The sequence below is a fragment of the Pituophis catenifer genome, unplaced genomic scaffold, assembly GCF_029215685.1.
Source record: "Pituophis catenifer annectens isolate HBS135680 unplaced genomic scaffold, rPitCat1.0.hap2 SCAF_13, whole genome shotgun sequence".
In the NCBI taxonomy this organism is placed as follows: Eukaryota; Metazoa; Chordata; class Lepidosauria; order Squamata; family Colubridae; genus Pituophis; species Pituophis catenifer.
Genome location: NW_027256893.1, coordinates 292,863 through 364,951, shown reverse-complemented (window position 1 = coordinate 364,951; position 72,089 = coordinate 292,863). Strand labels below are relative to the sequence as shown.

At 41.3% G+C, this 72,089-nt stretch overlaps 2 protein-coding genes across 4 annotated transcripts in view; one reads left to right on the top strand and one right to left on the bottom strand.

The window, feature by feature from the left end:
• The window catches only part of HYDIN (HYDIN axonemal central pair apparatus protein), a 422,362-nt gene extending 407,900 nt beyond the window's left edge, over positions 1–14,462 (bottom strand). Inside the window, exons 1-4 of the mRNA XM_070952742.1 lie at positions 14,406–14,462; positions 11,245–11,376; positions 9,491–9,616; positions 1,556–1,675 (exon numbers count right to left, since the gene is read on the bottom strand). Of these exons, the coding sequence (XP_070808843.1) occupies positions 1,556–1,675; positions 9,491–9,616; positions 11,245–11,364 (366 nt within the window). The 5' untranslated portion in view covers positions 11,365–11,376; positions 14,406–14,462. The remainder of the gene's footprint in view (positions 1–1,555; positions 1,676–9,490; positions 9,617–11,244; positions 11,377–14,405) is intronic.
• Positions 14,463–29,293: 14,831 nt separating this feature from the next.
• On the top strand, positions 29,294–55,301 carry GINS3 (GINS complex subunit 3). Of its 3 annotated transcripts, XM_070953043.1 has the most exons (4): positions 29,294–29,545; positions 35,263–35,493; positions 50,915–51,160; positions 52,751–55,301. In XM_070953043.1, exons 1-3 carry the CDS (start codon positions 29,294–29,296, stop codon positions 51,143–51,145), a joined length of 714 nt encoding a protein of 237 aa, XP_070809144.1. In that variant the 3' UTR covers positions 51,146–51,160; positions 52,751–55,301. The 3 variants fall into 3 exon arrangements, with proteins under 3 accessions (XP_070809144.1, XP_070809143.1, XP_070809145.1); XM_070953042.1 differs by lacking the exon at positions 52,751–55,301 and having other exon boundaries at positions 50,915–52,270; XM_070953044.1 differs by lacking the exons at positions 35,263–35,493; positions 52,751–55,301 and having other exon boundaries at positions 29,344–29,545; positions 50,915–52,270.
• The last annotated feature ends 16,788 nt before the right edge of the window (positions 55,302–72,089 follow it).

Here is a 72,089-nt window from a genome sequence, read left to right as displayed (position 1 = left end):
TAATTAACTGACAGGCAGGGCTATTCAAAGTATTTGATGTCAGGTTCATGGGCCTGTCATTTCTTAGGTCCTGCCTCTTCCCCATTAGCCCTTCTCCAGTGTTCTGGGACCATACTTGTTTTCCCAGAGGGGTTCTGCAGTTACCCTGCTAGTTCTTTCAATATCCAGAGATGTAGTTCACGTGATCCTAGAAGCCATAATCATTTAGATTAGCTAGGCACAATTTCTAAGCCTCTCATCTTTCTCACTGCACTTCTCTGAACCTATTTGAATATGGTTGAATTCTTCTTAGGTGGTCCACTAAACGGACTTAATATTCAAGAGGAGAGGGTCTGATCAAAACAAAATAAGTGGAATCACTACTTCTCATTATTTGGAGATAATATTTCTGGGGATACTAAACACAGATTTGTCTTTTCTGCAGCAAAATTTAAATGCTATTCGAACATAGAAGCTCTTGAAGTTGTATTTCAGTGCTGGCATGGTTCAGGAATGTTGCATTAAGGTTTTCTTTATCTTATTTCCACTGCACAGATTTTATAATGAAGTTCCAAAGGTAGCAACTTGATTAAAATTGGAAATAGAAAGACTTCTAAGTATAAGGTTTAAACTTTATTCCCTTTTAGCATAATCTTTTTAAAGATAAAAGGTAAAAGAGTTAGTTTCAGATGAGATGGATGTATTTTTCCAGAAATATAACAGAAGACAAAATAATTACAAATTAAATAACCTTAACATGTTGTGCAATTCTTTGCTTAACTGAGAAAAAAATGATGAGAAAAATAACAAGAATTAGAATAATTCTGCACTGCATTTTATTAATGTAAAGTAACTTATTATAAAACTGGAAGGAAACTAAATACCCATTTGAAGGGTAGGAAAATTATTCTGGACTATTTGTGACTACAAATATAAAGGATGCAGAAGCCATATAATCTCATTACGATTGTTCAATTAAGTAAAAAAATGTACTACATAACTGTATTAACTCAGCTATTCTGATAAAAACTCAACCCCAACAGAATGTCTGAATATCTTAGGATCCCGAGAATAAATTCTGACAGTTGAAGTAAAACCAGGAGGCTGAAGTTTAAAAATAAACAATAGCACGAAATTCTACTTCACTCTCTCCATCCTTAAATAGTTCATTGCGATTCAAGTGTTCTTCCAGAGGACAAAACTGGCAGTACAGAAGTTGAACCTTCTGCCCCTGCAGTCTCAAAATGGGAACCAGAAAGAATAATTAAAATAATCTTGCTAGGATTTTTAAGAGTGACGTGTTCAAAGTATGAGTGAAGCCTTAAATTTTCATTAAAACTGGAAATCTTTCAATTCAGAGTAGTAAGAAAAATACAATAAAGATATATTGTTATAGCTCATCTTTCAATAGGTTGCATTAAAGCAAATCTTTCTCTTGAAAGAGCTTATCAGGAGGATTATCAATCCATAGGAAAAGCTCCCATTGTAAAGTTCTTATCTTTGAAACCTAAGAGGTTTTCCTCCCATGACCCCCACCTCCCACAAACTATATCCCAATTCTGTTGATGAAGACTACCTTGTCGTTGTTCCTCAGGATCAGTGGTACTTCGTACAGCTCACAAGAGGCATAGTTTTGAAAAACCACTTCTGATGGGAACGGTTGAAACAGAGTCCGATCCAGATCAACAGAGGAGAACTGAAGATGCAGAGCAACAGATAGAAATACTGGGGCTGCTTAGTGCATACACTGTATCTATAACCATTAAGGGATCAGGTAAAGAGTAGCTAACATTGGCAATAATATCCATTAAATAGACCAAAACAGTATACTTGACCAAAATGTGAGGTGGGTTTAAAACCTTGCCACAGTCAACAACTCAGGTTACTCACAGCTGCCTTTGTAAGTAAATAATAATATAATAATAGTCTTTACTGTCATTGTACATCATGTATACAACGAAATTGGTTTAGCCTCTACTGGTTCAATCCATAACAAAAATACAAGACTCTCTCTCAGCCAAGCCAACCTCATAAGGTTATTGTTGTGGGAAAATTAGGAGGAAGAATGAATTTTAGATATATTTACCCCCTTGAGCTCCTTATCAAAGAAATAAAGGTGGGATATAAATTAAATAACTAAATAAAATTCAAATTAAAAGTGTGTAAAATTCATTCTTAGTTAACTGATATTCTGTTTGGAACCTGTTTCTCCTAATTTATTAAATGAATTTGGGATGGTAAAACCAATGGCCATTTGTTCTCCTTTATTGGAGTGTCAGGCCCTTTGCTCCTGAGCCTGTCACTTCACCATATCTAACTGGAAGGAGGGCAGTCCAGGTTGCTCCCACCCTGTGGCCTAGGGAACAATAGTCTCCCCCTTGGCTACTGCAGCCAAATCTCAGCAGCTGGGAATCAGCCCTAATTCTTTCTGCCACAGAATGAAGCCACTCCAGGCCACTGATTCATCCAGCCATCGGTTCTTCCTTAGCCATGCAGAGCACAAGCTTGCCAAGGAAGCCACAAAGCATGAGGTGGGCCTGATTTTTTTCCCTACAAGATACTCAAATAGCAAATACATGCAGTCCTCAACCTACAACCACTATTCAGCTCAAAATTTCCATTGCCAAGCAACGTGGTTGTTAAGTGAATTTTGTTCCATTTTCGACTTTTCTTGCCACAGTGAATCCCTGCAGTTGTTAAGTTAGGAACCCGGTTGTTGAGTGAATCTGACTTTGCTTGTCAGAGAGTCACAAAAAGGAATCACATGATTCCGAGACACTGAAACCATCATCAATGCATGTCAGTTGTCAAGTGCCTGAATATTAATCACATAACCATGGGGATGCTGCAACAGTGGTAAGTGTGAAAAACTACATATAGCAATCACATAAGTCAATGTCTGAGGACTACAGCTTGGAATCTATCAAATCTTCTGGGCTATCTAGTAGTCAGAGATTTCCTGGAGAGAAAAGCTTTTGGCTGCCTCTGCCTCTGACAGGGCCCTTCAAAGCACCAGAGATTTGCCAGACCCCCATATGGCCAGAGTTGAGAGAGCCCCGAGGCTTAGTTCTCTATATTCTAGGGACTAGATCCTAAAGCAGTATTAGAACTCACAGTATCCCGGTTTCTAACCTTAATCACTAGACCAAACTGTTCCTCTATTACAGTAATGTCAGGCATTTCATATGTGCATAAGGTGGCAGACAGGAATACATCCGAGCATGTAACACATGGCATACCTTATTCAGATGCATCTAAATTCTGCTAAACAGAAATCAATTAAATTGAAGGTTCACTTTAATAAATTGGTATTGCATGGGGTAAAATGAAAAACAGCCCCATTTGAATGTTCTTGTTTCGATGTCTGCCATCAATAGGCACAACTCCAAGGATGCCATTTTGAGACATGGTCCCGATCATACAAAAGTGCACATTTTCCACTCCCACTTCCTGGATGCCACATCAAATTTTGCCTTAGGATTTTTCAAACAATTCATATTATCTTTGGCATCTCTTCTCTTTTTTAATATAAATATACTGTATTTTTCAGAGTATAAGACGCACCGGAGTATAAGACGCACCTATGTTTTTGGGGGTTTTTTAAAAAAATTTTTTTTTATTTTTTTTTAGACAAACACACATACAAACATACAATGAATTTTCTTTGAACAGAGTATTTGGCTGGTTCACAAATTTAAACAGTGTTTAGTCATTTCAATTAAATTTACAATTTCTATATTTATTTATTTATTTATTTATTTATTTATTTATTTATTTATTTATTTATTTTTGTTTATATTTATAAACCAATATTACCCTTCATCCTCATCTCTAATCTTAATCAAATTCAATGTTTTCCCTTCTATTCTATATTATACCCTTCCCATTGTCATCTATTTTTATATCCATCCTCACATTGATTATGTAATTATCATAATCAATGTGGGTTAATTATGTAATATTACAATTGTTTAATACAAATTCAACATTTCAATATAAATCAATTATATTTATTTATTTATTTATTAATCAAATTTCTATACCGCCCTACTCCCGGAGGACTCAGGGCAGTGAACAGCCAAGATAAAATACAGATAATATAAATATTAAAAGTCCCTTAAAATTATTAAATATTTTGGCCGAAACACAGATTAAAACACCCAATTTATAAAATCAAACAAATTCAAAATTTAAAAAAGGAGAATTAGGCCAGGCCAGCCTGCTGAAACAAAAAAGTTTTGAGAGCACGAGGAAACGTGCGCAGGTCCGGGATCCTCCGTATCTCCGGGGGGAGCTCGTTCCAGATGGTAGGTGGTAGGTGCCCCCACAGAGAAGGCTCTCCCTCTGGGGGCCGCCAGTCGACACTGTTTGGCTGACGGCACCCTGAGAAGCCCCTCTCTATGGGAGCGTACTGGTCGGTGAGAGGCTATTGGTAGCAGAAGGTGGTCTCGTAAATACCCCGGTCCGATGCCATGGAGCGCTCTAAAGGTGGTAACCAAAACCTTGAAGCGCACCCGGAAGACCACCGGGAGCCAGTGCAGCTCGCACAGGAGGGGGGTCACATGGGAGCGCCACGTCGCTCCCATAACCACCCGCACGGCCGCGTTCTGGACCAGCTGGAGCCTCCGGGTGCTCCTCAAGGGGAGCCCCATGTAGAGAGCATTGCAGTAGTCCAAGCGGGAAGTAACGAGAGCATGAGTGACCGTATTTAACGAGTCCCGATCCAGAAAGGGACGCAATCAGGCGGACCCCTGGCCACGGCCGTCATGTGCTCTTCCAAAGACAGCCGTGAGTCCAGGAGGACACCCAAGTTGCGAACCCTCTCTGTGGGGGCCAATGACTCGCCCCCAATAGTTAGCGATGGCACCAACTGACTATATCGGGATGTCGGAAACCACAGCCACCTGGTCTTGGATGGGTTGAGCATGAGTCTGTTTCTCCCCATCCAGATCCGCACGGCCTCCAGGCACTGGGACATCACTTCAAGGGCATCGTTGGGGTGATCCGGGGTGGAGATGTACAGCTGAGTGTCGTCAGCGTATTGATGGTGCTTCACCCCGAAACCACGGATGATCTCATCCAGCGGCTTCACATAAATGTTGAATAGAAGGGGCGAGAGGACCGACCCTTGTGGCACCCCACATACAAGGGGCATCGGGGTCGACCTCTGCCCCCCTGTCAACACGGACTGCGACCGGTCAGAGAGAAAGGAGGAGAACCACCGTAGGACGGTGCCCCCCACCCCTAACTCCTGTAGCCGGTGCAGCATGATACCATGGTCGATGGTATCAAAAGCCGCTGAGAGGTCTAATAGGACTAGGACAGAGGAACAACTCCTGTCCCGAGCCCTCCAGAGATCATCAACCAACGCGACCAATGCCGTTTCCATGTTGTATCGTGACCTGAAGCCCGACTGGAACGGATCCAGATAGACAACTTCATCCAGGTATTGGGGTAGTTGTCGCGCCACCACACTCTCAACAACCTTCACAACGAAGAGAAGGTTGGAGACTGGATGATAATTTGCCAACACTGCCAGGTCCAGGGAAGGCTTCTTGAGGAGAGGCCTCACCACCGCCTCTTTCAAGGCGGCGGGGAAGACACCCTCACTCAGAGAAGCATTTAAAATCCCCTAGAGCCAGCCTTGTGTAACCTCCCGAGAGGCCAGCACCAACCAGGAGGGACACGGGTCCAGTAAACATGTGGCTGCGCTCAGTCTGCCCAGTATCCTGTCCACGTCTTCGGGCGTCACAGAATCAAACTCTTCCCAGATAATACTCACAAGACCTGCCTCTGTCCTCCCCCCTGAATCTACCCAGTCAGAGTCCAGGTGTTCCCGAATCTGAGCGATTTTGTCATACAGATACTGTACAAAATCCTCGGCTCTACCCTCCAAGGGGTCCTCCCGCGCTTCCTGGTGGAGCAGGGAGCGGGTCACCCTAAACAGGGCGGCTGGGCGATTATCTGATGACGCAATAAGAGTGGCAAATTAGTTATACTTTGCCACTTTTATCGCCACCAGGTAGGTCTTAATATGAGACCTTACCAGTGTTCAGTCAGATTCAGAATGGCTGGCCCTCTAACCGCTCTCCAGGCGTCTTTTCCGGCGCTTCATCTCCCTCAGTTCCTCGGTGAACCAAGGAGCCAGGCAAGATCGGTGCCGGGTCAGAGACCGCAAAGGCACGACCCGATCCAAAGCTCCAGCGGCCGCCCTATCCCAGGCGGCCAGCAGCTCCTCAATCGAGCCGTGTGCCAGAGCCAAGTAGTTATAGTTATATAACTATCTTTTTTATATATTAATCAATATGAACATGAATATTCCAATTATTTCCATGCAATCCAATTTCTTACAAATCAATTAATTATATTTCAAGTCACTTCCACCCACCGCAGGGAGACGGAAGCAACCAAATGGTTCCGTCCCAGGCGCCTGATGGACCCTGAAAGGTTCCTGATGGAGCTTGGGCCATTTCCTGAGACTCTGGCTCACGACTCGACTGAGGACCTGGTGGTCGCCTGGGACAGGGAGGCTACTGGAGCCTTGGACCGCGTCGTGCCTTTGCGGCCTCTGACCTGATGCCGATCTCGTCTAGCTCCTTGGTTTTCCGAGGAGCTGAGAGAGATGAAGCGTCGGAAAAGACGCCTGGAAAGCGATTGGAGGACAAGCCAATCTGAATCTGACCAAACACAGGTGAGATCTTATATTAAGACCTACCTAGTGGCGATAAGAGCGGCGAAGTCTAGCTACTTCTCCGCTCTTATTGCATCTGCAGAGAACCGCCCAGCTGCGCTGTTTAGGGTGACCCGCTCCCTACTTCAGGTGGGGGTACGGGTCGAGCTGAGGATTTTGTACAATTCCTGCATGATAAAGTCGCTCAGATTCGGGAAGGCCTGGACTCCGATTGGGTAGATCCAGGGGAGGAGATGGGGACAGGTCTTGAGAGCGTTATCTGGGAAGAGTTTGACTCTGTGACTCCTGAGGACGTGGACAGGATTCTGGACAAGCTTAATGCTGCCACGTTTACTGGACCCGTGTCCCTCCTGGTTGGTGCTGGCCTCTCGGGAGGTTACACGAGGCTGGCTCCAGGGGATTATAAATGCTTCTCTGAGTGAGGGTGTCTTTCCCGCCTCCTTGAAAGAGGCGGTTGTGAAGCCCCTCCTCAAGAAGCCTTCCCTGGACCCGGCTATATTATCAAATTATCGTCCAGTCTCCAATCTTCGCTTTGTTGCGAAGGTTGTTGAGAGTGTGGTGGCGCGACAACTACCCCGATACCTGGATGAAGTTGTCTATCTGGATCCGTTCCAGTCGGGCTTCAGGTCACGATACAGCACGGAAACAGCATTGGTCGCGTTGGTAGATGATCTCTGGAGGGCTCGGGACAGAGGTTGCTCCTCTATCCTGGTCCTATTAGTTCTCTCAGCGGCTTTTGATACCATCGACCATGGTATCTTACTGCACCGGCTGGAGGGGTTAGGAATAGGGGTCACCGTGCTTCGGTGGTTCTCCTCCCTCTCTGACCGTTCGCAGTTTGTGTTGGCAGGGGGGCAGAGGTCGACCTCGAGGCACCTTAGGGTGCAACTTGGGTGTCCTCCTGGATTCACGGTTATCTTTAGAAGCTCATTTGACGGCTGTGGCCAGGGGTGCCTTTTATCAGGTTCGCCTGATCCGCCAGTTGCGTCCCTTTCTGTATCGGGACGCCTTGCGCACGGTCACTCATGCCCTAGTTACCTCCCGTATGGACTACTGTAATGCTCTCTACATGGGGCTCCCCTTGAAAAGCACCCGGAGGCTCCAACTGGTCCACAACATAGCCGCGCGGGTGATTATGGGCGCAGCTCATTACGCCCATGTAACACCTCTCCTACGTGAGCTGCACTGGCTCCCGGTGGTCTTCCGGGTGCGATTCAAGGTGTTAGTTATCACCTTTAAAGCGCTCCATGGCTTAGGACCTGGGTACCTACGAGACCGTCTTTTGCCACCAATAGCCTCCCACCAACCAGTTCGTTCTCACAGGGAGGGACTACTCAGGGTACCGTCAGTCAAATTATGTCGACTGGCGACTCCCAGGGGGAGGGCCTTCTCTGTGAGGGCTCCAACCCTTTGGAATGTACTGCCCCCAGAGATACGGAATATCCCTGATCTCCGTGCTTTCCGCCATGCCCTCAAGACTCTGATGTTCCAACAGGCGGGGCTAAACATATGAACATGTGAATGATTTTTTAAATATTATCTAATTCTGGGTTTTATTTAATTGACCAAACTAAGTAATAATTTTAATTAGCAATTTTATGATGTTTGTGTGTCTATATTTTTCTTGACTGTACACCGCCTTGAGTCCTACGGGAGAAAGGCGGTATAGAAATATAATAAATAAATAAATAAATAAATAAATAAATAAATAAATAAATAAATAAATATTTACCAATAATAATAAATCAAATAATTTTCCCGTCTTATGTTACTCATTTTCACATCTTAAACTCTCCCAATAACCCACAGTTTTGCCCATATAATCCTCCAAATAACAACTTAATCATTTTTACTTTCATCACAATATATAATTAAAAATATTTCAATCATTACAATTTCCCTAATTAAATTTAAAAATGTTCTAGCTGTTATCCAAGCTATAATTTAATCCTTTTTACTTTCACCACCATATACCATTAAAGGTATTTCAATTGTTACAGTTATACTTATTCATATTTCTAAAAAAAATAAAAAAATAAAAACCTATCATTGTCTAGATTTCAAAAATACAAAGACAAATATTCCAATTATTATTCATTTCATTTTTACAATCATGATTTCCCATTTATTTCTTATTACTATTCATATTTTAATTCTAAATATATATAACATTTTTCTCTTTCATTTCTTTTTCTCCCCATTTTTATTTTTGCCTTTTTCTTTCTCCTTTTTTTCTTTTGTGTTTTAAAATCTTGAACTCTCCTCTTTTGCCCTAAGTTTCCTATTGTTTGCACCTACCTTTTTTGATGAGGAAAAAGAAGAAAAAGAAATCTCCCTCTGCCTAATTTTGCCTCTTGCAGCAAACAGCCTGCTTTACTTTCAGTTTCACTTTCAGCATAGCTTGATTAGCACAAGGGGGAAAAAAATCTGCTCCAGCACTCTTTGCAGCAAGCAGCAGAGCCGTGCGCAAAACAGCTGAGAGTTGGGAGGCCAATCTAATCAACTTGTGCTAATTAGCCTATGCTGAAGCTGAAAGGAGCTGCTTTTTCTTGCTGTTTGCTTGCAAAGAGGTAACTGCTGCGAGGCACAGGCCAAAGGGTGGGGGCCAGCGGGAGGGTGGGGCTACATCCGGTGTATAAGACGCGCCCAAATTTTGGGGGTAAAAAGGTGTGTCTTATACTCCAAAAAATACGGTATATCTTTTTATATTAAAATTTTATATTTTTATATTAAAAATATTTAATATAAAAATCCTATGCCATATCTTTTCATGCCTGCGTATTGCAAGAAGTCCTGCACTAAAGTAGAAAAAATGCTTACTTTCTGGTGTGAGGTTTCACTCATGTCCAAAAGCTGAATAATGCGAGGCAAGTGTACTTCATGGGTGCTTGCAAGCCTTTGTTCCGTTGTGAGAGATATCTCTTTCAGAAAAGCCGAGGGTGTCAGCTGCAAAAAGAAGCAAAAGTGCATCAAGACCTTCATCAAGATTGGCTCTTCCTGCTGTTCCTGTTTCATGAGAGGTGCTTACAACCTGTTGTGGTGGAATCCAAGAAAAATAATTATTTACCACCGAAATTCTTTAAAAAGTCATAAATGCAGATCGTCCATTTCAATTATTGGAATTTTCATTTCTAATAACATTAATTTGGAGCTTTCTTCTATGCTTCCCTATTTTCCTTAGGTTGAACAAAGCCATTTCTGAATGGATAATTGTGGAGAGGTTGCATTCTTTGTGTTGCATTACACTGATTTTCATTAACTTTGATTTCTATGCAATGGGAGCCTGTGATACACTAAGTACAGTATATCTAACCATCCTGCAGCCCTTGGTGGTCAGTAGTCCTCAACCTACCACTATTTGCTCAGCAAAGCTGATATTACAACTGTGCTGAACAAACAGTGGTTACAACCAAGTCTTGAAGTTCCATGCACCCTCCTCAGATCTCATAGCACTTCTCCCACCACCCGCTGGGGCCACTTCACTGACCTGCGCCTCCCATGTCTTCATTCATACACTGCCCTCCCTCCCTGTTATTTCCTGAAGCCTCCTCATACCCCCTTGCTCCTTCCCGCACCCAGCACCTGCAGCCTGCTGACTAGCATCTTCCTGCTTGTTTACCCACTGACACTTTGGTGTGAGAAGCTGGCAGGAAATTGCCTTGCCTAAGGACTATGGGATTCATGAAGTTCGGGTAATGGCAGGAGCTGGAAGTGCAGGGATTGTCATCACTAAGTGATGCCTTGTATAGCGATGGATATTCCAGTCCCAACTGACATCTTAAGTCAAGGACTACCAGTACTTCATTTCTTGGGCCCATTTATCCTGACATTCCTCAATGAATTGGATGCTGGATCTGAAAAATGCAAGTTCAGTCTCAGACTTCATCTGTTTTGGAATTGTATTTTTGGTTAAGCTATTTTTTTAGATGTAATTTTTTAATCTATCTTTATTATTTTTATAAATTACTCAAGGTGACAGACATATCTGACACACAACTCCTTTTCCCCCCACAATAACAACTTTGTGAGGGGAGTTGGGCTCAGACAGAGGCACTGGCCCAAAATCACCCAGGAGCTTTTATGCCTAAAATGAGACTAGAACTTCCTGGTTTCTGGCATGATGCTTTATTAGACCAAACTGGCTCTCAGTTGTTCTAGTTTGCTTTCTGGGAAATGAGTGTTTTCAGACCATCAAGAAAGCTCAAGGTTGGTGAGTAGGCCAACCTTCACCCAGGCCTTCAGCAAGGTAGTGTGTCTTCCTTTAGTCATCATACTTGCTATCAAATTTTTATAATTTACTGATTTTATTGTAATTTCTTTGCTGGTTGCTGTGAGTCACCCAAAGTTGTTGAGAGTCCGGTGACATGCAAATTTAATAAAGTGTTGTTGTTCTACTGGGAAGTCAAAAATCAGTCAAGCAGAAGGCAGTGGTAAAGCATTAATGTTGTCAAGAAAACAACACAATTGAGGCCATATAGTCAACAGGTGTGAAGGTCAACCCAAGGAAGTTTTCCTTTACCCATGACCCATTTTTAAATATCCGCATGAGTCCATCCATCCCCAAAGGAACATACTGGAGTGTCCTTCTTTTCTTCTGTAACCAACTTTGCATTGCGTGGTGCAACCACTTTGCTCTGAAATCCTTCAGGTAACTTCAAAGGAAGTAGAGATTTCCGGGTTCGCTCGGTTAGCATCTTTGTCAGCCTCTGAAAGAAGAATAAGCTTCTTTAAAATCTGGGAAAGGGAATTATCTGAAATGCACAGTATTATTTGGACTGTCAATGAGAAATAGATCCTCAAGGGGAAAAGGAGTAAAAAAAAACCCCGTAAGATCTGATTTCTATCTTGCAGGTATTATTTTTTCCCTTGTAAACGCTGGCTCTTGTTTCAGCAACAACGAAGCAGTCGGGATCTCTTTCAGTTTCTTCCTTTGGGCAGGGCCGGATTTTCCTATAGGCTAACTAGGCTTCAGCCTAGGGCCTCAAGATCAAGAGGGGCCTACACAGTGGTGGGATTCTGGTGGTTCTAGGGGGTTCGGCCGAACCCTTTGTTAAATTGCTGGCTCGCCCGCCCCTCGCCTCCCACCCGCGCGGCGCCAGTCTACCTTAGCCAGGGGTAGGCAATTGTGGCTCTTTTACAACCTGTGGCCTTCAACTCCCAGAATTCCTGAGACAGCCAAGGCCACAGGTTGTAAAAGAGCCACAATTGCCCACCCCTTCCCTAACCTGAGTTCCGCTGCCTGGGATCCACGTGGGCTGCCACGTGGTTCCCCACCGGCTCCAGACGCAAGAGAGCAGGATGGAGAAAGCAGCTTCCACGCCTTCGCTCACCCTCACTCTCTGCTCTGTTGGATCGCCGGCCGTTCGCTTACCCTGCCCACTCCCCATCTATTGCTGCCTCCGATGGCTAGAGGAAAAAAAAACTTCAAATTCTTGCCGCGGGGCTTCAAAGGGCCGCCCTAGAGCCAGTGGTGCAGCCGAACCCTTTGTTAAATTGCTGGCTTGCCCCGCCCCCCCCGCACCACTATTTATTGCCAATAAATAGTGGTGGGCAAGGTTTCGGTGTTTTTTTTATAATTTTATTGGCCCACGGAGCTTCAGCATAGGCTAATTGGCCTCCCGGCTCTCAGCTGATTTGTCTCAGCTGTTTTGCTCAGGGCTCTTCTGCTTCCTTGCAAAGAGTGCTGATTTTTTTTCCCCTAACTATGATGAGAAACGAAACTGAAACTGCTTTGCTGTTGCTGCAAGGTTGGAAAATTAGGCAGGCAGAATTCTTTTCTTTTTCCTCACCAAAAAAGGTAGGTACAAACAATGGGAAATTTAGGGAAAGATTTTAAAACACAAAAGAAAAAAAAGCTCTATTTAACTAGGGAATTGATAATAATTGAATTGTAATAATTGATAATAATTAATACTATTAATTGTATATTGTGTTGAAAGCAGAAATGGTTAAGTTGTGGTTTGGAAGAATATATGGGGGAAATTATTTGGTTTATTATTATTGGTAAATATAATTAATTGATTTGTAAGAAATTGGATTGCATGGAAATAATTGGAATATTCATGTTCATATTGATTAATATACAAAAAAGGTTATATAACTAATTGATTTATATTAAAATGTTGAATTTATATTAAACAACTAATATTACATAATTAACCAATGTGAGGATGGATATAAAAATAGACAATGGGAAGGGGTATAATATAGAATAGAAGGGAAAAATTGAATTTGATTAAGATTAGAGATGAGGATGAAGGGTAATATTGGTTTTTTTACAAAAATAGATGAGGAATAAATATGGCAAAAAGGAAATATAGAAATTGTAAATTTAATTGAAATGACTAAACACTGTTTAAATTTGTGAACCGTCTAAATACTCTGTTCAAAGAAAATACATTGTATGTTTGTATGTGTGTTTCTAATTATTGTTATTTATTCATATTTGTTCTCTTTTATTCTTTAAAGTTTAACAATTCATTCTTTATCTTAATATCTTTATATTTGTTTGGGGTTGGCTTTCTTCCCTTTCATCTTTTTTATTGTACAGCAATCTTTCTCCTCAAACCTACCACCTCTCTCTTTTCTTTCCTTCTTACTTTCTCTTCCTCCCCCTCTTCTTCTCCTCCCTACTTCCTCTTCCTTTCTCCTTCTCCTCCTCTCTTCCTCCCTCTCTTACCCTCCCTCCTACTCTAATTTCTCTTCCCTTCCTTCATCCCTCTCTATTGCTGTATCCTTTTATGCATATGGACTACTCAGAGGGCTGAAAAAGTTATTTCTGACTGGTCCTCGCACTTTTGACCAGTCCTCGAACTTACGACTGTCCTCACATTTTACGTTTTTGCCCTATCTTGTCACCATGGTGAAGAGAAGCAGTTGTGAAATGAGTGACATGGTTGTTAAGAAAGCTGCACGGGCATAAATGTGAGGATGGTCATAAGTGTGAGGACCGGTCAAAAGTGCGAGGCCCAGTCAGAAACGACTTTTTTCAGCCCTCTGAAAAAAGTCTATGCACATAGCCACACCCACCCGGTCACATGATGAGCTACCCACGCCTACACAGTCACGTGACCAGCTAGCCACGCCCATCCAGTCACATGATTGCCAAGCCACACCCCCAACTAAGCCACGCCCACAGAACCTGTTAAAAAAATTGAATCCCACCACTGGTGAAAGGGCCTCATAAGTGGAATAGCCTAGGGCCTCTTTCAATCTAAATCCGGCCCTGCCTTTGGGTCTGGCAGCTGCCCGGTTCTGCGAGAGAAGCTCCCGTCTCCAGACTAAGCCCGCAAGGCAGACGCCGCCGCCGCCTTTGAATTGGGGCCGTTGCAGGGAACGGGCTGCCTTCCCTTGACGGCTGCTGGCCAGCCGGGTGTCCCCAAAGGGCCTTTGCAGGCGGGGCACCCAGATCTCAGGGAGGCTGAGGATGGAATCTGCTGCCCCGCTTTCCTCCTCCTCCTCCTCCTCCTCCTCCAGACGGGAAGGGCGGCGCGGAGGTTCCTGCGGGCGGAGTTTGCATTACCTACTAACCCCGCCCCTCCCCCCGGCAGCCAAAGCCTTCGCGTAGCCCTGCATTTCAGGCTTACAGACTGTAAAAACCAGGATCGCAGGCGGGGAGGAAGCCTGGCAGAAACCCGCCCGCTCGCCGCTTCGCCCACCGCCGGCCGAGCCTTCCCGGGCGACCCGGCTGCGCTTCCCGTACATCGGGCGGGCGGTGGGGCAGCCCAGGACTCACCAAGCGGACCGACGAAGTGATCCCCGAAACGCCTCCCGGAAGGTCCCCGGCGGCAGTTTCTCCCGGGCTCCGTTCAGGAGTGGGTCGGCAACGGGAAGGCGTTCGAGGGGACGCAAGCCAGCCGAGCGCGTCCACTCAAGGCCCCGAAGGCCGACACTCGGATCCCCAACGCCGCCACGCCGCCTGTTGGCCCGGCAACGCGCTGCTGCGTCGCTATGGCAACGGTCGCACGCTCCGCCCCGGGAGACGCCTGGAAGCATGTCGCGCGCGCTGCGGTCTCGTGGCCGTGCCTGCCCCGCCCTCCTCTGTCCGCCCGGACGGGTCTTTCGTCGGCGGCTCCTCAGTCCCGGCAGGCGAGACAGAGCTTCGGGTCCCTGCGAGCTTTGCCGCCCTGGCTGGGCCGTCGGCTCACGCGCCCCGACGGCTCTCGTCTCTCCCGCGGGAAGCCGGGTCGCCGTTGTCCCGGTCTGGCGGAGCAGCCTCAGCTGCGGGACTGACTCTGCGCCTCCGACCATCTTACAGGGATAAAACCACAAATAAAACCAGTGTCCCCACCCCCCACCCCGACCTCTCCTTTGCTTAGAACCCCTTTAAAACGGGTCTCCAACCTTATCAACTTTAAAACTTGTGGACTTCAACTCCCAGAATCTCTCAGCCAGTATGCCCGACTGGGAATTCTGGGAGTTGAAGTCCACATGTCTTAAAGTTGCTGAGCTTGCTTTGAAATTCGCACTCCTCACCTACACCGAAGAGTGCACGAGTCACTGCATCTTTGGCTTCGACATGAAATAATTGCGGTTCCTCTCCAATTGCTGGTTTTGCTTGGTGAGGTTTCCAGCCTGATTCGCTGATTTCGGTGAAGCATTCAGTTTGCAAGACTCTGGTTATGGTAGAAAAGCTGCCAAAATGTGGACTATTCTTTTTTTTTTTAATTGAAAAGTTTTAAAAAGTTTATATATATATATATATATCCCCCTCTTCCCTCCACTGTCCCCAACCCTCCCCCTCCCACCCACCCCGCTCCCTACTTCCCAGAGCAAAATACAGCTCTGATTCAACAATCATAATCTAACATAGTCTAATTAATTATAACCTCTTACATCCCTCTAATACTTTAACTTCCCATTTACCAAACTAAATTTGAATACATAATAACATCTCTCTATCTATTCCTAAACTATTTGAAATTTTTTAGTCCGATATTTACTTTGAATATAATCTATCCATCTTCTCCATTCTATCATATATTTCTCATTTGAATAGTCCTTCAAATATGCTGAGATCTTTGCCATCTCTGCTAAATTTGCTACTTTTAATATCCATTCTTGAATAGTAGGCAAATCTTCCTTCTTCCAATGGGTTGCCAGGTGTCCACTATTTGAGCGGACAGTCCACTTTTTTCACATTATGTTCACTATTTTTTTTCACAAAATAGTGGAATTTTTTATTCAAAAGCTTTACTCAGCAGATAATGCATCTGTCAATTATGGAGTGAACAAATCTGTTTACCAAAAATTATTGCTGGAAAATGACAATATTGTAGCTGCTCATTGCAATAATCACATTTTACACAACAGCGCAAAAAAAATGCATTAAAGCAGTTATCTTTTGATATCGAAAATGTCGCGCTGAAGGTTTTTGCCGAATTTTCAAATTCTGCGAAGAAACGAGAAGAGTTGAAATCATTTTTTGAATTTTGCGAGTCAGAATTCCATGAAGTTTTGCGCCATGTTCCAACACGTTGGTTAAGTTTGTTTAAAGCGGTCGAAAGACTTCTTTTAAACTGGATACCTCTAAAATCGTATTTTATTTCTCTTAGATCTGATGAGTGCCATAAGATTATCTGGAACCTTATTTCGGATCAGGAAAATGAACTCGCAAAGGACGATGAACCAACAATTCAGAATTGTATTTATATTTCACGCACTTCTTCATGTCAATAATGCAAGACACCCTATTGAAGCTGGAAAGCAAGAAAATTCTTGCATGTGATCTTCACATTATCATGTGTAAGCTGCGTGATTCTTTGCAAAAAAAATACGATGAGCAGTTTTTTGGAATGAAAGTTTTATTTGCCTTACGTAAAAAACATTTGCCTGAGAATGCCGTGCAAAAGTTCAAGAAAGAAGCCATCAACGTGTATCAAAGAGCCATTGCATACCTAGAAAAGTGGTATAATTTCACTGATTCAGTATATGAGACGCTAAGTTGTTTCAATCTAATTGATCGCAATAATCCTCCAATTTTAGAAGAAATGATGAACATCTGGTTATTATCACCATGGCGAGAAGAACTTCCACCCAACACACTCTTCGATTAAATTTCTGCCTTAGAAGAAGTTTATGTTTATCTGCAGTGCGATTCATCCCTTGATAAGTGGACGTACTTTTTCAAGAAAGAGCCAGCTCCGAGTTTACTGAAACTGTTCCAATATTGTGCATCAATTCCGGTATCAAATGCAAACGTTAAATGAATTTTCAGCGTCATGGGAAATTTGTGGACTGACGAACGTAACCGACTGCTTGTACCATCAGTTCGAAGTGAACTTTGTATATTTTTTAATATTTCTCAATGTTGTACTGAAATTAAAGAATTATTCCTTAAACACAAAGAATTGATCAAAGCTGCGCAGTCAAATAAAAAATACGACAGCAAAGTAAAATGTAATTTAATATTTTACATATTATTATAATATATTTGATGTTTTGAATTTTAAGTAAAGTTTTGAAGTTATTATTTTAATACATGTAAGAAAATATATAATTTAATTGTAATTTTTTTTTAATTTTTTTTACTACTTAACCCCCCCCCCTTATCCGCTATTTTGTGGAAGCAGACCTGGCAACCCTATCAATACTGCGCCACCAACAATCTTGCTGCAGTTATTAAATTCAGGATCAAATTAGTCTCTATAACTGTACAATCCGTGATTATACCCAACAAAAATAACTGTGGAGTAAACTTTATCCTCTTTTTAAGAATATTTTGAATAATCCACCAAATTTTTATCCAGAATGCTTTAACCTTTTTATAAGTCCACCATACATGAAAATAAGTAGCGTCATCACAATCACATCTCCAACATTTAGATTGTAAATTCGGATACATACAAACTAACTTTTGGGGATCTAAATGCCATCTATAAAACATTTTGTAAAAGTTTTCTCTCAAGTTTTGCCCTTGTGTAAATTTTACATTTCTTACCCATATCTTTCCCCATGTTTCCAACATTATTGGTTGTTCAAAGTTTTGTGCCCATTTTATTATACAATCCTTAACTAACTCTGTTTCCGAGTCTGTTTCTATCAATATATTATACAACCTTTTTATATGCATTTGACTCTGGTCTCTAATTTGTTTTACCAAATTTTCTTCACTTTGTATAATACCAATGTTCTGATCTTTTCTCCATCTAGCTTGTAATTGTACATACTGAAACCAAGTTTGGATTACCCTTTCTTCCTTTAATACCCTCAAGGGCTTTAACTTTAATATACCTCTCTCTGTGTTAAGAATTTCTTTATATGTAATTACATCCTGTCTTTGTTCTATACTTATATTCTCTATTGCGTGTCTGGGTACTGTCCATATAGGTATCTTGTCATTTAATTTATATTTATATTTCTTCCAGACACGCAATAAAGCATTCCTTAATATATGACTTTGAAAAGTCCTATCAACCTTCTTGTCATACACTAAGTAAGCATGCCAGCCGTAAACCAAATCATATCCTTCTATATTCAATATTCTTTCATTTGTTAAATTAATCCAATCACTAATTGCTGATAAGACAGCTGCTTCATAGTATAATTTTAAGTTGGGCATTTTCAAACCTCCTCTTTCACGTATGTCTTGCATTATTTTTAATTTAACCCTTGGGTTCTTCCCTGCCCAAACCAAATTATTAATGCCCTTCTGCCATTCTTCCAAGTTTGCATCCTTTTTAAGTATTGGTATCATTTGAAAAAGGAATAAAAACTTAGGCAAAACATTCATTTTTACTACTGCTATTCTACCCAACAAAGACAGTTGTAATTTTTTCCAATTATCCATCTCTGTCTGTATTTTATGCCATAACAATTCATAATTATACTTATATAATTTCCCATTTGAACTTGTAATATAAATTCCTAAATATTTAACCTTTTTAACTATCTCACATCCTGTTACTCTTTCTAATTCTTCTTTTTGATTTATTGTCATATTTTTAGTTATCATCTTTGTTTTCCCAATATTTATTTTAAACCCAGATACTTGACCATAGTGATTAATTATCTCCATTAAGCCTGTAGCTGATTTCACTGGATGAGTTAAGGTTACAACCAAGTCGTCTGCAAATGCTCCTAATCTATAGTCATTATGCCTAATCTTAATTCCCCATATTTTATCAGTGTCACGTATTTTGTTCAACAATAATTCCAACGTTAAAATAAACAGTAATGGGGACAGGGGACAACCCTGTCTTGTTCCTTTTTCTATTTTAAAAGTTTCTGTTAAACTACCATTAATTATTATTTGCGCCGTCTGTTCCTGATATATTGCCTTAATAGATTTTGTAAAACATTCTCCAAACTGCAACCTCTGCACCATTTTCAATAAAAATTGCCAGTTCAATCGATCAAGCGCTTTTTCTGCATCCAAAAATATAAGCACTGCAGGGACTTGGTTGTTCCTTTCCAAATACTCCAATATATTAACAATTTGCCTTACATTATTTTTCATTTGTCTCCCATGTATAAAACCAGATTGATCATTATGGATCATTTGTTGCATAACTGACATTAACCTATTTGCTAATGTTTTAGCAAAAATCTTATAGTCTGTATTAAGTAATGATATGGGCCTATAATTTTTTGGCTGGGTATGGTCTTGATCTTGCTTCGGAATCAGAGAAATAAAGGCTGTTCTCCAAGATGGTGGTACCTCTTCTCCCAATTGTATTCTAGTGAATAATTTCCTAAGGGGTTCTACCATTTCCAACTGTAAATTTTTGTAATAAGCCGCTGTCAATCCATCTGTACCAGAGGCCTTACCAACTTTTAACTGCTTAATTGCCAGTAGAATTTCCTCCTCGGATATCGGTTGATTCAATCTTTCCCTTTGCTCATCTGTAACTGTAAGAATATTCTCCTTCTCCAGGTATCTATCTATATCTATACCTTGTATTTTGTCATCAGCATACAATCTCGTATAAAACTCTAAAAAAGCCTTTTTAATCATATTCTGTTGGTACACCTCTTTACCTTTATAGTCTATTTTCTCTATTGTACGAGACTTTTGTTTTTTCCTCAACATATATGCTAACCATCTACCTGGCTTATTTGCATTACAAAAGTTATTATGTTTAGCATATTGCAAATTAGTTGCAACCTGATCTGCTATCAACATATTAAACTGCCCTCGCAATAAGGTAATTGCTTCTTTCGTTTTCTTATCATCTGGGTTATTTATTAGCACCTGCTCTTCTTTATTTCCTCTTCTAATTCCCTCCATTTTTTCCCCTGTCTATGTCTATATGCATTATTCAAATTTATTAAGACACCTCTCATATATGCTTTGCTTGCATCCCAAACCATTTCCATGGATGTTTCCTTATGCATATTTAAAACAAAAAATTATTTCATTAATTTTTTTACATTCTATCACATTCCCCTCATATCTAAATAAATTTTCGTTTAATCGCCAAGATCTCCTAGACACCTCTCCATGTTCCAATTCCGTCCACACCGGGTTATGATCTGTTAGAGTTCTTGGACATATCTTCGTCTTCACCCTAGAAAGGAAATCATTTGTAATTAATATAAAATCAATTCTAGAAAAAGATTGGTGCCTATCTGAGAAAAATGTAAAGTCTTGTTCTTTAAAATTCCGTTCATGCCAAATGTCTCTCAGCTCCATATCCTCCATCATGTCAAAAAAGGATTTAGGCAATCTTGCTCGCATTTGAATATTTTGCCAAAGTCTCTTCTTGTCCATTCTAGTATCCAATACTCCGTTCCAGTCACCCAACATTATACAAGATTTATAGTCCCAGTTTATCAATTTTGTATGTAGCAACTTGTAAAATTTGTCTTGTTGTTGATTGAGTGCATATACTGCCACTAAAAGTACTTTCTTTCCTTCGATTAATAATTCAATTGCAATGTATCTACCTTGCAGGTCTGCTTCAATTAATTTAGCCATTAAGTCTTTCTTTAGATATATAACTATACAATTTTTCTTCTCTGGAGCAGATGCCACAAAATGTATTCCCAGTCTCGCATTTATCAAATATTTTTGATCATTTGCCTTAATATGTGTTTCTTGCAAACAAATTACATCATTTTTAAATTGTTCCAAGTAATGAAATATTTTCTTCCTTTTTTGTGGTGAGTTTAAGCCATTGACATTCCAAGTTAAAAATCTAGTTGCCATCTTTGGCCCCCTGAAGCCTTTTGAACACCGACTGGAAATCCTCCTGGAATTTCTTCTTCTGTCTTGCGCCCCCCCCCCCCACAGCTTCTGTATTTATGTTTGTACTTCCTTGGCTTGTTATCTGGGTTTGTTGCATTTTTAATTCTTGTTCTTTTCGTTTAGTTGCCGCTCGTGTTTGTCTTTGTTCTTGGGCTTCTTCTGTTTTTTCAAGTAGCTCCAAGGCTTACACAGCCCCCGAAAGTTGCACTAATTTTTCTTAGGTACTCCAAGCCCCTCCCTGGGCTTGTGCTTGCAAGCCTTCCTTTCTAACGTCTCCTGCTTCTTTTCTTTTTCTGGCTCCTGGAGATGTGGGTATCCAGCCTTTAGTACATTGACATAAAAATCTCTTGCCTTCCAAATTGTATTGAGACGATATCATTCTCCTGAATAATTCACCACTAATCCGGCTGGAACCTCCCATCTACAGTATACTGTATCTGACGATTTCTCAATTCATCCACTAGAAATGGATAGTCTTTTTTTAGCTCTCAACATTTTAGGGGGAATTTCCTTGAATACTGCAACCTCCTGTCCTGCCACTTGTAATTTGTTTTTGTAGGAAGCTTGTAAGATACCATTTCTTATCTTCCTGGTAACGAAGTAGATCACAATATCTCTTGGTAGTTGTCTTTGCCTGGAAATCCATGAGTTAACATGATAAATTTTATCAATTTGCCAGTCACATTCTGCTTTGGACTCTCCAGTTAACTGTGCAAGAGCTTCTGCAAAAATCTCCTTCAAATTTTCCTGATTATTTTCTCTCACGCCTCTTACCCTCAAAGCAAATTCCATCACCCTTTATTGTGTCATTATAAATTCTGCCTCTGTTTTGTCAATCTTGATTTGAGCTTCATCCACTTTAATCTCCAAATTCACATTAGATTGATTAATTTCTTCAACCTTTTCCTCCAACGATGTAACATGACCCACCAAACCCTGAAATGCTTCCACAATGTCTTCTCTTATTTCTTGATTACGGGTTTGGATTAGGTCCTTAATTGCTGCCATTTTCTCAGAGACATCTTTAAATGCAGATGTGATTTTTTTCTTGCAATTCAGAGGCTTGTACCTTTAAGGCACCTTGGAGAGCCTCCAGTGTCAATACTTGTGTTTGCATTTGTGCTTGTGCTTGTGTATCCACTGGGGCCAACAAAGACTGCAATTTAGGGGTTTGAGCAGGAGAACTTCCAGCACTTTTTGGAATGCCTGTTTTTGTCTGCTTTGAAGCCATTCCCAAATTGTAATTTTCAACAACCAGCCCACTAAGTCAGTAAATATTTTAATCTTGATCTTTAACCAATAATATGGCTTATTAATAAGTCAGTACTTTATTCTTTTAGTCCCAGAGTCTTAATTCTTTAAAACAATGTCCATTAGAGTTAAATGGGGCTGACAGCTTTAACGAGTTAACAAGCACTTTCTTTAACTTTCACTTTCCACGCCCTTAACAAGCCAGCGCCATTTTCTTTCAACTTTTTCCCATTCTCATCAGACCCAGAAAGAAACAATATTCAGCTGGAGTTAAAATTTGGTACTTGCAGTTATAATGTCTCCTGTCTGCATTTAATCCAAATGTTGTTAAAAAGTTGCTTGCAGGGATGGTTGTGGCGTCTTGTTCTGCATAAAGCAGACATGTCCCGGATTCGGAGCTCTATCAGGTTCCTGGGGAGCTCTCACCCTTCGAGCTCCAGGATTGTTCCTGGAGCTCTTGGGGAGCTCTACCCGCACCTGGCTGCTCTCTTTCCCCTCTTTTCCTGAGGGGAAAGTTTCCAAGCTGCTAGATAGCTGATTTTCGCTGTTCTAGCGGCTTAACAAAATCACAGGGCTAGCGCTCCCAAAGGAGCGACCGCTGATGCCTGCGGAACCACCGGAAGTCCCCAAAATGTGGGTTATTCTATAGTATCATTAGATGAATATAGTTAGGGTCCTTGGTGGTCTCTAAACTCAGTTGCTTTTATGCAGAGGTTTTATTACCCAAGCTAGGTAACCTCATCAGTGCTAGAATAGTTAGCATAAGAATAGTTAGTTTGTTGCCGTAATTCGAGGATCGGACTCAATAAAGAATTCAGAATTATAGTATTCAAACAAAGTATTGTTTATTTACAGAAGGCATTCTATATTCACTGAGTGATTGTAGATAGAAGCAAGGAGGAGGAGTGTGCATCCCCTTTTATATCAGTGAGGCGGGATTAGGGAGTAGGAGTGGTTATAGAGGAATACATTAGGAAAGGAAGAATAAATTAACCCTTGGTACTCTATGAGCATATATTTCTTTCATTTAAGAATAAGGCATTTATCCATGACAAATCCCCCTCTAAATGCCGATTCGACATACAACAGTAGTTACATTCAGATTCAGAACAATATAAAACATGTAATTTTGAAGTTAAATATTTATGTTGTTTTGATTGTAAAGGTTTAGTCAGTATATCAGCTATTTGTTCTGTGGTTTCACAATGAATAGCTTTAATGAATCCATTTTGAGATAATTGTCTTACATGTTTGTATTTGATATCTATATGCCTAGATCTTTGACCAATAGCATCTGCTCTGGGCAATTGTTAAGAAAGAATACATAGCCGGAAGTGCTCTTCCTGCTTTTAGTGTCGCCTGCCCAGTCAGCATCAGCGTAACAAGTGAGAATAGGCTCTTTAACATTGTTGGGCTCTAACAATAAGCAAAAGTCTAAACTGTGTTTCAAATACCTTAACACTCTTTTAATAGCTTCCCAATGATAAATCAAAGGCTTACTGACATATCTGGACAACAAATTAAGGGGTAGAGCAATATCGGGTCTGGTCCAATTAGCAATGTACAAAAGGGAACCAATAACTGATCTGTAAAGTGTATTATCATTAAACTCAGGAGATGATTCATTCATGTTCCTTAGAAAGTCAGCTTGCATTGGGGTATCACAAGGCTTTGCATCATTCATATTGCATCTGTTCAAGAGTTCAATAATTTTATCCTTCTGAGACAATCTAAATCCTTTCTTAGTTTTACTAATCTGTACTCCAAGATATTTATTTACTTTCCCCAATGACTTCAATGAGAAATGTTCTCCTAATTTTGTTACAAATATATCTCTCTTATCTTTATGTTTGCCAATATACAAAATGTCATCCACATAAATTAACACAAATTCTAATGAATCACCATCTCTCCTAACAAAGAAACAATTGTCTGCAGTTGTAGCATTGAAGTTCATAGTTTTGAGTACATTGACCAAGCATTCATACCAACGTTTGCCGGATTGCTTCAATCCATACAAACTTTTGTTTAGTAACCATGTTTTGTTTCTATTTGTGTTTTGACTATGATGAGCTCTTACATATATTTCCTTATCGAGTTTTGCATGTAGGTATGCAGTTTGTATATCATATTGAAAGACTTCAAGGTTAAGGGCTGAGGCTATTACTAAAGCTGTCTTAACACTTTCAGTTCTTACAGTGGGAGAATATGTGTCGGTATAATCCTCAGGGTATTTTTGGGCAAAGCCCTGTGCAACCAGTCTTGCTTTATATAATGTGTTACCCCCTTCTAGGTTCTTAATTTTAAATATCCACCTAGTGCCTATAATTGTTTTACCTTTGGGAGCTGGTGTTGGAGTGAATACTTTGAGTTCTCGTAAACTGTCCATTTCTTTGGCCATGGCTAATTCCCATTTCTTTCTTTCTTCTGTGGGGAGTTTTAATACTTCTTCATATGTATTAGGTGTTGATGTATCATTATTTATATGCATTATGTAATCCTTATATCTTTTTGGTACTTGATTCCTGTTGCATCTAATTGTTCTTTCTGGTCTGCTGTTGTTATCATGTAAATATCTTGCTTCCTTTTGTGTTAATGAATCTGTTTTGATTTTGGGACAATTTCCCATCCATGTTTTGGTGTTGCCTTTTTGTGTACTACAGTTTTGTCCTTCTCTTTCTGTTTTATCTTGTGTCTTAATATCTGGTCTTGTTGTTGGGAGTATCTCATTAAGACGTATCTTAGACCAATTGGCCTGTTCGTGAAATACAGCTGTCCTAGAAATTATGAATTTGTTATTATTGTCAATAAATCTATATCCTTTTGTACCTGTTTCATAGCCCATGAATCTGAGCCTCCTAGATACATTATCTCCCTTACGTCTCAATTGTTTCGGTATATGTACATCTGCTGTAACTCCAAATACATGCATGTGGGCTATCTTGGGTTTTTTACTATACATCAATTCGTATGGTGTTTTATTTATGATACTAGACCAAAGTCTGTTAAGTGTATAATTGGAATATAAAAGTGCTTCTGACCAGAAATGTTTGCCTAAACCAGCATCTTCTAATGTACATCTAATCATGGTTTGTAGTGTCGAGTTTTTTCGTTCCGCTACTCCATTTTGAAAAGCAGAGAAAGGACTAGAGGTGAAATGTAACATTCCTTTGGCTTTTAGCCATTGGGAGAATTCCTTTGACATAAATTCAGATCCTCTGTCTGTCATGATCTGTTTTATTTTTATGTTGTGTTGTGTTTCTACACGTTTATAAAATTCTTTAAACTTTTGAAATGTTTCATCTTTGTGTTTTAAGGTGTAGACAAAGCCATAACGACTATAGTCGTCTACAATAGTAAGAAAATATCGTTTTTTGTATGTAATTGATGGAGTTAATGGACCAACTAGATCCATATGTACCAGGTTAAAAATATGATTTGATGATCTTGTTGCCTTTTTGGGTCTGGGCTTGGTTCTGAGCTTTGAGGACTTACATACTGAACATTCCAAGTAATTTTTACAGTCTTTTATTTTAACACCTTCAGCATGTTCAATCATTTTTTGTATTACAGGAAAACTGGCATGTCCTAATTTTCTGTGTAATATATGTGCACATTCATCATGAATTGGTTTTCCAATTATTGGTCTTTTGTTAGTATGTGTATTGCTGACAGATATAGTTTCATCATTATGCTCTGGTTCGTGTTCCTCATTGTCACTGTCATTATCATTTTCATTTTCTATACTAGTGTCATTTTCCATGTTTGAGTCAATGTTGTGTAGCCATCTTTCCTCTGTGATTAAATATGGTAAATCTCCTTTGGTAATTATATTACCTATGTTTATTTTGTTTTTCTCTAGAGTTACTTTTCCCTTTGAGAATATTATATTTATGTTAGAGTCCCTGCTTAGCTTTATTGCACTAAGAATGTTGTGAGGTATTTTGGGTATTAATAGAACCCCCTCTATTTTCCCTAGACCGGGTAATTCTACATTTCCTCTTCCAATGACTTGGACTTCCTCTTGATTTGCTACTTTAATTACAAATTTATCTTCTACGAAAGAAGATAATATTTTCTTATCGTGTGTTGTGTGATTTGTTGCCCCGGAATCAATGAGCCAGGCATTATCTTTTGAGTCTTGGTTTTTGGTTATAATGTACTTATCTAATCCATACAATGATCCAGACTTTCTATCTCTTGAGTTATCTCTGCCCCCTCTATGTTCTCTAAAGTTTGGTGAGTTTCTATGTCTGTATCTGTCAATAGATGATTGCCTGTCGTGGTATCTGTTTCTAGTGTCATGTTTTTGTCTTTCTTTAGGAGGTTTTGGACAGTCTCTTCTATAATGTTCTTTGGATCCACAGTTATAACACTCAATTGATTCTTGATACCTGTCTTGGAATACTACCCTTTTGGTCTGTCTGTGTTCTTTGTATGTACTGTAGCGGCTTCTTCTCAAATTATCTTCAGCTATTAATCTATTTGATAAACTCTCTATAGATAGATATCCTAAATTAATTGTATCCAAATGTGATATGTAATTGTCCCATGATGAGTCTAATGAATTAATGATAACGCTTTTCATCGTCTGGTCAGATATTATTTCTCCCCTTAAATGAAGTTCTGCTCTAATTGTGTTTAGTGATAATAAATGTTCACTTATAGTAGTTCCAGGTTTTATCCTGGCTGAGAAAAAGTTTTTAGACATTCTCGTTGTGGTTGCCACACTTTCACTATGAAACAGTTTAAACATACAATGAATTATTTCTGAGACAGTTAGATTATGCTTAATGCTATGATAGATAGCAGGTGATATACTAGAGATTAGTAAATAAAATGCTCTGTGGTGTAGGCAGTCCAATTTTAGGGTCCATGGTTTTTTAGGAGGGTTAGTTATGAAAAATAATAAATTCTCTTTTAAGAAAACAACCTGGAGTTGTTGACTCCATTCCTGTAAATTAATACCGTCTATTCTCAATTTTGGAAAATCATTAGGCAAGTTTCCAATGTTATTTGTTGCATTACTTACAACTGGAGGCTGTCCATGGTCCTGTATATGTTGATAATTGCAGAATGGTGTAGGTATACTCGCGATTAGTCTGAAAGGTTCTCTTTGTTCTTTATTGTCTCTATATTCATCTGGGCGTATTTGCGCATGCGCGTAGTTCATTTCATTCCTGAAGCTGTCAGAAGAGGTTCTCGTCGCTGTAGCTCCCTCGTAGTGTTCTTCCTCTGATGACTCGCTCTCAGTTCGACTTTAGGTGTCCAGGTGATGATCGGGGCTTGCTTCTTTCCATCGTAGTCGTCTTGGTTGAGGCCTCTGGCTCCCGGAAGCATTTGCGGTGTGGGCGAGTACTTGCAAGGCTCTCTGGGTTCGGGCGTTAGTGTTCTTGTCGTTTGGGTTGAAGTGGATAGATGCTGGAACGTTTGCTTGCTTGCTTCTGCATCTTTGCTTTTGGATTGTGCTGTTTGTCTTTTCTTTGCTGTTTGATCGGCTGGCTTTGGTATTTTCGTCGATTTCTTTGATATTTTTAAATTCGGACCGAAGGTTGCAAAAAGTGTTTTCATAGCTGTTTCGATTTGTAGTTCGGTTGGTGTTTCTTCGGTGTCTGTATCAGATTCTTCTGATGAATAGAATTTTTCTTTTTTATTTTTCATGCTGTGTAAAGCTTTTCGCGCCAGCCATTTTGAACTCTGATTTCTGATTGGTTCTGAGTCGGCCATTTTGCTGGGCTGGCAAAACCAAGATGGCTGCCATTCAAAATTTTGCGCGGGACCGTTAGTCTTTCTTTTAGTTACACTCTCATCTATAGGTAATTCGCTTACCATTTTGTGGTCTTTAGGTTCTGGTGCATTGGTGTGATTTTCTCTCGCTGCTCCGCTATCTTTTATGATGTCTTGGAGATTCGCAATGAGATTTTTGTCGCCTTTTGGCTTTTCAGCAGTCTTAGTATTTCTGATCTGAGCGTGTTTTCTGTCTCGCTCGCTTCTTGGTCGTCGGGTTCATCGATTACCTCTTTGTTGTCTGTAGTGAAGTTTTCAGATTCTCTTGTCATTATAGTTGTAGATTCATTGATCATTTCTTGATCTGTTTCCATTTCTTTGTTGTGTGCCCTGGTATTGGGTCTTTCTCTTTTGTTTCTGAAGTTTTCTTTCTTTGGCATGTCTGTTTCTTATTGAGTCAGCAAACCATCCTCTGCTACCAGATTGTTGCCGTAATTCGAGGATCGGACTCAATAAAGAATTCAGAATTATAGTATTCAAACAAAGTATTATTTACAGAAGGCATTCTATATTCACTGAGTGATTGTAGATAGAAGCAAGGAGGAGGAGTGTGCATCCCCTTTTATATCAGTGAGGCGGGATTAGGGAGTAGGAGTGGTTACAGAGGAATACATTAGGAAAGGAAGAATAAATTAACCCTTGGTACTCTATGAGCATATATTTCTTTCATTTAAGAATAAGGCATTTATCCATGACATAGTTGAATAATTGCAGCCTGCGTGTATTGACAAGTCCATTGCAGGTTTGAAGGGAAGTAGTGAGTAGAGCATTACAGGGCTGTGAGTTGGGTGAGAGTTTATATTATTTATTTATAGTCCAAGACCAATATTTAAGAAAGGATATAAGAACATATGAAATAAATTAAATAAAATTAAACGTTTACAGAAAACTCTGAAGCATTTGTTAGAGTAAGGAAAGCTCCGAGTGATTTCTCCAAACCGTGATTGTTTTTAAAATTTCAGTAATCTAAAAATTTTAGGTTTAAAATAGCTGATCCCATAGGAGAAAAAACCATCATTTCCTTTTCAGAAATGAGGAGCAATTCAGATTTTGACAGCAAGTGAAATTCCTGCCTTCCTTTTAACGGTTAAAAGGCACTCTGGCAGTGCACTTGAACCAGATCGCATCGCAACATGTCCAAGGCGATGATTTTGGCCGCGGAGCCCGATCCGCCCTGCGGCCGCGACCGAGGCGAAGAGCGGCCTGTTCAGTGGGCAGGGTTCTCCAATGAGACTTGTGGAATTCAACTCCCAGCCGACCATTAAGAAAACCCATGCTGGCTGAGGAATTCTGGGAGTTGAAGTCTTAAAGTTGACAACGTTGCAACTCCTCCGCAACTGTGGCAATCCAGATCCACGTACCCCTTAGGCGGGATCCGCCCCCGCCCTTCGCAGCCAATGGAAAAGCAGCAGGCGCCTGTGGCCGCTGCGCAGGCGTATGGGCTGCTGAAAGGTTCTGAAGGCGCGATGGCGCATCCCTACGCGCCAGTGGAGGCTGCGCTCGGTCCTGACGAGAGCTTCCTTTCACTGGCCGACATCCTTATGTCGCAGGAGCGGCTGCCGTGCCGTGCCGAGGTCGCCTGGCCGCGCTTGGCTGCCTTCCTAGCCAGGGCCGACGCGGCCGCTGCGCCCGACAAGGCGCTCCCAGAGGTGAGGGCCACCCCGCGCCGCTGCGGGCTACAGCGCTCGGCGGCCGCGCGGCGGAAGTAGCGTCTGCCCGGAAGTCGGAACCCTCGGATAGCCGCTCTCTAGGCGGCTCGGCGGCTTCCTTCAGACGGGCGATGGCGGATCTGGGCCCCGATGGCCGATTGCGGCCGGTTGGATTGGAGTCGGCGGCGCTTAAGGCCAGGCTAGGCCGCGCCTGTCTCCAGCCGGCAGCCTCGCTTGGCAGGCGGAGTCCGGGAAAGGGCTGTCCGCAAATGCCCTCGAAGGCCTCCGCCCAAGGAAGCGGAGTGCTGGCATTGCGGTCCCCGGGCTCGGAATCGAGCTCGCTGGGTAGGAAGTTCGCGTTCCTCCCTTAACTGAAGAGCCTGTGGCGGGGGGGGGGGGGGGTCGGCTTTCGAAGCACTCCTTGGCGTGGTAGGCGCTTGGCTGACCGAGGCCCGCCCCATCGCAGAAATGCCCCTGGCTTTGGGTCTTGTCTCCGCGACTTAATCGCAGCTTCTTTCCCTTGCAAGCGCTGTCACGGTTGCCTCCTTTGTTGTTATTAGTTGCGAAGTCGTGCCCGACCCATCGTTACCCCATGGACAACATTCCTCCAGGCCTTCCTGTCCTCTGCCATCCTCTGGAGTCCATTTAAGCTCACGCCTACTGCTTCAGTGACTCCATCCAGCCACCTCCTTCTTTGCCGTCCCCTTCTTCTTTTACCCTCAATAGTTCCCAGGATTAGGCTCTTCTCCAGGGAGTCCTTCCTTCTCATTAGGTGGCCAAAGTATTTGACTTTCATCTTCAGGACCAGGCCTTCTAAAGAGCAGTCAGGGTTGATCTCCTCTAGGACTGCATTTGATCACTTTGCAGTCCAAGGGACTTGCAGGAGTCTTCTCCAGCACCATAGTTCAAAGGCCTCAATTCTTTGGCGCTCAGCCTTTCTTATGGTCCAACTTTCACAGCCACACATTGCAACTGGGGAAACCATAGTGTGACTATACACACTTTTGTTGGCAGGGTGATGTCTCTGCTTTTTTAATATGCTGTCTAAATTTGCCATAATTTTCCTCCCCAGGAGCAAGCGTCTTTTAATTTCTTGGTTGCAGTCCCCATCTGCGGTGATCTTGGAGCCCAGGAATATAAAATCTGTCACTACCTCCATTTCTTCCCCATCTATTTGCCAGGAACTGAGAGGGCCGGATGCCATGATCTTAATTTTCTTAATGTTGAGTTTCAAGCCAACTTTTGCACTCTCCTTCTTCACCCACATCAAGAAGTTCTTTAGTTCCTCTTCATTTTCTGCTATTAAAGTGGTATGATCTGCATATCTGAGGTTGTTGATATTTCTCCCAGTAATCTTAACTCCAATTTTTGATTCATCTAGCCTCAAATCAAATCAAATCAAATCAAAACAAAACATAAGCAGTACCAAAAACCCCCAAAATAAAAGAACAATTTGTTGTTGTTAGTTGCGAAGTCATGTCCAACCCATCGCAACCCTATGGACAACGTTCCTTCAGGCCTTCCTGTCCTCTACCATCTTCTGGAGTCCATTTAAGCTCACACCTACTGCTTCAGTGACTCCATCCAGCTACCTCGTTCTTTGTTGTCCCATTTTTCTTTTCCTCAATTTTTCCCAGCATTAAGCTGTTCTCCAGTGAGTCCTTCCTTCTCATTAGGTGGCCAAAGTATTTGAGTTTCATCTTTTTTTTATTTATTTATTTATTTTTATATGCCGCCCTTCTCCGGAGACTCAGGGCGGCTTACAATGTGTTAAGCAATAGCCTTCATACTTTTGTATATTTTATACAAAGTCAGCTTATTGCCCCCACAAACCGGGTCCTCATTTTAGCCACCTTAGAAAGGATGGAAGGCTGAGTCGACCTTGAGCCTGGTGAGAATTGAACTCGCAGTAATTGCAGGCAGCTGGATGTTAAATGCTGCCTTAGTAGGAGGCATTAGCCTCCTATGCCACTCAGGCTCCTTGATCTTCAGGATCTGGCCTTCTAAAGAGCAGTCAGGGTTGATCTGAGGAGGACTGACTGGTTTGATCGCCTTGGACTCCTCCAAGGGACTTGCAGGAGTCTTCTCCAGCACCAGAGTTCAAAGGCCTCAATTCTTTGGCGCTCAGTCTTTCTTATGGTCCAACTTTCACAGCCATACATTGCAACCAAACTATACACACTTTTGTTAGCAGGGTGATGTCTCTGCTTTTTAGTATGCTGTCTAGATTTGCCATAGCTTTCTTCCCCTGAGTAAGCATCTTTTAATTTCTTGGTTGCAGTCCCCATCTGCGGTGATCTTGGAGCCCAGGAAAATAAAATCTGTCACTACCTCCATTTCTTCCCCATCTATTTGCCATGAGTTGAGAGGGCTGGATGCCATGATCTTAGTTTTCTTAATGTTGAGTTTCAAGCCAACTTTTGCACTCTCCTTCACCCGCCTCAAGAGGCTCTTTAGTTCCTTTTCGCTTTCTGCCATTAGAGTGGTATCATCTGCATATCTGAGATTGTTGATATTTCTCCCGGCAATCTTAATTCCAACTTTTGATTCATCTAGCCCCGCCTTTCTCATGATGTGCTCTGCATATAAGTTAAATAGGCAGGGCAACAGTATACAGCCTTGCTGGACTCCTTTCCCAATTTTGAACCACTCTCGTGTCCAGTTCTCACTGTTGCTTCTTGACCCGCATATAGGTTTCTCAAGAGACAAATAAGATGGTCTGGTACTCCCATCTCTTTAAGAACTTGCCACAATTTGTTGTGATCCACACAATCAAAGGCTTTAGCATAGTCAATGCAGCAGAAGTAGATGTTTTTCTGGAACTTCCTAGCTTTCTCCATGATCCAGGGTATGTTGGCAATTTGATCTCTAGTTCCTCTGCCTTTCAAAATCTGCCTGTACTTCTGGTAGTTCTCGATCCACATACTGCTGGAGCCTAGCTTGTAGGATTTTAAGCATAACCTTACTAGCATGTGAAATGAGTGCAATGGTGCGATATTTTGGCATTGCCTTTCTTTGGAGTTGGAATGTAAACTGACCTTTTCCAATCCTGTGGCCACTGTTGAGTTTTCCAAATTTGTTGGCAAATTAAGTGTAGCCCTTTTACTACATGTCTTTTAAGATTTTGAATAGCTCAGCTGGAATACTATCTCCTCCACTAGCTTTGTTGTTTTTTTTTGAAAAAGTTTTTTATTTTATAGACAAACATTTAATACATCAATCATCCCTTCTGTGCAACATCTTGGCGTTTTCTCTGTGACTTCATCTTTTTTTTTGTTTCTTCTGTCTTCATTTTCACCTTTCTCCAAAGCTACAATATTCTAATTATACCATTTTTATAAATAGCTATTAATTTACTTATCTATATCTCTTTTCTAACCAATGGTAAAATTGATCCCATATCTTAAAGTATTCTGAATCCTCTCTTTCTTTAATCATCAAAGTTAATCTATTCATTTCAGCACAGTCTAAATTTTTTTTTAATCACTTCTCCTTCCAGAGGTATTTTCTCTGCTTTCCAATGTTGTGCAAAAACAATCCTTGCAGCTGTTATTACATGCATAATCAAATAAATATTTTCTTTGCTAGTTTTTTCTGGAAGGATACCCAATAGGAACAGCTCTGGTTTCAAATCAATACGTTGTTGTGTCATTTCTTCCAACCATGTCTTAATTTTATTCCAATAGTTTTTAGCTTCTGATCATGTCCACCACATATAATAATAAGATCCTGGTAACTGGTGACATTTCCAACATTTAGCTGATTTATTTTTAAACATTTTTGCCAGTTTCTCAGGGGGCATATGCCATCTGTAAAACATTTTATATTGATTCTCTTTATATGCATTGGACATTGTTTCTCCACTAGCTTTGCTGTTGCTCAGATTTCCTAAGGCCCATTTGACTTCACATTCTAGGATGTCTGGCTCGAGGTCAGTGACCACCCCATCGTAGTTCTCAGGGACGTTAAGTTCATTCTTCTGTGTAATTTTGCCACCACTTCTTAATCTCTTCTGCCTCTATTAAATCCTTGCCATTTTGGTCCTTTATCATGCCCATCTTTGCATGAAACGTTCCCTTCATATCTCCAATTTTCTTGAAGAGATCTCTGGTCCTCCCTATTCTATTGTTTTCTTCTATTTCTTTGCACTGTTCATTTAAGAATGCATTCTTATCTCTTCTAGCTATTCTCTGGAATTCTGCATTCAATTGGGTGTATCTTTCTCTTTCTCCCTTGCCTTTCGCTTCCCTTCTTTCCTCAGCTATTTGCAAAGCTTCCTCAGACAACCCTATTGTTTTCTTACCTTTCCTTTTCTTTGCAATGGTTTTAGTTGCTATCTCTTGTACAATGTTGTCCATAGTTCTTCAGGCACTCTGTCTATCAGATCTAATTCCTTAAATCTATTTGTCACCTCTATTGTATATTCATTAGAGATATGATTTAGTTCATCCCTGAGTGGCCTAGTGCTTTTCTCTACTTTCTTCAATTTAAGTCTAAATTTTGCAACGAGAAGCTCATGATCTGGTTTTTACTGACTGTATAGACCTTCTCTATCTTTGGCTGCAGAGCACATAGACAATCTGATTTCTGTGTTGACTGTCTGGTGTTGACTCTCCATCTGTAGAGTCGTCTCTTGGGTTGTTGGAAAAGAGTGTTTGCTATGACCATCATATTATCTTGACAGAATTCTATCAGCCTGTGCTCTGCTTCATTTTGTATTCCAAGACCAAACTTGCCTGTTATTCTGGTTATCTTTTGGCTTCCTACTTTAGCATTCCAATCCCCCATGATGATAAGTACATCATTTTTTGGTGTTAATTCTATAAGGTGCTGTATTTCATCCTCTTCAGCACCAGTGGTTGGGGCATAGACTTGGATTACTGTGATGGTGAATGGTTTCCCTTGGATTCGAACTGAGATAATTCTATCATTTTGGGGATTGTATCCCATTATTGCTTTTCCTACTCTTTTATTGATTATGAAGGCTGCTCCATTTCTTCTGAGGGATTCTTGCCCGCGGTAGTATACCTGATGGTCATCTGAATTAAATTCATCCATTCCTGTCCATTTTAGTTTGCTGATTCCTAAGATGTCGATGTTCAGTCTTGTCATCTCTTGTTTGACCATGTCCAGCTTGCCTTGATTCATGGATCTTACATTCCAGGTTCCTATGGAGAGAAAATCTTTATAGCATCCAACTTTCCTTTCACCACCAGGTGCATCCACAGTTGAGCGTCCTTTTGGCTTTGGCCCAGTCGCTTCACTCTTTCTGGCACTACTAGTACTAGCCCTCTGCTCTTCCCCAGTAGGATATTGGACACCTTCCGACCTGAGGGGCTCATCTTCCGGTGTCATATCTTTTTTCCTTTTGGTACTGTCCATGGGGTTTTCACGGCACATGGAGTGGGTTGCCATTTCCTTTTCCAGTGGATCACATTTTGTCAGAACTCTCTGCTATGACCTGTCTGTCTTGAGTGTCCCTGCACTGCATAGCTCATAACTTCATTGAGCTTCGCAAGCCCCTTCGCCACAACAAGGCAGTAATCCATGAGGGGGGTTGCCTTCTAGATACTGTTTAAAGCGAGGTCCGGTTGCTGCAGATGTCCTGCAGCATCTCTATTGAATTTCTCTACTTACAGGGCTACACTGAGTAGCATTAGGGGTGTTGAGTTGTATCCTTTTGCATTTTACCTTTTGTGTTCTGTTCAATTATACAGGGTTCAAAGTTGGAAATCCCTCTCTGGTTGGTCAAAGGCTTGTATGACAAGCGGAGGATTCTTTCTGTGGAGCTACCAAAGGTTTACAAGGAGAGCTGGCGGACAGTGTTTAATGCCGATGCCAGTGTGGTTGACCTGCATAAATTGGGGCCATATTACTATGGATTTGGGACCCAGTTACTCAATTTTGACAATCCTGAAAATACTGAATTAGCTCAGTCCATACTACAGGTAAAAGGTCTGTTTATAATTCTTCATTATTATTTGAAACTTGTTATAGCCACCCATTCCAGTAGACTCTGTTTCCCTTGTAAATAAAAAAGTTAAAAACATACAGTACCACAATGACTATGAGAACCCAGACTATGAGAGTCATAACAGTAACAAACCAGACCCCTGAGAATACATGATTTGTAACCCTAGGCCTGACAAGAAATCTAGGATGTAAGGGCTTTTTGGAACCCCAAGAGAGGGTATTGTCTATCTCTGGGTGTAGGCTGCTCCAGAGGGTGGGTGCCATGAGTGGGAAGGCATGCTTCCTCACACTTGTAAGGTGACAACATAGAGAGGACTAGAATACAGCAATTCTGCCAGAAGGTACCAGAAAGAAACCAGCAGAAACATTTGGAGATAGGCCTTAGAAATCCCCCTCTATATTACACAGGATTTTATAGGTAATCGGTATCTTGAATTGCACTCAGCAGCCTATTGGCACATGATCCATGGGCATACCAAGACATGCCCATTAGTGCTCATGTTGTTGCATTTTGTAACTGATAGTTTCTGGATGTCTTCAAGGTCAACCCCATGTAAAGTGCATTGAAGTAATTCAGTCATAGGTGACCAGTACATGGGTAACTGAAGGGCCTCCATGTCAATTGGTGTACAAGATGAACCTGTGCAATGGGCATCCTGGCCACAGTTGCCACTTGCTCTTTGAACAGTAACCACAAGTTCAGAAGGACTCCCAAGTTGCACAATCTTGAATAGGGAAGTGCTACACCATCCACGACCAGCAATGGAAACATCTCTGAACCTGGGGTTGGGGTGAGGGGCAAATATCACCCAGTCTTCTCAAGATTGGATTGTAATCTATTCCCGTGAAACAGCTTCCAAACACTGCATTTTTCAGAGCCCTTCAAAAGAAAAAGTTTGTGAATATGCCAACAGTCCATTCAATTAATGTATTACTTACCAATTCTGCACTGCACATTAGCCTAATTTGGATATAATTCTGCATTATGATTGTGTACTAACAGCTCAAGCTTAGGGTGGATTTGATTTAAATCAAGTCACTTTAAATCACGATTTAAATCACTAATAAAAAAGCTTGATTTAAATCGAGTTGATTTAAATCATAATATTTAAAGAGGAGCTGTCTTCACTGTTCCGCAGTGGCTCCTCCTCTGACCCACTATTGACTCACCGACAGTCTCATTCGCTTTAATGGGACAGTTGGTGATGCGGCAGTGACACAACAAGGTGAGGGACGTGACAGGTAGCAGGTAAGTGGATGCCCACTAATAGGCGCTGCCATGATGGATCTGAAATGACAGATGCTCTTTAAATGTAAGGACTCATTCTTGCTGGTTAGTTAGAATCTTTTAATATTGTTATTTGCAAACAAAATGAAGGTTTCCTATTTAGCTTGCAGAGCTTGGATTCATTGAATCAGTTTACCAAAAATGTAAATATTGCAGAATATACAGCCTCTTGCTATATAACTAAGATTCATTTCATGCTGAATAAACTAAATTTATTTTTTATTTTATTTTACTTCAAATTTATATACCGCCCTTCTCCCTGGGGACTCAGGGCGGTGTACAGCCAGATAAAAACACATAATACAAACATTAAGAACAGATTAAAAGGAAATATCTCAATTTGGCCCAAAATTTAAAAGACATACAAATTTAAAATCATTTAAAAGGATTTGTTAGGCCAGCCCGGCTTGTTGGAAAAGGAAAGTTTTAAGGGCACGGCGGAAGGCACGGAGGTCTTGGATTCTCCTTACCTCTGGGGGCAGCTGATTCCAGAGGGTAGGTGCCCCCACAGAGAAGGCCCTCCCCCTGGGGGTCACCAGCCTGTATTGCTTGGCTGATGGCACCCCAAGGAGGCCCTCTCTGTGGGAGCGCACGGGTCGATGGGAGGTTGTCGGTGGCAGAAGGCGGTCTCGAAGATAACAAGGTCCTATGCCATGGAGCGCTTTAAAGGTGGTAACCAACACCTTGAAGCGCACCCGGAAGACCACTGGGAGCCAGTGCAGCTCGCGCAGGAGCGGTGTTATGCGGGAGCGCCATGCAGCTCCCGTAATTACCTGCACGGCCGCATTCTGGACCAGTTGGAGCCTCCGGGTGCTCCTCAAGAGGAGCCCCATGTAGAGAGCGTTGCAGTAGTCCAGGCGAGAGGTGATGAGGGCATGAGTGACTGTGCACACGGAATCCCGATCAAGAAAGGGGCGCAACTGGTGAATCAGGCGAACCTGACAAAAGGTCCCCCTGGCAACAGCCGTCAGATGTTCCTCCAAGGACAGCTGCGTATCCAGGAGGACTCCCAGATTGCGCGCCCTCTCCACGGGGGCCAAAGACTCGCCCCTGATAGTCAGCAATGGAGTCAGCTGACTATATCGGGATGCCGGGAACCACAGTCACTCAGTCTTGGAAGGGTTGAGCTTGAGCTAGTTCCTCCCCATCCAGATCCGTACAGCTTCCAGGCACTGGGCCATCACTTCAAGGGCATCGCTGGGGTGGCCTGGGGTGGAGATGTACAGCTGGGTGTCATCAGCGTACTGGTGGTATCTCACCCCAAAGCCACGGATGATCTCGCCCAGCGGCTTCACATAAATGTTGAACAGAAGGGGCGAGAGGACCGACCCTTGCAGCACTCCACAGATGAGAGGCCTCGAGGTCGACCTCTGCCCTCCTGTCAACACAAACTGCGACCAGTCGGAGAGAAAGGAGGAGAACCACCGTAACACGGTGCCCCCCATCCCCAACTCTTCCAACCGGTGCAGCATGATACCATGGTCAATGGTATCAAAAGCCGCTGAGAGATCTAATAGGACCAGAACAGAGGAGCAACCCCTGTCCTGAGCCCTCCAGAGATCATCAACGAATGCGACCAATGCCGTTTCCGTTCTGTGCCCGGGCCTGAAACCCGACTGGAACGGGTCTAGATAGGACTTTTCCTCCAGGAATTGTGGGAACTGTCGTGCGACCACACTCTCAACAACCTTCGCCACAAAGCGAAGGTTGGAGACAGGACTGTAGTTAGCCAATACTGCCGATCCAGGGAGGGCTTCTTGAGGAGAGGCCTCATCACCGCCTCTTTCAAGGTAGCGGGGAAGTAACCCTCACTCAATAAAGCGTTGATAATTCCCTGGAGCCAGCCTCGTGAGACCTCCCGGGAAGCCAGTACTAACCAGGAGGGACACGGGTCCAGTAAACGTGGTCGCATTAAGTCTCCCCAAAATCCTGTCCACGTCATCCGGAGTCACAGAGTCAAACTCTTCCCAGATAACATTCTCAAGACTATTCCTCGTCATCCTGCCCGGATCTACCCAGTCAGAGTCCAAATCCCGCCGGATCTGAGCAATTTTGTCATACAGATATCGTCCGAAATCCTCAGCCCTGCCCTCTAGAGGGTCCTCCCACACTCCCGGTTGAAGCAGGGAGCGGGTCACTCTGAACAGGGCCGCCGGACAATTCTCTGATGACGCAATAAGAGCGGAAAAGTAATTGGACTTCGCCGCTTTTATCGCCACTAGGTAGGTCTTAATATGCGACCTTACCAGTGTTCGATCAGATTCGGTGAGACTGGCCCTCCAACCACTCTCCAGGCATCTTTTCCGGCGCTTCATCTCCCTCAGCTCCTCAGTGAACCAAGGAGCCGCGAGGGATCGGCACCGGGTCAGAGGCCACAAAGACACGACTCGATCTAAGGCTCCGCTAGCGGCCCGATCCCAGGCCACCACCAGGTCCCCGACCGAGTCATGTGCTAGAACCTCAGGAAATGGCCCAAGCTCCATCTGGAATCTATCAGAATCCATCAGGCGCCTGGGGCGGACCCATCTTGTAGGCTCCGCCTCCCTGCGGCGGGGTGTAGCGGTTCGAAGATCTAGGCGAAGAAGCGAGTGGTCAGACCATGACAAGGGTTCCATGTCTATATCCCCTATAACAAGGCCACTCAACCACTGGCCAGAGACAAAAATCAAGTCCAGAGTGTGACCCCCCCTGTGGGTGGGGCCATGAACTAACTGGGTCAGGTCCATGGCTGTCATGGAAGCCATGAACTCCTGGGCCATCTCAGACGTCTCACCAACGGATGGCAGGTTGAAATCACCCATGATTTCTGGGTGATAAGCCTGGGTGTATCAACTGCCACCGTGGCTATCACATCGAGTAGCTCGGGCAGGGCCGTTGCCATGCGGCAGGGAGCCAGGTACGTGAGCAACAGGCCCATCTGAGCCCCATGACCCCATCTCACAAAGAGGGTTTCACATCCGGCAATCTGTGGCACAGTGGTTTCCCTCGAACCAAGATCTTCTTTAATAATAACCGCCACCCCCCCCGCCCCTCCCCTGGGCCCTCGGCTGATGAAATGCTCTGAAGCCTGGTGGGCACATCTCAACCAGGGGGACCCCTCCCTCCGGGCCCAACCAAGTCTCAGTAATAGCTGCCAGGTCCGCTCCCCCCTCCTATATAAGATAAATGAGGGGGGCCTTATTAACCATGGACCTGGCATTGCATAACATCAGCCAGAGGCCCAGGTCCTGAGTATCTAAGCCACCTAGTATCTGAGTGGAGTCTTGGGGACCGGGGCGCGCAATTGCTCTCAAACAGCGAGTGTGCGCCCCCAACACATGATATGGTCCCCTACTCCCGCCATATCTGTCCCTCCCATTCACCGTGCTGATGGAAAATTCCTCTTCCGGATGGTCCTCCAGCCCCTCCCCAATCCCTCGACTTGCACCCTCCAGACCGTCCCCCTGTGCCGGGCTCGGCTCTGACATTAGTGGGTTCGTCCCCCCAAACCCCTTGGTCTTCCTCCCGGTTCCCCTTAAAAAATCATTATTTCCATCCCTCCTCCCGGGTCCCCTTAAAAATTTCATTAAGAATTTGCATAGAAAACCCCTCAACCCCCTCTGCTGCATGCCATCTCTCGGGGTTCCAAAACCCGTCATCGAGATAGGCCCTCGATAACGTGGAGGGCCAGGCCCGCGAGAGGGGGGAGTCTCGCAGTGCGAAGAGATCAGCGGATTATATATCTTAAATAGTATATCTTAAATAATATATAATATATATTATATATTATATAATATATATATTATATGTATATTATATATATATAATATATATATATAATTATATATTATATATATAATATATAATATATCTTAAATAGAAAACTATCTTTAGATAGATTTTTACTCCAAAAGCATTTTATTAAAATAAAAATTTAAAATTAAATTAAATTTGATAAAAATTTTAAAAAATCTGATTGAAAAAAAAAATCCGATTGAAATAAAACCTGATTATTTTTTTTAAATCATCGATTTTTATCCACCCTGCTTAGGGTTCCTGTTCTCCTTTCTCTGTATAGATAAGAAAACACAAACAATTTTCATTTTAAAGATTGGACTGAAAAAATACTTGAGATACATTGGTACTTCTTGTGCAATATAGATTTTATTTATTAACCCTTAATATGTAGATGATAGTTAATTAAGTAGCATATTTCCTTGCAGGATGCAATCTAGGTTGGTCACCAGGATCAGACATTTAGTCTTTCAAACTTTCGGACTCATGATCGGGCCCATCCTTAGGGAACTTCTCTCTAGCAGATTGTGTGTGTTTTGGGCTATTCTTTTTTTTTTTTTTTGAAAAATGTTTTTTATTTTTATTTCTTATTGTAAATGTACATTCTCTTATCCATAATTAATCATAATTATTCTTAAGTTTTCGCGGGTGTGTGTATGTAAAAAGTTAAAATCTCGGGTGTTTTCCCGTGTCATTATAAATTTGTTAGTTAAAATGTTGAAAATCCTGGCTAAGAAATATATACACATACATATTTTTTCTAATGAAAGCATAAAAATAAGACCTTTTAATTACATTGGGGTTGCTCTTCTATCCTCTCTTTTCCCTCTTTTCACCACAAATCTTCTCCTTTCTTTCCCCTCCCTCCCTCCACTCCTCTTCTACTTTCTTCCTCCTCCTCTCCTCTCCTCTTCCCTACTTCCTCTTCCTCTCCCCCACTCCTCCCCTCTTTTCCCCCTTCTCGCCTTCTCTTCTGCTCTTGTCCCCTAACCTTTCTTTCTCTCCTTCCCCTTTCTTCCATTACTCTCTCTCCTTCTCCTCCTCTAACCCTCTACTCTTCTCTCCTTTCTTTCTCCTTTGTTGTGCAATATTTCCCTTATTTGATATCCAAGCAACTCCAATTTTCTAATAATATATACTTACTTTTCAATTTCTTTCCCATTTTACCCAATCTAAAATTTCATAATTGTACATTTATATTTATAATCTTCTTTCTTCCCCCCCCATCCCCCTTTTCCATTTACTCTGGTGTCATCTGAGTTTCTATTTCTTTTTTGTCTTATCCCTCATTTAACTTTCTATTATCTATATCGTTTATCAATCAACTTTTATTCATGTTTCTTTTCTATCCATACATAGAATCTTTCCCATGCCTTGAAATACACCAATTCCTTTTTATCTTTTGCTAGTTTTTCTGGTGGCATATGCCATCTATAAAACATTTTATATACATCTTCTTTATATGCAGTTGCCATAGTTAGTTTATAATTCCTTTCCCATAGTTGTTGCCATTTCTCTAATTCTGTTGCATAACCAAAGTTTTTCACCCATGTTATAATTGTCTCTTTTACTTCTTCATTTTTCTAATCTAATCTGCAATAGATAATTATACAACCTTTTAATCATTTTTTCATCCTTTCCAATCATCATCTGATCCAACTCTGATTCCCCCAAATTAAAACCATATTGTTTCAAATCTTTATCATATCTTGATTTTATCTGCACTTGTGTATACCAATCTCAATCCCTTGTTTTTCTAAATCTTGTTTCTGTTTTAGTTCTCCCTTCTCTCTTAAAATGTCCTTATATCTAACACTATTGTCCATGTTTATCATATTTGGGAAAAAAAAATCTTGGTAGTACATTTTGATTAGTGCTATTCTTCCCATTAACAATAGTTGTAGAATTTTCCATTTTTCCAAGTCTTATTTCAATTTGATTTCTCAGTTTATAATAGTTATCTTCCTTCACTGTGATACATCTTGAGGTTAATTGGATGCCCAAGTATTTCAACTTTCTTCACTATTTGAATATCTAACCTCCGTTAATTGCTTTTTTTGTTTTTCTCTCATATTTTTAACTATAATTTTTGTTTTATTTTTATTTATTTTCAATCCAGCTACTTCTCCATACTCCTCTATTTTCTTCATTAGCTTTGGGCCTGTTTCTATTGGTTCCTCCATAATAAATACTAAATCATCCGGAAATGCTTGTAGCTTGTATTCTTCTCTTTTAATTTTCATTCCTTTTATTTCTTTATCTTGCCTTATTTGTCTGTTTAAAATTTCTAGCGTCAAGATAACAGTGGAGATAACAGACATCCTTGTTTAGTTCCTTTTCTGATACCTACTTTCTCTGTCATTTTACCATTTATTATTATCTTTGCCGATTGGTCTTTATATATAGTCTTAACCATATTAATGAATCTATCATCAAAGTCCATCTTTTGTAATTGTATAGTCATAAATTGCCAATTCACATTGTCAAATGCTTTCTGTACATCTAAAAATAACAATGCCATTTGTTTCTCTGAATGTACCTCATAATATTCCAATGTATCCAATATAATTCGTATATTGTCTCTAATTTGCCTTTTAGGCAAAAAACCATTTTGGTCTGAATGTATGAGTTCATTTAGTAACCTTTTCAATCTTTCCACCATAATTGATGCAAAAATTTTGTAATCTGCATTTAATAGTTAAATTGGTCTATAAACACAAAAGTGTTTTGGGCTATTCTGTGTGTGGTATTTATATGATGCCTGTTGTGTGTGGCTTTTTAGATGTTGATTAGGGTGTTGATGGCTGGTTATTGACTGTTGGCTGTTGTTTCCTTGTGCTGCTAAGCCCTCCCCTTTTAAGGACCGTATTTTTCAGAGTATAAGACACCAGAGTATAAGACGCAGCTTAGTTTTTAGGGAGGAAAATAGGAAAAAAAAAAATTGCCTACCAGGTATTCATCTGGCTAGCTCCTTAGTCTGGTCAGCTTCAGCACATTAGTTTGTGCTTCTAAAGCACAACCGATCTTTGGAGAGAGAAGCAATAAGAAAAGCAGGCAAACCACGGAGATCGCTTCACTAGCTAGCGCCTTGTTAGAGCTAAAAAAAGCTTCACAGCTGAGAGTCAGAGGGAGCAGGCAAAAGCATGATCACTTCACAGAAAAAAGCTTAGCACGGAGATCACTAGCGCCTTGTTAGGGCTGAAAAATAGCTTTGAAAAAGCTACATTCAGAATTTAAGAGGCACCCAAATTTTCAGCCTCTTTTAGGAGGGAAAAAAGTGTGTCTTATACTCCGAAAAATACGGTACTTGGCAGGCTGGTGGTAAATCAGCACTCCTGCTGTCTGATGAGGGCTCCCATTTCCCAGGCTTCAATTACTTCCCCTGCTGTTTTTTTACCCTGCTGGTAAAAAAGTCTTGGTAGCTGCAAAATTTAATGTATGTCATTGTTCGTTGCAATGTGAGCTACAAATGAGTTTGAGTCTCCTCATCTGACCTCATTGGAATGAACAAGGACATACTCTCGGCTTTCCAATCCACGTCTATGCGAACTCCGAAACAGTCAAAGCCAGCTCACCGAGTTTGGATGATCAGTGCTTGGTTTTAATTCGCTATACACGGGAATCAGGAAAAGAGTATTCTCCATACAAAGTCGGCGCTGAGAGCAACTGCAGCTCAGCGCAATTTAAATAAGCTGCGCCGCCCGTGCCCCACCCTCGTAGCACATCTCAGTTGTTTGGCGTTATCGGCAGCCGCTTCCTGCTTGTTCTAGCCAGGATACAGGATCACGACGCTCCCAAAGCCATGATGATGTTGATCCGTTGTCCACGCCTCCCCTCTTCTCGCACTCCTTCTACCACCACCAATAGTCCACTTGTAACCCGCCGCCACCACCAAAACCTAGCCACCCAGTGCACATCCCCTCTTAGTATCGTTGCAGGAGCGTTGTGTGTGTGAACGGTCTTGTGGTGAGCCATGGCTGGGCTCGATAGGCGCCCTCTACCAGGAGTCCACCTGCAAGGAACAGACAACAAAACGTTAGCCTCAGTCATCTGGGGTTATTTTCGGTTTCTGCGGGTAAGTCCTATGAAACCGTCAGATCAACCGTGGGGCTTGGACATCATCTTTGTTAACCCATGACGCCTCTTCGTAAGGGTACCCTTTCCATTTGACTAGATATTTCAACCGTCCCCTTGTCACTTTAGAATCTTGTATCCTCTATTTCGTACTCATTTCTGAGTACGTACCAGTTCTCATTAACTGGTCCAGGAGGACTTGTTGACGCCACTTGGCCAACTGGTTTCAGTAAACTGCTATGAAAGACTGGATGTATTCGTCACAGCAATGGAGGGAGTTTTAACATGACAGTAACCGGATTAATGAAATAGTTGATCATGAATGGTCCCAAATACTTAGGCCCTAGTTTCTTACATGGGATCCTGAGCTTAATATATTTGGTAGATAAAAACACTCGATCACCCACATGAAATGCTTTGGTTTCTGTTCTCCTTTTATCAGCCTGCACCTTGTATTCATCTGCAGCCTTCATTAATGATTGTTTAACGTGTGGCCAAACTTTTCGGATTCTCTCAGCCCAGTCAGCAGGAGACAGTTGGTCCAGGGTACTTGTTTCTAATTCGGGGATTGCAGGGAAGTCTTTACCTGTCACTACATGGAACGGTGTAAAGCCAGTACTCCTATGTACAGCATTGTTGTATGCCACTTCAGCAAACATTAAGAGACTAGACCAGTCCGTTTGCTGATATCACACATAGCTCCTTAAGTAATAATAATAATAACTTTTATTTGCGGTCACAGACCAAAATACAAATATAGTTGCAAAATAATGTGGGGAAAGTAACATCATAAACAGTTGGCTACTAGAAGCCTTAGCTAAGAGGAATTACAGCGTTCTTCTCTAATAGTTACAGCTCTTAAAAAAAATTTAGAAACTTGAAAAATAATGTGTGAGGAGCCATCCCCTAAACAATATAAGGTCAAATTACTAGCATTGGATCCAGAGCGATCTGTTTCTAGGAGAGACAGTAATTTAGTCCTGCCTGCGTTATACATAGGACAGTATAAAAGAACATGCTCCACAGTTTCAACCTCAGCTCTATCACAGGGGCATAACCACTCACTTATCGGGAGCCTCTTAAATCGTCCGTCCAGCAATGCTGAGGGCAAGACGTTGAAACGAGCAAGGGAGAAGACTCTTCTATACTTAGGGATGGTTAAAGTGTAAAAATATGAGGCCATCCTCAGTCCATAATTGTTAAATTGGCTGAAATTCAGAGGAGAGCAGGTTTTATTAGCTCTAGCTTTTAGATATTGCAAGTCTATGTCCACAAGCCGTTGGACAACCCTAAATTGGGCGTCCTTAAGGCCATAGTCTCCCAAGGCATCCCCCGAGAAACCTAGCAGGTGGAATTTCTTCGTCAGCTCCCTCTCCCATCGAGAAGTATAGGAGTCAGCTAACACCAGAGAGAGGTAGCTACCAGGGACTGCCAAAAAGAGCGCCCGAAACCACCATTTAAAGGTGTTAATCCACGCCATGCATTCGACTGATCGAATGCTCAATTCCAGGTACATCAAAACAAAGCCAACACAGGGAGGGAGACCCAAAAGTTTCCTAAAAAAACCAGGCTGAGTTCTTTCAATACACTCCTTGAAGCCCCGTATCCATATAGGAATTCCGTAAAGAGTTTGGGCCAGGGTTTTGGCTTTGTAAATACGCAGAGCAGAAGGAATAAATTGGCCTCCTTGGGTATAGAAAAATCTTAGAATCTGCTGATGGCTACAGGAGGCTGAATTCAGCACCTGAGTTCAATGTCTAGTCCAAGCACCGGTGTTCTGAAAATGGATACCTAAATACTTAAAATGGAGAACCTGCTTAACAGCATTACCTTTAATAGCCCAGTTGTATAGCTTCCGGGCTCTAGAGAACAACAATACTTTTGATTTGTCATAATGGACAAGTGGTTCTCAGCGCAGTAGGACCCAAATGCAGAAAGTAGTCTTTTCAGACCAAGCCTTGACAGTGATAGGAGGACCGCATCGTCAGCATAAAAGAGAAGCGGGATCTTCGTAGTTGACAACTTTGGGGCGTGGGACTCAGTACGTCCAATGTAAGAGGCCAAGTCAGATAAGAATAAGTTAAACAGAAGAGGAGCCAGGACACAGCCCTGCCTAACTCCGCTCTTTATCGGGATAGGATTTGAGAGTTCTCCCTGCAAACCGCGCCTGACCTGGCTAAAAGTCTGATTATGTAGGGATCTAATTAAGAACAGAAGATGTCTATCAATGGAACTTTTGAGCAATTTTGACCACAACAATTCCCTTGAGATTAAATCAAACGCTGCTTTAGATCAATAAAAGCAGTAAAAAGTTTACCACCTGGTATGGTGGCGTATTTATCAACCAGCAGTGGTCCAATGTGGCACAGCCCACTTTAAACCCAATCTGTTCAGCACCAATGATGTTGGATTCCTTGACCCAGGTGAGGAGTCTGCGTTGGAGATATTTAGCATACAATTTTCCAATGATGGAGAGCAGACTTATAGGACGATAATCGGCTGGGTTGTTCCTATTTCCTCGTTTAAAAACAGGAACAATGATTGCTAGACTCCAGGAGGAAGGGATCCTACCAGAGGTATTAATATGGGTGAAGAGTTTTGCTAAAAGAGGAATCCACCACTCGGGATTAGATTTTAACAAATCGGGGTATAGCATCAGGGCCAGGGGTTTTGCCTGACTTGAGTTCAGAGATAAACTCATTAATCTCAGCGTGAGTCACGGGATGCCAATCCGGAATTGCAGGGGGCAGTTGTGGTCCAAGTCCGGTCGTGACTGTTGAAGCCTGGAAGATTGACCCAAAATGGTTTTCCCAATCTCTGTTGGAGATACAACAGAGAGGGAGTTCTTGATGATCTGCAACGTTGTTTAATTGCTACTATCTCTCTCCTTCAGCAGATTGGGCTTTGGTTTCGTCCTCAGATCGGGCCCTGAGACCTTCTAGGAACATGCCCACGTTAGTTAATTCCCGAGCATGCTCATTGTGGAGATCGGCTACCCAATCTGCCGCCTCCCCCGCAACACTGTTGTTACGGCTACCACCATCACCCACTGCGAAGGGTAGAACTGATCATAGAGGCCAAAATGACTAATGACTTGACTAAGAAACAATGCTATCCTATCAGGACTCCCATCGAAAGAGGCTTGGATGGGTGGTGGGGCCCAGAAAGGCGGTTGTTGAGGCCATGAACCAACAGGCCAAACAGGTACCGCTCACGTCCTCTAGTGATATCCCTGCCTCCAGCGGCTACTCGATGAGACTCCGACTGTGTCCTCATAGGTGGGGGCCTAGTATCAATCACCTCGTAACTCTGCTAGACCCCTGACCAGGACCATCCACTGCCTCCCCGGCGGTCTGCATTGAAAACCCAGTAAGGTTTTCCATACCCTTAAACTGGCGAGGATTCTGGTTTCTTCTCAATTTCAGGCTGGTAACTTGAAAACATGCATCAGAATCCAACTCACTGCCGGTCCCTCTCCAGGTGTTTGAGGAGTCAACCTCGGTGCCCAGGGTTGTCATGAAGACGCATCCCTAAAGCTGGCTTTCCTGAACTGTTCTCTAAGCGCCTCTGTTCTCTAAGCGCCTCCAGAACCCGCAGAATAACTCCAGTCCTGATCTTCCTCTTCTGTCCAGCGTCTCTCCCTCCATCCTTGGAATGCCACTAGTCCAATAGGTGGTGGGGTTCTATCCCGAGTCTCCTCAGGCCCTGTTATTGCGGAGCTGTGCCACCAATGACCCGAAGTAGATTGTGTTATCCCCTTCTCTGTCTCCCCTTGGTGTTCTACTGGAGGGTCTGCAGTCGGGAGTTTCCTCTCCTTAGGTTGCACTACTAAAACCTCGCTTTCTTTGGGTGTCACAGCCACAACTCTGCATCTTCCTCCTTAGCCTCCAGGATCTCAGGCATGCCTGAATCTGTCCTCTCAGTCATATCGTACTCACGGCTGCTGTAAACAGGTTGAGTTTAAGGGAGAGCGCTGACTTTGTCTCAGCTTTCCAATCCATGTCTATGCGAACTCCGAAACAGACAAAGCCAGCTCACCGGGTTTGGATGATCAGTGCTTAGTTTTAATTCGCTATACACGGGAATCAGGAAAAGAGTATTCTCCATACAGAGTCAGCGCTGAGAGCAACCGCAGCTCAGCACAATTTAAATAAGCCAAGCTGCCCGTGCCCCACCCTCGTAGCATGTCTCAGCTGTTCGGAGTTATCGGCAGCCGCTTCCTGCTTGTTCAAGCCAGGATATGGGATCACGACGCTCCCGAAGCATGATGATGTTGATCCGTTGTCCATGCCTCCCCTCTTCTCGCACTTGTTCTACCACCACCAATAGTCCACTTATGACCCGCTGCCACCACCACCAAAACCTAGCCACCCGGTGCACATCCCCTCTTGGTATCGTTGCAGGAGCGTTGTGTGTGTGAACGGTCTTGTGGTGAGCCATGGCTGGGCTCGACACATACATTCAAATTTGCAGTTATTGAGCTGTGTTGGCACAGTGGTTAGGATGCAGTACTGAAATCTACTTCTGCTGACTGCCAGCAGTTCAATTCTCACTGGCTCAAGGTTGCCCCAGCCTTCCATCCTTCTGAGGTTAATAAAATGAGGACCCAGATTGTTGGGGACAATATGCTGAGACTCTAAACCACTTAGAGAGGGCTGTAATGCACTGTGAAATGGTATATGTCTAAGTGCTATTGCTACTGCTACTAAGTTTGTTGGATAAGTGAGCACAAATACAGTGATTGAAGCCTGGGAAATAGGCCCCTCATCAGTCAACAGGACTGCTGATTTACCACCAGCTTATCAAGTTCTTAGGAGGTGAGGACTTGGTAGCACAAGTAAACTACCAGCCATCAACACCCCAAACAACATCTAAAGAACCACACACAGCAGGCATCATGTAAATACCACACAGAGAATAGCCCAAAACACACACTCTGCTAGAGAGACGTTCCCTGAGGATAGGCTCCAGCAGGAGTTCAAAAGCTCAAAAGTGACCCAGCCAGACTGGATCTTGCAACATTATTCTTGGACATGTAGATTTGCCTTCATGTTATATTTTCTTATCCAAAGAAAAACTATTTTAAAAAATTTTTACCAGAATATTTATATTAAAAATGTTAAAAGTATTTTTATTGGGGTATATACATTTGTTTATTACATTTTACTACTGGAGGCTGATATTTATGCTATTACGCAAAAGGCTGCAATAATCAAAAGGCATTATTCTAATGGCTTTTGGTAATAAGGAATGACTATCGAGAGAGGCAACCCCAAATATAAGCAGAGAAAAATAGCCATAATTTTCAGCAGTGATACTTAACAAAACTCAGTTTAGCAGATTTAAATGTAATGGACATAATCTATTTTAAAGCTCATTTGTCATTTTATACAGTATATGCATGTATGAAATTAAAGTTGCCTTTTAAGCCTGCATAAAAATATTAAAGCCCTATTTGGGATTTAACAAAAATTCTGTTTCAATGGACACAAGTTTGATAGTTATTGGGTCCAAGTTATAGAAATTTGGAAAATACAAAATGGTAGCAAAATGCCATTTCCTTATCTTGCTGCAGCCATCTAGCAGTTGCCCAGATAGCAACTTCTTCTATTAGAGCCATCTAAAATATTATTTTGATGCTCATTATTGCGATTGTAAAACTTCCCATTTTAGAAAGGCTTTGAACTGATCCTTGGGATAGGAGTGGAGTGGTTATGACTGTAGACTTAGTTCAGCAATGATATCAATGCTGAGTGAGATCCATGTAATCCATCTCAAGGACACACAGATCTTTCATTTCATTCTGACAGCCTTTCAATGTGAATTGGGAATATCTGGCCTTCCAACTGCTGCTGTGTTGCAGCTCCCAAAGGCCCTGCCTAGTATGGTAATGCTGAATGCTAGGATGCCTGGAGCAAGGCGAAGAGTTTTTGGATTACGGCTATGTTGGACTTATTCCTAATGTTAAACAACACTGCCTAGTTTTACTGGGAATTGAAATTTTAAGACCCCTGTGAGGCACTGAGTTGCCTGTCCCTGATCTGGCGTTGCTCCATCTTTCCATTCCCAGGTTAACAATTTTGTGATTAAAATGTAGCCTGGCATAGAAACAGATGTTTTGTATCTATCCCAGAATCAGGTGGTCGCTGAAAAGTCTCTAAGTGTGAGTGATTGCGTTTCTTGCAGAAGTTACCAGTCTTTTCCTTGTGAGAATCCAAGCCAATGTTTTCCATGCTAAATAGGTCTCTTTCTGTTGGTAGACATTTATTGGCCGTTTTCGTCACATCATGGACTCTTCCCAGAATACTTTCAATGAGGACACATCTGCGTTGGTGGCTCGGCTGGATGAGTTGGAGCGGGCCTTATTTCAGACCGGCCAGAAGAGACTCCAGGACTTCCAGTGCTGGGAAATGGGTCAGGCCTCCCAGATCACAGTATCTAGCCTCATCCAGAATTACAAAAAGAGAAAATTCACTGACGTGGACAGCTGAGATCACAAAGTCTGGGTGAGGCCTTCTAGGAAACACTTGTGGATTTTGTGGATACTTGGGTTCAGGCACAGAAGAACCAATGTTCACGTATCCAATTAAAATTATTTCCAGTAGTAATTTGAGGTTGGATGCAAAAGAATGTTCTGGCTCTGAATGAATAGATTCAGCAGCAGCAACAGATTGCTTTGGGAAATAACATTTCAATGTTTCTATTTGATTTTTTGTTTTAATAATTTAAAGAAGGTATTTAGAAATGCAAGGAATAATTAGCTATTGTCCAGCAAGTTTTCTGTAGCAATAATTGAAATAGCTATCCTTTTTTAGTCCCAGTTTCCTGTTACTTGCCTTTCCGAGGACCATCAGAACAGGTACAAGGAGTGGAGCCTGTGTCTTCGCGCTCACAAAGATGATTAGAAATGCAACCTTCTTAAAAGAAAGTCTCTGAGCTGCAGTTCTGTGACTACATCCAGGGTCTGAGGGCAAACTGTTCTCCCTGTTAAAAGAGCTGCCTCTTGGGGTTTAATAGAGTTCTTTGTCAATGCCATCATCATCATCACTAAATTTATATGTTGCCAGACTCCCAGCCATTTTGGGCAGTTGACCCTTGTTAAAAATACTTAAAAATAAAAGTCAAAACAAAACTCAAAAAAACACAGCATCAGACAAAATGATGATTGTAAAGACAATAAACCCAGAGAGGAGCAGCAAAGAAGAAAGGGAGGTTGGTTATCCTTGCCAATGGCCAGTCTTTAAGGCTCTTGAAAATAGCAGCAGTGTGTGAGCCATTCAAATTCTGGGGGGAACTTCATTCCAGGGTTGCCACAGAGAAAGTGCACTTCCAGGCACCAGAAAATGGCATTGTTTAATTGATGGAAACTAGAGTGTGCCAATCCTGTTAGAACCAGCTAGGTAGATTCTGTGGGAAACTGGTGGTTCCTCAAGAGAGGCCCCAAATCATGTATAGATCCATGGAACATGGGCTTGAGATGGAATATTTATAAACTTGAGTCTGAGCCAAGGAGCACCTGTTAATCCTGTCTGACAGATAATAGATCACATAATAGACCATGTGAAAAGTGTATGGAACATTTTCTTTTAAAGACTTATTAAATATGAAAAAAACAAGTCAATCGTTTTTTTGTGTATCAACCTACTCCAAAACTGCAAGTTAGTGGAATAACAGAATAACAGAGTTGGAAGAGACCTTGAAGGTCCTCTAGTCCGATACTAGACTAGACCAGACCAGACAAATCGTTGTCCAATCTCTTCTTCAAAGCCTCCAGTGATGGAGCACCCACAACTTCTGGGTGGTGCTCACTGGTTAATTTTACTCACTGTTAGGAAATTTCTCCTTAATTTCAGGTTGCTTCTCTCCTTGATTAGTTTCCATCCATTGCTTCTAGTCCTGTCTTCTGGTGCTTTGGAGAATAGGTTGGCCCCCTCTTCTTAGTGGCAGCCCCCCCAAATATTGGAAGACTGCTATCATGTTACCTCTAGTCCTCCTTTTCACTAGATTAGATATAACCCAATTCCTGCAACCATTGTTCATATGCTTTGGTCTCCAGTCCCCTAATCATCTCTGTTGTTATTTTCTGCACTCTCCAGAGTCTCAACATCTTTCTTATATTGTGGCGATCAAAACTAGATGCAAGTATGGTCTTACCAAGCTATTACAAAGAGGTATTATAAAGACTTATAAAGGATTATAAAAACTTACAACATCTCATATAAAATTTGAAACAATTAAGAACATAACTGAATGGAGTTCCACGCTGGAGGCTGCTGCTGGATTGATGGCAAACTACCTCCCCATCCCTTGCTCTCTGCTCTCCACCTGTCCATCTTTCTGTTATCATATTGACATATTCTTGTGTTCGTTTTCATCGTTTATTTTATTCTGATATTTTACTTCTGTTTACACTCCTTTCATTTTCTTCCTTTTTATTTTTGTAAGCCACCTAGAGTAGCCCCACAGTGAGATAAGTGGCAATAAATAATCATAAACATAGATGCCAGACAAAAACAGCCATAAGAGTAATTTTTACTCTCTCAGTATTTCAATCAGTTTAATTTTACCCTGCTCTACATCCTAGGGAAAAAAACTTTCTAGCGGATGCCCTGTCTAGACTACTACAATACAACAGGGCCAGACCTGAAATTGTCTGACCAGTCATTCTGTCAAACCAATTTGCAGCAGCAGTAATCACAAGGGGTCAGGGGAAAGCCGAATTGAAGTGCTAATCCAGGAGTCCTCAAAAATTTTTAAATGGGGCCAATTCACAGTCCCTCAGACTGTTGGGGGGGGCGGACTATAATTTGAAAAAACATGAACACATTCCTATGCACACTGCACATATCTTATTTGTAGTTCAAAAACACATGAAATAATACAATATTTAAAGTGAACAATTTTAATCATAAACCTACTAGTATTTCAATGAGAAGTGTGGGCCTGCTTTTGGCTGATGAGATAGTCAATGTCCAGTTCCATATTTGTCACTGTCAGTCGTAACAAGTGATGCAAGTGTTCATCAGTTAGTCTGGATCTGGTTGGAGATTTCAGATATTTAATTTGGGAAAAAGTCTGTTCACAGACATAGGTGCTGCCAAAGATGGTTACCATTTTGAGTGCATAGTTCCTGAGATGAAGATATGTCTCAGAGGGGAGAGATCAGTGGTGGGTTGCTCCCGGTTCGCACCAGTTCACAAGAACCAGTAGTAAAAATTTGTAGTTCGGAGAACTAGTAATAACATTGGCTGGCCATGCTCCTGAACCGGTCCCCGGCCTGGTCGCCATTCGCTTACCCCACCCACCTCATCAGAGACTTTTTTTTTTTACTTTTAAAAGCATTTTTTTCTACAACCTCTTCGGCCGAAAAAATGCTTTTAAAAGTAAAAAAAAAAAAGCCTCTGATGATTGCGTGGCTCAGCTGGGATCATCAGAGGCTTTTAAAAGCATTTTTTCTGCAACCTCTTCGAAGAGATTGTAGAAAAAAAAAAAGCCTTTAAAAGCCACTGGCGATCCCAGCTGAGTTGCCTGATCGTCAGAGGCTCCTGAAAGCATTTTTTTCTGCAACCTCTTAAGGTTGTAGAAAATATGCTTTTAAAAGTAAAAAAACAAAGAAAAAAAGTTGGCCACGCCCACCCAGTCACATTACCCACCACCACCAAGCCATGCCCACAAAATAAGCCACACCCACACAACCGGTAGTAAAAAAATTTAGAACCCATCCCTGGGAGAGATGCATAGAAATTAGTAAGGCTGCTTGACTTGACTTGTCTTTCAGAGGGTCACAATTCTGTCATTTGGCCAATTCCATTCAGTAAATCGGATCAACAATTTCAATGTCAACAGAAACTGTGTTCCGGAAAAGCAGTATGTCCTGTTCATGTACAAGAAACTTTTTAAATCTCATTTGAAACTCCCTTTGCAACATTTCCAGTGAATCCACACATTTTTTGTTTGGGAATGCAACTATTGGTTTTTCAGCCAACAGCTTTTGAGAAGTAGGGAGATGGCAGTTTTCCTTCTTCACTTGTTTAATTGAGGAGGTCCAATTTTACTTCAAATGCCTTCACATCACAGATGAGCTTCCCCTTTCCTTGAAGTTGCACATTGAAACTGTTGATTAGTTCTATTAAATCTGTCAGAAAGGCAAGGTGCCATTTCCATTCTTCATCTTTGAGTACTTCTTTGTTTTTTGAAAGCAGAAAAGCAGAAACTGTGGAACTAAGTCATAAAAACATTTCAAAACTCTCCCTCGATTCAGCCAACGGACTTCTGTGCGGTACAAAATATCTTCATAGGCAACATTTAGCTGAGATAGAAATTCTTGAAACTGATTTAGTGCATGTGCCCTAATGAAGTTAACACAAGACACCACAACTTTCATGACAGAGTCCCATTTCAGTGATTTACAACACAGTGCTTGTTGGTGGATGAGGCAGTGTATGGCTATTGGAAGCGAGTGATTGTGTTTGTCCATCTCAATGCATGCAATCACTCCTTTCATACACCCTACCATTTTAGGAGCACCATCAGTTGTCACACTGGCTAGTTTAGCCCATTCCAGCTCCAAATCATTCATAGTTTGGCGAACTTTTTCGATCATATTTAGTGTACTATTGTATTATATTTATTGATAATTTGCACATAATAAAGGCACATATCCTGATTAATAATAAAAATAAAAATACGCCTTAGCAAAATGGAAATATGAGTTAGTTGCCGATTCTGGCTGCAGACGCTCCCGGTAGGCCTGCTTTTAATGAAACTCTATCAGCTTTTTAGTTTCTTTCTCCCACATATTTCCCCTGTGAAATAATTTAAACAATTTAAACAATTCTGAAAATAGAAGATAGCAAAGAAGTGGGAGTGGAAGATAAGCCGCTGTTTGGAAAGGAGATTGGTTTTTACCTCTGTGGTGCCTCGGCTGAGACCATCATTAAGGCCTACTTTAACTACGATTGCCGAGGGAGGATAAATTGTTGCGATATTTAACTTCGCTGAGAGATACTGGATCAATTATCTACCAAAATGGTAAAGAAAAGTAAGAGGCAGAGATCTTACTCTCTCTCCCCAAAATCTATGACAGAGTTTAACTACTCCAACCCTCTTAAACAGCTTAAATTGGATGACTTTATGGAGAGGTGTAATCCAGAACCCCAATCCGAACTTCGAACTTTGTCTCCGTCGACTGTATCATTGGGAGAGGGAGATACAGAAAGAGAGCTTTTTTCCCAGATTTCAGATTTAAACTCGCCTGCTAGAACGGGTGATTTTTCAAGCTTTATCCCCTCTCCTACTTCTAGCTGTTTAAGAGAAGTTCCGGCATATTCAGACCTCAGAGAGATGGTCTGTACTCAGAGCATGTTAACCACATACAGTAGATTCAATATATGACTTACTGACATCGATCAAAAGAGACATCGAGAGGATCTTTCAATTTTTAAATAACCCTCACCCTGCAGCTAAGGAAGGTGAGACTGCACACCTTCCTGATGCGTGGAGAGAGCGGAAGGGTTTAAGATCTCAATCCAAACAACAAAGCATTGCAAGTACTGATGTCAACCCTCATCAAGGAAGGTTGTTAAAGAAACAAATTGCTTTAAGGATAAGGAAAATCCCATGTAATAGAGGACAATGGACTTCAAAGGAAAGAATAATTCTCTCACTTGCACAGCTATTTAAATCTGATCCTTTATTAATAGATCTACTCAGATACGAAAAACTTCCCCAGCATAACAATTGTGTTCGACTAATACTGCATTTTGACAGCAATACTATTCCGAATGCTGTAATGAAAAGAAAAGGATCCCTGCTCAGATTTGAAGTCATTCCTACAAGAGTCTTCTCGAGTGGGCCTATTAAACCGCTTTTACAAGGACTTAACCAAACATCAAAAATGGTACCTAGGAACCACTCTGCTACCTCCAGGGTCTTTCCTCTAGAATCCAGAGAAACTATGGAGGCAAGTACATATATGGGAGGTCCCATATATGAAGGCAAGTACCGATAAGCCCGAGTGTCAGGTTTCGGATGTTATAATCAGCGAATTTGTCTCCTTGTCTCCAAAGGAGCAAAGGTCGCTGTTAATTGAATTTGACTTGTTAAGATCTTTGCTAGCAGAAGCCTGCAGTTCAATGAGAAGGCTGTCCAAGTTGGAAGAACGGGGAAAGCATGTTCAGGCAAGGCCTAAAGTTGTTAAGTCCGTCCAGCGGGATAGAAGGGAAGGCAAAAGACTTTTCAAAGAAACAAAGACCATGAACGTAGCCACAGAAGTTCACCCTCCCCCAAGTGTGCAACTGCCCTCACCTGTCTCGTATTTCCTAAGAACGGGTGAGACACTTCCGCAACAATCAGAGGCCACTTTTGACTCCTTTGGCACTCCAGAGAAGGCGGTGGTAGTAATTCCGGGCCCCTCCACCAGAAGGGTGGAGGGAGAGACACAAGGAGTAGTGCCTCAGGGTGATTGACTAGACAACAAATGGCCAATAATTAGGGCATCTTATATCCCTAGCCTTTCCCTCCTGTCCTGGAATATAGCTGCTGGAAAGGCACTGCAAACCGGATGGATCTTATAAAACTGATTTCAACACATCATCTCATCCTCCTTCAAGAAACCTGGCTGACTACTAATGATCTACAGATCAGCTTACTGGGCTTTGCCTCATGGCATAAACCGGCAGGCAAAGTCAATTTAAGAGGGAGGGCAATTGGGGGCCTAACCATGATGGTCAAAAGGGATACGGGATGGAAGGGAAGGGTGAGATTTAGATTTTCGTTCAGGGGGATGGACTTAATCTTAATTAATGTATATATCACTCCTTTTTCACTCCACCTTCTAGGAAGGGATTTGTGGGATGAATTAGATTCAGTATTAGCTACTTTAAAGGGACGCTTTCCCCAAGCAAAAATTATATTAGCCGGAGATACTAACGCAAGACTAGGCCCCTCAATGAAGAGCCATGCTAAGCGAGGCCTGGTACCAACTGGATACTTTTATAACAAGTTCACCTGGTACTCAATGGACAAGAGGGCCAATAAATATGCCCAGAGGTTAGTACTTAGTGGCTTGAGTGATGGGTATATATATATCCCTATACTTTCTCGTCCAACAAAACATCAACCTCTATTGATTATATTTGCACTTCCTCTAGTTTAATACACCATTTTTCAGATGTAAGAGCTATATTTAGAGAGGAAAGTGACCACTTTCCCATCACAGCTCTGGTTTCACTCTCTTCAGAAGTTAGGCCTCATTTAAGAGAGGAAATTGACACCTTAGTAAACGCCCGGGTTTATAACTACAAAAGGTTATATTTGCACAGACTTGATGTTGAATCTGTGACCACTTATCTGGGCTCAGACAAAGCCAGACAGCTAGCAAGGGAAATTTCCCAATCTAAGCCTGGAGACAACACCCCAATACCAGCTTATATAGAGCTAACTTCTACTCTTAAGAACTTAATGATCTAGAATGATAGCAAAGTAGATGGGATCTCTAGAAAGTGGTTTGATGACAATTGCCATAGGTTGAGGGCAAATCTAAGAGCCGCAGTTAGGAAAGTTAACTGGTCCAGACAGGATGGTGATTATTCAAATATGGTTCAACTCAGGAGAGCATACAAATCCCTCCTGAAAAACTAGAAAAGTAGCTATAACACCAGGATATGGAAAGAGGTAGAAATGGCAGCGAAATCACAATTCCCTACGATCTTTTGGCATAAGATAGCCGGTATATTAAAACAACGTTCCCCATTCATGGACACTGATATATCAGCAGTAAAATGGGAGAAACACTATCTTGCTTTATTTGACGGTAACAATACAACGAATGTCTTGCAACTGGATATTCTCCAGCAGGAATTAAGGAAATGTCCAGAATGGACACCAGTTACCTCTACTGAAGTTAAACATATAATCCAATCCTTAAAGGCCGGGAAGGCCCCCGGAGGGGACTTGCTGCCTCCCGAACTCTTTAGGTCCAACATTGATTTCTGGATACCGGTGCTGGTAGCACTGTTTACTTATATCGATAAAGTAGGGATAATCCCTGAAGGGTGGAGGTTAGCTATAGTTTTTCCAATTTTCAAGAAAGGTGACAGAGCCGCCCCATCTAACTATCGACCCATCAGCCTTCTCAATATAATTTCAAAAATGTATACAAAGCATCTGCTAAATAAAATAGAGGACAGGTGCTTGGATAAGGAAATTCTGGCAAATGAGCAGGCAGGTTTTAGGTCGGGTAGGTCTCCCATTGACAATTGTTTTGTCCTTTCCCACTTTATCCTTATCTTTATCTTTATTTGGTTTATATACCGCCCTACTCCCGAAGGACTCAGGGCGGTGAACAGCCAAACGATAAAATACATAAATACAAAATTTAAAAACAGAATAAAACCGAATTAAACGATTTGGCCCAGACAGATTTAAAACACCCCAATCATTTAAAAACAGATTAAAATTTTCATATTAAAAAAGGGGAAAGATTAGGCCAGGCCGGCCTGGTGGAATAAAAAGGTCTTGAGAGCGCGGCGGAAGGTGCGCAAATCTGGGATCCTCCGTATCTCTGGGGGGAGCTCATTCCAGATAGTAGGTGCCCCCACAGAGAAGGCTCTCCCCCTAGGGGCCGCCAATCGACATTGTTTGGCCGATGGCACCTGGAGGAGCCCCTCTCTATGAGAGCGTACCGGCTGGTGGGATGCTATTGGTGGTAGTAGGCGGTCCCGTAGATAACCAGGTCCTAAGCCATGGAGCGCTCTAAAGGTGGTAACCAAAACCCTGAAGACCACTGGGAGCCAGTGCAGCTCGCGCAGGAGAAGTGTTACATGGGAACGCCATGTCGCTCCCATTACCACCCGCGCGGCCGCACTCTGTGCCAGTTGGAGCCTCCGGGTGCTCCTCAAGGGGAGCATTGCAATAGTCCAGGCGGGAAGTGACGAGGGCATGAGTGACCGTGCGTAAGGAGTCCTGATCCAGAAAGGAATGCAACTGGCGAATCAGGCGAACCTGATGAAAAATCCTCCCGGTCACGGCCGTCAAATGCTCTTCTAAAGACAGCCGTGAATCCAGGAGGATGCCCAAGTTGCGAGCCCTCTCCATGGGGGCCAATGATTCGCCCTCAATAGCCAGTGCAACTGACTATATCGGGACGTCGGAAACCACAGCCACTCGGTCTTGGATGGTTTGAGCCTGAGCCTATTCCTCCCCATCCAGATCTGCACGGCCTCCAGGCACTGGGACATCACTTCAAGGGCATCGTTGGGGTGGTCCGGGGTGGAGATGTACAGCTGAGTGTCATCAGCATACTGGTGGTACTTCACCCCGAAACCACAGATGATCTCGCCCAGTGGCTTTACATAAATGTTGAACAAGAGGGGCGAGAGGACCGACCCTTGCGGCACCTCACATATGAGGGGCCTCGAGGTCGACCTCTGTTTCCCTGCCAACACAGACTGCAACCGGTTGGAGAGAAAGGAGGAGAGCCACCGCAACCCCTCAAGGCGTCGCAGTAGGATACCATGGTCAATGGTATCAAAAGCTGCTGAGAGATCTAATAGGACCAGGACAGAGGAGCAACCCGTCCCGAGCCTTCCAGAGATCATCTACCAACGCAACCAATGCCGTTTCCGTGCTGTACCCAGGCCTGAAACCCGACTGGAACGGATCCAGATACGTCGTTTCATCCAGGTGCTGGGGGAACTGTTGCGCAACCACGCTCTCAACAACCTTTGCCACAAAGCGAAGGTTGGAGACCGGACGATAATTAACCAACATTGCCAGGTCCAGGGAAGGCTTCTTGAGGAGAGGCCTCACCACTGCCTCTTTCAAGGCGGTGGGGAAGTCACCCTCACCCAATGAAGCATTTATGCTGGCCCTGGAGCCAGCCTCGTGTCACCTCCCGGGAAGCCAGCACTAACCAGGAGGGACACGGGTCCAACAAACATGTGGTCGCGTTCAGTCTGCCCAGAATCCTGTCCACATCCTCAGGAGTCACAGGATCAAACTCATCCCAGATAACATTCTCTTTTTTTTGAGGGGGGGGAATTTTTTTTATTTTTAAACAAAACTTAAAACATAAAACAATTATCATCCATTACAATTATAGAAAGTGTATTGATCGGTTACAAATCTTTTGTGCTTAATCCTCTATCCAACATTTTCTTATTTAACAGTTTATTACATTATTATTCTCATTTACCAATTATTTAACAGTAAATTGTCCTCTATAGGGGGAAAAAAAACCCCTTTATATGTTTTATTATCTTATCCATTTCATATTTCATATTTCATTTCCATTCTTTCTTGTCTAACCATTGATAAAATAAATTCCATATCAAATAATATTGTTTATCTTCTTGTTCCCTAATTTCAAATGTCAATTTATTCATTTCAGCACACTCCAAAATTTTCTTGATAACGTCGTCATCTGTGGGTATCTTCTCACCTTTCCAGTTTCTAGCAAATACAATTCTAGCCGCCGTTAAAACATTCACAATTAAATATCTCATTTCTCTATTGTATATTTCTGGTAAAATCCCCAATAAAAATATCTCTGGTTTAAAGTCAATATGTTTCTTTATCATTTTTTCCAACCATTTGTGGATTTTAGTCCAATATCTTTTAGCTTCTGCACATGTCCACCACATATGGTAATATGAGCCCGGAGTCTGATGACACTTCCAACATTTCTCCGATTTATTCTTGTATATTCTGGCTATTCTCACCGGGGGTAAATGCCACCTGTAAAACATCTTATACAGATTTTCCTTATATGCTGTTGACATTGTCATTTTATAATTCTACAACCATAATTTTTCCCATTTCTCTAAGTCAATCCCATGACCCACATTAGTAGTCAGCCAGGTTTCTTGAAGGAGGATGAGATGATGTGTTGAAATCAGTTTTATAAAATCCATCCGGTTTGCAATGCCTTTCCAGCCCGCTATATTCCAGGACAGAAGGGAAAGGCTAGGGATATAAGATACCCTAGTTATTAGCCATTTGTTGTCTAGTCAATCACCCCGAGGCACTAACTGGCAGAAGCATTAGAAATCCCTAAAGAAAAAATGTTTGATAGCATTGATGAGATGTGTGGAGTATACACAAGATATGCAATGAGAAATAAACTACCAAGAGAAGTTCATATAAGATTCACCAAGAAATATTAAAGAAAATATGATAATTTGGGGGGAAAATTTTGGACATAACATTGAATTGGACAAATGGGAAAAATTATGGAAAATTAACTATAAACTAACAATGTCTATACCCTACAAAGAGAATATGTATAAAATGTTTTACCGGTGGCACCTCCCGCCTGCGCGCCTAGCAAAAATGTTTCCGAATACTTCCTCAACTTGCTGGAAGTGCAAATCACAAAAAGGAACTTAGTACCATATGTGGTGGTCATGCCAGAAGGCAAAACAATTCTGGCATGCAATGAAGATACAAATAGAAGAAATCACAAATCAGAAATTGGAAATGAAACCGGAAATTTTCTTATTAGGAATAATTACAGGCCATTATGAAAAAGAAATAAAATATCTAATAATTCACATATTAATGGCAGCACGGATAGTCTTCACTCAGAACTGGAAACATGAAGACACACAAACGGAAAACAAAATAATCAGCAAAATTATGGATTGTGCAGAAATGGATAGACTCACAAAAGAATTGCAGGAAAAAGATGAAACAGACTATTATTTAGTATGGATAGACTCACGAAAGAATTGCAGGAAAAAGATGAAATAGACTATTATTTAGTATGGCAGAGATGGTATAACTGGTTGGAGAAAAAGAAAGGAATACAAAAATAGGGACACAAAACAGAGGTCAAAATTCATAAACAAGAATTGGGTACCAATTAAGAAAGATAGTTAATTTAACATGGAATTTATGATATTGTCTTATACGTAAATATAGAGGTATAGATAAGAATATAAATATAATCTACTGATGTGACAAATTGGAAAAAGGAATCATAAGACTTGATTTATGTTTATTTGTTTTGTATGTTGTATTGTATCTATGTTTGTTCGTTATTTTTAACCAATAAAAATTTTAAAAAAAAGATTCACCAAGAAATCAATTAAAATGCAAATATTGCAGATTACAAAAGAGAAAACACTGAAATATAGGGGCAAGGAAATTATGGTTCTGAAGCAAATACCGAGAAAAGTGAGAGAGATGAGAATATCAATTCCTGACGAAAATATTGCTCCAGAAAGGTGTGAATTACAGATGGTTGATACCAGAAGGCTAGGTGTTTACATGGCAATTGCAAAGATTCAAAATAGATTCAATTGTATCTATTTGTAAATTTTGTATTTATATGTTTTATTCTATGGCTGTTCACCGCCCTGAGTCCTTCGGGAGTAGGGCGGTATACAAATTCAATAAAATAAAATAAATAAATAAATTGATAAAGCCAAAGCATTTTATGCTGAATATCTTAGAGAGAAGGAAGTAGAGTTAAGAAGAGAAGAGCCATTGGTTGAATTACAAGAGGAAAGTTTGGCAATGATTGAACAGGAGGAAGGTGCAGTAGGGGGCATATAAATGACAATGTGAACCGAGATCCACTAGAACAGCAAATCCTTCATATAAAGTATAAATATGGATGAGAAAAAATTGATAACAATAAATATAAATGGACTTAATATAGCAACTAAAAGAAGAAAGTTATTTCATAAATTAGAGAAATTATAATTGGATATAATTTGCTTACAAGAAGTGCATATTAAAAAGCAACATGAACAAATGTTGATACAGCCAAAACTAGGGAAACTATTTACTTCATTACCGCAATGTAAGAAAAGAGGGGTGGTTTTATATATCAGAGATACAATACCAGCAGAAAAAATTTATGCAGATGAAGAGGGAAGAATTTTGATGGTGGAAATGATAGATAATAATAAGAAAATCCTCTTAATAGCAATATATGCTCCAAATGACAAGAAGATTTTTATAGAAAATTACATATGAGATTAATTGAATTGGATATGGAAATATTTATATGATGGGAGATTTTAATGGCATAGTAGATGCCATTAAATGGACTATAATACACAGAAGGTAACAAAACAAAGTAGGAAAACTCTGCCGAAATCCTTCTTTAAGATGACAGAGGAAATGAATTTAAAAGACGCATGGAGGGAAAGAAATGCAAAAAAGAGACAATATACTTTTTATTCTAATAGACACTTATCATGGTCTAGAATAGATATGATATGGATGACAATGGAATTGACTTCTAATATAGAAGAAATTGATATAGAAGCCAATACCTAGGCAGACCATAATCCAATGATAGTGAGATGGAAAGGACAAAGGAGAAGGTTCAGATGGACTTTAAACACTACAGTATTAAAAGAAAAGGACTTTGTACAGAAAATGGAGAAAGAACTAGATTTTTTAAAAAGAAAATAGAACAGAGGATACATCAATGCAAAATTTGTGGGACACTATGAAAGCTTATTCCAGAGGCCTGATAATTGACTATACAAGAAAAAGAAATATTAAGAAGAGGCAAAGTTATAAAATATTAGAGGATGATTATAAGGAACTTGAAAAAGAACTACAGAAGTTCCCATAAAAAAAGGATATTAAACTGAAAATGGACATAACTAAACATAAAATGGGACTATTGGAAAAAGAAGATCTAGCACAAAAAATTAGAAATGCTAAACAAAACTACTTTGAGGAAGCCAATAAACCAGGTAGATGGCTAGCATATAAATTGAAAAAAAGAGAGAGAATCAAGCAAAATAATGAAATTAGTAGATGATCAAGGACAAATTAGGTTTGGGAATGAAGAGAAGAAAAATATTCTACAAGATTACTATAAAAAAATTATATGAAAAAGAAAACATAGATGAAGAAAGTGTTAAACAATATCTACTCGAGGCAAATTTACCTCAGATTCCTAAAGACACCGAGATGATGTTAGATTTCCAAATAACGATGATGGAACTGACGGAAGCACTTAAAAAACAAAGGATTGGAAAGGCACCAGGGCCAGATGGTTTGCCAGCGGAATATTATAAGACTTTACAAGATTCACTGAGTCTCCCACTGTTAGAAGTTATGAATGAAGTAATGTTGAAGATGGAAATACCCAATTCATGATTGGAAGCATATATTACACTTGTCCCAAAGGAAGATGCCGACCCACAACAAGTCAAGAATTCTAGGCCTATATCTCTACTAAACTCAGATTATAAAATCTTCGCTACAATATTGGCAGAAAGACTTAAAAGATATTTAAATAATTTTATACATCCGGATCAAAATGGATTTCTGCCAAAAAGGCAGATCAGATAATTCTGGACACTTCGGAGTACTATGAGGCACATCCTGAAAAGCAAATGGTTCTGATGTTTTTGGATGCACAGAAAGCTTTTGATAATGTGAACTGGCGATTTATGTTATTACAGCTCCAACAGATGGGCTTTGGGAGGAAATTTATTCAAGCCATAGAAGCTATGTATCATAAACAAACAGCAAAAGTAATGATAAATGGAGAATTGACTGAATCTATTGAAATACAAAAAGGAACGAGACAAGGTTGTCCACTGTCACCACTGTTGTTTGTGTTAACACTAGAAGTATTAAACAGAAACATTAGAGAAGAAAAAGAAATAAAAGGAATGAAAATTCAAAATCAAGAATATAAACTGCAAGCATTTACTGATGACCTGCTGTTTATTTTGGAAGATTTGAATCAATAAATAAATTAATAGATAAAATAGGAGACTTTGGAAAGGTTGCTGTTTTGAAAATAAATAAAGATAAAACGAAGATTTTGACAAAAAATATGCTAAAAAAACAGAAAGAAGAATTGGCGAAAGTATCAAAGATGCAGGTCACAAACAAGGTTAAGTATTTAGGAAAACATTTATCAGCAAGTTGCAGTACACTTAAGGAGAATAATTACAATAAACTTAAACAACAGATAGTGACAGATTTGGCTAAATGGGAGAATTTGCAATTATCATTGGTAGGGAGGATATCAACTATTAAGATGAACATATTGCCTAGAATTTTGTATTTGTTCCAGACAATTCCAATTAGGTTGGGAAAATATTATTTTGAAGATTTGAATAAAATTGTGTTAAAATATATTTGGCAGGGTAAAAAGGCGAGGATAAAATTAAAATTGTTGCAAGATGTTAGATCAAGAGGAGGTTTTGGCTTGCTGGATTGGGAATTATATTATCAAACAACTAATTTGATGTGGATTAAAGAATGGATAATGTTAAGAAATATTAGATTGTTGACTTTAGAAGCACATGATTTGCTGTTGGGCTGGCATGCTTTCTTATGGTACAAGAGAACAAAAACACAGGGGTATTTTAGAAGACATATGTCAGCCTCCACTTTCTTGCTCATTGCTTACTTGCTCGGCTGCCATGAAACGGGGGGAGGGGGGAGCTATTGGAATTCTTGGGAGGGGGGAAGCGAGCTGGAAGAGAAACGAAAGTAAAACTTTGCTGCAGCAGTTTTCTTTGAAGCTGGCTGATAACGTCTCCAGGTCAACGGTTGTGGCATGGCAAGAGGATGACACTGCCAGACATTTGCTCCCACATGACCCCTGGAGAACCTGTGGATTGGATGATTTATGATGAACAGTTGGGGGGGATGCTTTGTATATGTGATTTTCGCGCCTTTGCTTCAGACCTTACTTTTCTTTGACTGCATTCAGTTCTTATCCAGTAAAAGTTACCTTTCTCTATGAAAATGGAGTCGGGGTTTTTCTTTCCTGGATAATGAAAGAGTCTTATACAAGAGTCTTTGTTATCCAATTGGGAGAAGATTAAAAGACATCATTATTTAAAAATTCTAGTCTGGTTATCTACCATTGAAGCATTCTCAATAACATTTAGAAAGGAACAAATTGTTAGATATAGTGAATTATTGAATGAAAAGTGTGAACTTAAATCGAAGCAAGAATTAGAAGAACAAGAGATAAAGATGGATTGGTTTTCATATATGCAAATACATTCTAGATATGATAAAGATTTTAAGACAGAGGGTTTTTATAGTAATTTGACTAATCTAGATAAAATTTTAACAGGTTCTGATGACTGTAATTAAAAAATTGTATAGTTATTTATTAGAGGTAAAATTGGAAGAAGAACAAGTTAAAGAAACGATTGTATGGGGGAAAAATTTTGGTTATGGAATTTTAGAGAAATGGCAAAAATTGTGGTTGCAAAATTATAAAATGACAATGTCAACAGCATATAAGGAGAATTCGTATAAGATGTTTTACAGGTGGCATTTACCTCGGACGAGAATTGCTAGAATGTTCAAGAACAAATCAGAACAGTGTTGGAAATGTCACCAGACAAGGCTCATATTACCATATGTGGTGGACATGCGTAGAAGCTAAAAGATATTGGACTAAAATCCACACATGGTTGGAAAAAATGACAAAAAAACACATTGACCAGAGATGGTTTAAGATATTAAAAATATCTTAACCAGAGATATTTTTATTAGGGATTTTACCAGAAATATATAATAGAGAACTGAGATATTTAATTGTGAATGTTTTAACAGCTGCTAGAATTGTATTTGCTAAAAATTGGAAAAAGGAGAAAATATCTACGGAAGATGAAGTTATTAAGAAACTTATGGAATGTGCTGAAATGAGTAAATTGACATTTGAAATTAGAGAACAGGAAGACAAGCAATATTATATGGTATGAGATTTATTTTATTAATGGCTAGATAAGAAAGTATGGAAATGAAGTATGTAATATGAAATAAATGTAATAATAAAATATATGATATGGTTTTTTAGGGGATAAATGCCATTGTTAAATAAATGTTAAATGAGAATAATAACAAATTGACAAATAACTTGTAAATTTTGGATATGGGGTTAAGCACAAAAGAATTGTAACCGATCGACACACTTTCTGTAATTGTAATGGATGATGGTTGTTTTTATGTTTTCTTTAAAAAAAAAGATAAAGAGGAGTCGATGTATTTCAAGACATGGGGAAAATTTTATGATTGGTTTGAAAAGAGATATGAATAAAAGTACAGAGATAAAAAAGATAGGGAAAAGAAGAAAAAGAGAAAAAATAATTAGAAGAATAGAAACCCAGACAATGCCTAGCTAAAGGAAAAAGGGAGGGGGAAGGGAAAAAGTGAGAATATTACAAAAGTGATGAACAGATGTAATTACTAAACAAATAAGAAACTGAAATGAAGATGGATGCAAATAGATAATCGGGGCTGCTCAGATACCATCCTAGATTGAATTAAAAAGGGAAACAACAAGAGAAATGGAAAGGAGTAGAGAGAGGAAGGGAGAAGAGAGGAAAGAGGGAGAGATAGAAGAGAGGGAAAAGGAGAGGAAGAAAAGGGAGGAGAAAGTAGGAGGAGAAAGGGAGGAAGAAGAGAGGAGTGGGGGAAGGGAAGGGGAAGTAGGAAAGAGATGGAGAGGAAGAACGAAGAAAGTAAGAAGAGAAGGGGAGGAGAAGAGGAAAACTTGTGGTAAAATAAAGGAGGGTAAATGGTAAAAGAGCAGTCCTGAAAAACTAAAAATGAAAGTTAAAAAATAATGATGGATAAAAGATGTTTATTTAAATATGTTTATGAGAAATAAAAATAAAAACTCTTTGAGCTGGTCTGGTTGTGTGTGCCTGTGATGCCTCTCCTGCCAGATCTGATGGATGGGCAGACATGATCCAGGAGAGGGATCCTGGATCCAGTAAGCTAGCTGCATCTCTTGAAAAGCTTTGTGATTATTATCAGAATACCCTGGAAGTTTAAATTTAAATAAAAGGGGGAGTCCACTATAGGCAAATGTCCCTGTAGCATGGTTTCTATGGTTGTGGTTTCTATAGCACCTGAATCAAATGGGCATGTCGAGCTTCTCTCCCAGAACAGCTGTGGGGAGAACATTAGAATAGAATAGAGCTGGAAGGGATCTTGGAGGTCATCCAGCCCCCTGCTCAAGCAGGAGAATCTGTACCATCTCAGACAAGTGACCGTCTAATCTCTTCTTAAAAACCTCCGGATGGAGTACCCACAATTTCTGGAGGCAAACTGTTCCACTGGTTAATTGTTCTCACTGTTAGGAAGTTTCTCCTTAATTCCAGGTTGCTTCTCTCTTTGGTTAGTTTCCAACCATTGTTTCTTCTCCTGCCCTCTGGTGCTTTTGAGAATAATTTTACCCCCTCTTCTTTGTGGCAGCCCCTCAAATACTGGAATACTGCTATCATGTTCCCCCTAATTATTTTCTTTTCATAAGATCAAGCTGAGGATAAAGCTCCCCTACAATTGGGAACTGCGATATGAATATGAGGCTCATTTAAATAGTAAAATGTAGTCATTTGAAATCATTTGTGAGAAAGCAGCAATTTGTTTGAACTTCTATATCTAAAATCCTTTACCTTCATATTGATCTAGTGTGATCTAGCTCTTAAGATGACATCATTGGAGAAATCATAGAGGTTATTTATTTTGAGGGGTTTTTTGGAACACTTTTCCCTGATAGATTATAGCTGAGTGCCAATATTCAGTCAGTCCACTAGAATAGAATAGAATAGAATAGAACAGAACAGAACAGAACAGAACAGAACAGAATTTTTATTGGCCAAGTGTGATTGGACAGACAAGGAATTTGTCTTGGTGCATATGCTGTCAGTGTACATAAAATAAAAGATACGTTCATCAAGAATCATAAGGTACAACACTTAATGATAGTCATAGGTCAGGGGTGGGTTCTAAATTTTTTTACTACCGGTTCTGTGTGCGTGGCTTATTTGGTGGGCATGGCTTGGTGGTCATGTGATGGTGTGGGTGTGGCTTGGTGGTCACATGTCTGGGCGTGGCTTGGTGGTCATGTGACTGGGTGGGAATAGCTGGGTGGTCATGTGACTGGGTAGGCATGGCCAGCTTGACGTCACATGTCAAGGGTTATGGTTAGGGTGCCTGGCCTCTCCTCGCCTCAACGAGATACAATTTCCCTGTCTATTTATTTACTACTACTGAACATCCAAAATATACTATTTAATCCTATGTACATATGCCATATGTGTACATACATATTACATAGTATAGTGTACAGGCACACAAAAAGATACATTATTTATTATATATACTGTATGTGTGTGTACACATACACACACCTCTTCTAAAACTATACATATTCAACCTCACTTACAGTTGGAAAAACACACCCAGAGTCCACTTTCTGCCACACATTTAACTATAACTTCTGTACATTTAGAACATTACACACACCTTAAGATTTACTTCCCTAGCCTGCACATGACTGTTAGAGCCAGGAGAGATCATGGATTGAGTAAAATGTGGTGAAACTCACTTAACAACACTCTTGCTTAGGAACCAAAATTTTGGGCTCAATTCTGGTCATAAAACAAGGACTATCTCTGCCTTTCTCTGCATGGCAGCCTTGTCCTAGTAAACTCCTTCTCCTTTCTGACAATTTTCCTCTCTATTAGAGGCACCAAAATAATCCAGTAAGGTTTCCCGCTGGAGCAGGGGTTGGACTAGATGGCCTCTAAGGTCACTTCCAGCCCTAGATTACTGTCCTGTTTCAAAGCGACTTCTGAAGCCACATCTAGTGCCAGGGTTTGTGTTCCTTCCTTCCTCTTTTCTTTCTTTTTCTTTCTTTCTCTCTCTCTCTCCCTCCCTTCCTCTTCCTTCCTTCTTTCTCTTTCTTGTCTCTCTCTCCCTTCCTTCCTTCCTTCCTTCCTTCCTTTCTCTTTTTCTTTTCTTTTTTTCTGCCCCTTCCTCTTTCCTTTTCTTTCTCTTCTTTCTTTCGGTCTCTTCCTTTCTTCCTTCTTTGTTTTTTCTTTTTCTTTCATTCTTTTTTTCCTTCTGTCCCTTCCTCTTTCCTTCTTTCTGTCTCTCCCTTCCTCCCTTTCTTTCTTTGTTTTTCTGTCTCTTTTTCTTTCATTCTTTTTTCCCTCCCTTCCTCTTTCCTTTTCTTTCTTTGTCTCTCCCTTCCTTTCTTTTTTCTGTCTTTTTCTTTAATTCTTTTTTCCCTCTCCCTTCCTTTCTTTCTTTCTCTCTCTCCCTTCCTTCCTTTCTTTTTTCTGTCTTTTTCTTTCATTTTTTCCCCTCTCCCTTCCTTTCCTTCTTTCTCTTTCTTTCTTTGTATCTTTCTTTTTCTTTCTTGTGTCTCCCTTCTTTCTTTTTTTTTTCTCTCATTTTCTTTGTCTCTTTTTCTCTCCCTCTCTTTCTTTCGTTCACTCCCTCTCTCTCTCCCACCCTCAGTGGTGAAATCTAAATTTTTTTCTTTAGATTCTGTGGGCATGGCTTGGTTCTGTGGGCATGGCTTGGTGGTGGTGGGGTAATGGGTGGGCGTGGCCATTTTTTTTTTACTTTTAAAACCATTTTTTCTACAACCTCTTCGATGAAAAAAAGAAAAAAACTTTTCTTTTAAAGTTTTTTTCTTTTAAATGGCTCTGATGATCCAAGTTGAGATCATCAGCTGGGGGGGGTGCAAAGTGGTGGCAGGGAGTCCCGGAACTCCCAAGGATTTTTCCTGCACGGCTTTTGCTGCTGCAGGCATCAGTGGCGCGGGAGCAGCAGAGGGGCGTCCCGGAAATCCCCATGGCCAGGCCCGCTTGCCCGCCTTCCTCACCCACCACTGCCTTGTTGTTTAGAGTGCTTACCTTCCATGGCTGGTCCACAGTCCGGACTCCAGAAGGCAAGCTGACTGTAGTTTTTGGCAGCCCCCAGCCAGCCGCAACTGCTGGAAAGCAGTAGGCAAAGCCTCCAAAAAGGCTTCTTTGGCAGCCGCTTTCTCTGCAGGCTGCCAAAATGTACCAGCAGAAAAAGCTGCTGCTGTTGCCGCCATGTTCCTCGCGCATGTGCATCCCATTGGACTTGCAAGGCAATGGGATGCGCGTGCATGAAGAACATGGCGGCAACAAGCATGGCGGACGGGGCAAGCGACCGGCGATTGGGAAATCGGTTCAGGGGCGTGGCCACCTGGCCACCGTTACCGGTTCTGCGACCTTGGCCAAATTTTTGCAAGAACAATGCGAACCGGGAGCAACCTACCACTGTCATAGGTTACAAATAAGCAATCAGGAAACAATATCAATATAAATCATAAGGATACCAGCAACAAGGTTACAGTCATACAGTCATAAGTGGGAGGAGATGGGTGATGGGAACGATGAGAAGATGAATAGTAGTGCAGACTTAGTAAATAGTTTGACAGTGTTGAGGGAATTATTTGTTTAGCATAGTGATGGCATGCGGGAAAAAACTGTCCTTGTGTCTAGTTGTTCTGGTGTGCAGTGCTCTAGCATCATTTTGAGGGTAGGAGTTGAAACAGTTTATGTCCAGGATGTGAGGAGTCTGTAAATATTTTCACAGCCCTCTTTTTGACTCATGTAGTATACAGGTACCTCAGTGGAAGGCAGGTTGGTAGCAATT

Excerpts from the sequence above, each read along its gene's own strand:
- GINS3 (XM_070953043.1), top strand. The coding sequence starts at position 29,294 with ATGGAAAAGCAGCAGGCGCCTGTGGCCGCTGCGCAGGCGTATGGGCTG. Across the intron at positions 29,546-35,262 it reads CCGACAAGGCGCTCCCAGAG|GGTTCAAAGTTGGAAATCCC; the intron begins GTGAGGGCCACC and ends TCAATTATACAG. Across the intron at positions 35,494-50,914 it reads TAGCTCAGTCCATACTACAG|ACATTTATTGGCCGTTTTCG; the intron begins GTAAAAGGTCTG and ends TTCTGTTGGTAG.